This window comes from Arachis ipaensis, chromosome B3 (assembly GCF_059453495.1).
Source record: "Arachis ipaensis isolate K30076 ecotype BB chromosome B3, ASM5945349v1, whole genome shotgun sequence".
NCBI classification, from domain to species: Eukaryota; Viridiplantae; Streptophyta; class Magnoliopsida; order Fabales; family Fabaceae; genus Arachis; species Arachis ipaensis.
The window spans coordinates 147,224,847-147,288,334 of NC_142438.1; the positions used below are offsets into that span (position 1 = coordinate 147,224,847).

The 63,488-nt window shown below is 34.3% G+C and overlaps 9 protein-coding genes and 2 non-coding genes across 22 annotated transcripts; 8 read left to right on the forward strand and 3 right to left on the reverse strand.

The window, feature by feature from the left end:
• The first annotated feature begins 16,454 nt into the window (after positions 1-16,454).
• LOC107631984 (histidine kinase 3) lies at positions 16,455-21,095 on the forward strand. 2 transcript variants are annotated; one of them, XM_016335597.3, is made up of 9 exons: positions 16,455-17,789; positions 17,865-18,034; positions 18,106-18,318; positions 18,405-18,591; positions 18,660-18,711; positions 18,784-19,013; positions 19,111-19,209; positions 19,290-20,407; positions 20,494-21,095. In XM_016335597.3, exons 1-9 carry the CDS (start codon positions 17,298-17,300, stop codon positions 20,714-20,716), a joined length of 2,784 nt encoding a protein of 927 aa, XP_016191083.2. In that variant the 5' UTR covers positions 16,455-17,297; the 3' UTR covers positions 20,717-21,095. The 2 variants fall into 2 exon arrangements, with proteins under 2 accessions (XP_016191083.2, XP_088364867.1); XM_088508741.1 differs by having other exon boundaries at positions 16,928-17,793; positions 17,869-18,034.
• A 466-nt stretch (positions 21,096-21,561) lies between these two features.
• Positions 21,562-21,643, forward strand: TRNAS-UGA (transfer RNA serine (anticodon UGA)). The gene has a single exon. It is a non-coding gene; the product is annotated as a tRNA-Ser (tRNA).
• A 121-nt stretch (positions 21,644-21,764) lies between these two features.
• LOC107631983 (nuclear transport factor 2B) lies at positions 21,765-23,867 on the forward strand. Its single transcript, XM_016335596.3, has 2 exons — positions 21,765-22,164; positions 23,477-23,867. Exons 1-2 carry the CDS (start codon positions 21,868-21,870, stop codon positions 23,549-23,551), a joined length of 372 nt encoding a protein of 123 aa, XP_016191082.1. The 5' UTR covers positions 21,765-21,867; the 3' UTR covers positions 23,552-23,867.
• Positions 23,868-24,751: 884 nt separating this feature from the next.
• TRNAS-UGA (transfer RNA serine (anticodon UGA)) lies at positions 24,752-24,833 on the forward strand. Its single transcript has one exon. It is a non-coding gene; the product is annotated as a tRNA-Ser (tRNA).
• Positions 24,834-24,911: 78 nt separating this feature from the next.
• Positions 24,912-27,028, forward strand: LOC107631982 (nuclear transport factor 2B). Its single transcript, XM_016335595.3, has 2 exons — positions 24,912-25,307; positions 26,649-27,028. Exons 1-2 carry the CDS (start codon positions 25,011-25,013, stop codon positions 26,721-26,723), a joined length of 372 nt encoding a protein of 123 aa, XP_016191081.1. The 5' UTR covers positions 24,912-25,010; the 3' UTR covers positions 26,724-27,028.
• Positions 27,029-27,722: 694 nt separating this feature from the next.
• Positions 27,723-35,929, reverse strand: LOC107631981 (Calmodulin-binding transcription activator protein with CG-1 and Ankyrin domain). 8 transcript variants are annotated; one of them, XM_016335592.3, is made up of 15 exons: positions 35,878-35,929; positions 33,578-33,701; positions 32,965-33,067; positions 32,693-32,824; positions 32,494-32,609; positions 32,331-32,419; positions 32,103-32,148; positions 31,139-31,601; positions 30,804-30,949; positions 30,583-30,688; positions 30,270-30,493; positions 29,317-29,993; positions 28,580-29,159; positions 28,191-28,487; positions 27,723-28,112 (listed from the first exon to the last, which is right to left on the reverse strand). In XM_016335592.3, the coding sequence occupies exons 3-15, from the start codon at positions 32,972-32,974 to the stop codon at positions 28,014-28,016; spliced, it is 2,985 nt and encodes a 994-aa protein (XP_016191078.1). In that variant the 5' UTR covers positions 32,975-33,067; positions 33,578-33,701; positions 35,878-35,929; the 3' UTR covers positions 27,723-28,013. The 8 variants fall into 8 exon arrangements, with proteins under 8 accessions (XP_016191078.1, XP_020975674.1, XP_016191080.1 ...); XM_021120015.2 differs by having other exon boundaries at positions 30,804-30,988; positions 35,878-35,928; XM_016335594.3 differs by lacking the exons at positions 33,578-33,701; positions 35,878-35,929 and having other exon boundaries at positions 30,583-30,676; positions 32,965-33,128.
• On the forward strand, positions 35,928-36,354 carry LOC107631980 (uncharacterized). The gene has a single exon (XM_021120020.2). The coding sequence runs from the start codon at positions 36,032-36,034 to the stop codon at positions 36,239-36,241; it is 210 nt and encodes a 69-aa protein (XP_020975679.1). The 5' UTR covers positions 35,928-36,031; the 3' UTR covers positions 36,242-36,354.
• A 588-nt stretch (positions 36,355-36,942) lies between these two features.
• Positions 36,943-37,851, forward strand: LOC110269552 (uncharacterized). Its single transcript, XM_021117495.2, has 3 exons — positions 36,943-36,979; positions 37,142-37,242; positions 37,339-37,851. Exons 1-3 carry the CDS (start codon positions 36,943-36,945, stop codon positions 37,849-37,851), a joined length of 651 nt encoding a protein of 216 aa, XP_020973154.1.
• A 927-nt stretch (positions 37,852-38,778) lies between these two features.
• On the forward strand, positions 38,779-39,140 carry LOC110270478 (uncharacterized). The gene has a single exon (XM_021120019.2). The coding sequence runs from the start codon at positions 38,792-38,794 to the stop codon at positions 39,002-39,004; it is 213 nt and encodes a 70-aa protein (XP_020975678.1). The 5' UTR covers positions 38,779-38,791; the 3' UTR covers positions 39,005-39,140.
• A 71-nt stretch (positions 39,141-39,211) lies between these two features.
• On the reverse strand, positions 39,212-40,871 carry LOC107631979 (uncharacterized). Its single transcript, XM_016335590.3, has 2 exons — positions 40,093-40,871; positions 39,212-39,691 (listed from the first exon to the last, which is right to left on the reverse strand). Exons 1-2 carry the CDS (start codon positions 40,472-40,474, stop codon positions 39,675-39,677), a joined length of 399 nt encoding a protein of 132 aa, XP_016191076.1. The 5' UTR covers positions 40,475-40,871; the 3' UTR covers positions 39,212-39,674.
• An 11,983-nt stretch (positions 40,872-52,854) lies between these two features.
• SEP3 (K-box region and MADS-box transcription factor family protein) lies at positions 52,855-56,340 on the reverse strand. 4 transcript variants are annotated; one of them, XM_016335587.3, is made up of 8 exons: positions 55,926-56,340; positions 54,527-54,611; positions 53,929-53,996; positions 53,740-53,839; positions 53,615-53,656; positions 53,482-53,523; positions 53,256-53,392; positions 52,855-53,164 (listed from the first exon to the last, which is right to left on the reverse strand). In XM_016335587.3, exons 1-8 carry the CDS (start codon positions 56,108-56,110, stop codon positions 53,089-53,091), a joined length of 735 nt encoding a protein of 244 aa, XP_016191073.1. In that variant the 5' UTR covers positions 56,111-56,340; the 3' UTR covers positions 52,855-53,088. The 4 variants fall into 4 exon arrangements, with proteins under 4 accessions (XP_016191073.1, XP_016191072.1, XP_016191075.1 ...); XM_016335586.3 differs by having other exon boundaries at positions 53,256-53,395; XM_016335589.3 differs by having other exon boundaries at positions 54,533-54,611; positions 55,926-56,337.
• Between the last annotated feature and the right edge of the window lie 7,148 nt (positions 56,341-63,488).

A 63,488-nucleotide genomic window follows, 5' to 3' on the forward strand; every position in this document is an offset into this window, starting at 1 on the left:
CTAGCTTTATGTGTTCTTTTGAAACTGGAAATGTTGATTCCGATAACTGAACCCTTTTGGCAATGAATCCCGGTCCAGTTTCGGCAGGGTTCAGTATTTTTTGGCCGGTTTTTTGCTCTTATACCCAATGAAGATCGAAGTTGAAGCAACGAAAACCATTCGGTTCTTGAACTCGAGAGGGTTAGGGAGGGCAAGGATTAGAGATACAGGGAAGGAGGGGAGGGATGTCTATTTTAGTCTTTTTACCTAATAATTTAGTCTTGTCTATGTGTATCCAAACATAATACTAGACATTACATTAGTGTCTGGTCCATCATATTCAAACACAATACACAAACAATAATTTTTAATGTTCTGTTCTGTTCTGTCTTTGTCTCAGTGTCATGTTCTGTTCTGTCTCAAAAAACAAACGCTACCTTAACGAAATTGACGGCGGGACAAAATTGAGACGATTTTAAAATGTTAGGGACTTAAATAGGACGAACACGTTGGGGACAAAAATGATACATAGAAACAAATTTTAATTTTATCCTTCAATAATATCAATTTTTACGGTATATAGTTATTCAATTATTTTTTAATTACATATAAGTAAATTACATTTAATCATATTAATTTTATTCTAAATAAATTTATTTTTTTATAATTTTATACTTAAAAATTTTACTCATCATAAAATATTTGTAAAATGACTAGTACATAAATTTGTGGGAAAAAATGATACATATACAATAAAGTAATGTGATTTTAGTAATTTTACAAATATTTTATGATAAGAAAAAATTTTTAAGAGTAAAATTATAAAAAAATAAATTTATTTAGAATCAAAGTAATGTGATTAAGTGTAATTAACTTAAATGTGATTAAAAAATAATTGAATAACTATATACCATAAAAAATTGATATTAGTGAAGGATAAAATTAAAATTTATTTCTACGTATCATTTTTGTCCCCAACGTTTTCGTCCTATTTAAGTCCCTAACATTTCAAAATCGTCTCAATTTTGTCCTGCCGTCAATTCCGTTAACAGATTCCTAACGACAGGACAACATTGAGTCAATTTTGAAATGTTAGGCACTTAAATAGGACGATTCAAACGTTATGGACAACTTTGAGACTTACCCCAAACGTTGGGGACAAAAACGATACTTTACTCACCCCAACAATTATTAAATCTTGAAACAACCCCAGCCCAACAAAAGTATAGCTACAAATAATTCTTTTGTCGTGAATTACACACAATTCTTGACGAAGAAAGACAACTATTTAGATAGCCTCCTGACCAAAAGAAAATGTAACCTAAAACCCCAAGCTCCAACAACTCAACAAATAGGGACCTCGAAGACAACCGATGTGAATATTTAGAGAAGGCAATCGATGTGTTGATTGTTTAGCACAAAAAAGTGTAAATTTAGAATTAGGGCTCCACTTTTGAGGCACTCTTCTTAGAAAAGTAATCCAGTTACTAGTAGATGACAAATAAAAGGCATCTCTGTCTCAACCAATTAGATGGATAGGGGGCGTCGAGTCACGAAAATCGACACAAAAAGGTCTTAATTCACTCAAGTTTATCGAAGAGTGAAGTTAACCGGTCAAAATATTGATATCGAAAGCAGGTTGTGCATAAGGGATAGATACTTAAATTTGTGTTTGGCAGAAACGGTTATTTTTTTTATTTTTCCACATTTGGTGAAATAAGATTGGTTGGGCTATTCTATAAATTAAGAAGGTTTAGTAATATCAAGGAATTGGAATTCATTTTCAGACAAAACTCATGCACACTCACATTCCAGTGTTAGAGGCGTTTTAATTACTTTCTTTAAACTAAAGTCATTTACATTACTTTTTTATAATTTCAAATTCAAATAATTTAATTTCAGTTTACATTTCAAGTTTTTTTCTTTTTTTTTTCCTTGTTCAAAAAATGGAATCTTTGGTGTAATCGTTAAAACTGGTATTCATAGAAGAATAGTAGATTTCGCTCCTAGACCATAAATATCGAACCAAACTAGATTTGCTAAAAATATACATAACAAATTGGCACCCCCGGTGGGACAGTTTTTACGAAATTGTGTCAAAAAATTTTCACTGTGATCTTGAGTTAGTACATGCAACTTCGAAGTGAGAGAATTATTAATATGGCAGAAGAAATTTCTAACAGTAATCTAGAGTCTTCAAATAATAATTTTCTTGTTGTTGTAGCCCAAACTTCTGCAAGTTTAATAACAAATGTAGAAGGAGGAAAAATGCTGTTTCTGGGAAAAATGTTGCAGTTAATAATGCAATCGTTGGAGGGAGTGGGCGTAGTCCACATCCTATAATTTCTGCAAATCCAATGCAACTACCAGTAATCGCATGTTGGCCTCTTTTTAGTCTTCCTCCTGGTTACATCTCTCCTATAGGAAGTTTTGCACCCCCAATTTGATTTGGGAATCTAACAAGTACAGTTAATAATCAGTCTAGTTTTTCTCATTCTGAAATGAATTGAGAATATCATGCTGGTTAAACTTCAAATAATTCGGGGTTTATGGCTGCTTTTCGATAACATATCGATGAGAGTCACCATGACCTGGTCAATTTGTTAATTCAACAAATGGCTACTATTTTGAATCCAATAATGGCCGACAACAAAACTACATATGAGCATTTGGCTAGACAAGTCGAACAAATTGCTCAAATTGTTGACTATATTGAGGGTCAACCACATAATCAAAACTTTGGGATGAATCCCGAAAATTTGGGTCTCAACCAAGGAAATTTACATGTTAATCCTAATGAAGATGAAGCTGGGCCTCATATTGTTCGACGCGATCAGAATGCTAATAAGGTGTTGAACAGGGTACGTGCTAATCAGCGTGGAGACCATTATCAAATGACTAGAATTGTCGAAAATGTGCTTAATCGTGTAGGCATCAATGTAGAATTTATTAATCGGGCTTATTTTGTGTCGGCTTTCCCTACTGAAGTACAAACGACTGAAGTGCCAAGATGTGTAAAAAATCTTAAGATTGTTACTAAGTTTGCTGGGGAAGAAGGAGAATCGACTATTGAGCATATTGCTCGATACATGGTTGAAATAGGGAATTTAGCAAATGACGAAAATTTGAAAATAAAATTTTTTCCTTCTTCTCTAACAAAAAATGCCTTTACTTGGTTTTTAAACTTAAGGCCAACTTCGATTTTGACATGGGCACAATTAGAGAATGCTTTCCATGCCTAATTTTATAGGAGAGAATTGAAGGATAACATAATTGATTTGGTTGCTATCAAACATGATGCAAATGAATCGATTGATGATTTCATGATTCGATTAAAAAATGCACGTAATTGTTGCTATGTCACTACCTGAGAGTGAGATAGTCAAAATTGCGACCATGGGCTTAGGTTTTTATGAGTCAAAAATTATTGAATATTCATATCCCCGATTTGGCTCATTTGGTTGAGAGGGTCCGACAAGTTGAGTTGTTAAGAAAAAGAAGTATTTAGAATGAAAAAAACTCTAAAATTTATAGGTCCCTTGCTTGAAAAGAAAAAGTTTCGTATGTGGATATGGAGACTTCGAGTGAAGATTCTGAAAACGAATACTTCAAAGTTGATTTGGATGAATTAAAAAATGGGGCCACCTTATGTGTGTTCTTCATTGAAGAAAGTTTCGAATATTGATAAAAATAATGAAATGAAGCATAAGGGTGGCAAAAAGTATAGTTTCAATATTTCAAAGTTGGAACAAATTTTTTATGTGTTGCTCAAAGATAAACAATTAGTTTTATCATAGGAAAAAACTTTACTCTCAGTTAAAGATTTGAAAGGAAAACCTTTTTGTAAGTTTCATCAAGCAACTAGTCATTTGACTAATAATTGTGTTCGTTTTAGGGATTTAATTCAAGAAGCGATCATGGAAGGAAGGTTAAAGTTTGATGAAAGCAAAAAAGATATGAAGGTTGATGTTAATCCCTTCGATTTGACTGCAAATTTTGCTTAGCCTCAATTTTTTAGAGTGAACATGGATGGTTATACTTCTTTTGAATTTGATACTACTTTAGGTGACTTAGAGGCTTGTGTCCGACAGGTTTATCCTAGAGTAGGGGGTGGCTTGTTAGATTCCTTGATGCACCAGAAGCTAAAAGATAGGAACGTGTCCTTATGTCCCAGGTGCAATGTTGCTTTCGATGCAGAAGCTGTTGCAATATTCAAAAAAGAAAGAATGAAAAAGGAGTTAGCTCATAAAGAAGAGCAAGTTCGTTAGAAGCAACCTTCTCAACATCAAGAAGGGCAAAGTTCTCGAAATTCCCAAGAGAATTACTCCCCTTCATTTAATCATTCTCAAGCACTTGGAGCTCAGTGGATTAAGAATTGTCATGAGTTTCGTGATCGAGAAGTGCAAGAGTATTGATAACATCAGGCTAAAAGGGGCTATCAAGAATTTAATCGGGATCGTTACCCATATCCTCGAGGAAGGGCAAGAGAAAATTGAGGTAGAATATATTTCCGACGAGTTACTTCAGAGAAGCCATCAACTTCTGCAGATAAGTGGGCAAAACCTTCCATCCATACAAGGGTGGTTTTCCATTAGATGAGGAAACTTATCCAAAAGGAATATCGTCTCCAGCAAAAGTTGGTAAAGGTAAAGCTATCAAAGTTGATCTTGTTAAGCCCAATGAAAAAGATGCTGATCTCGATGAAGAATATTTTGAGGAAAGAGATGATGAAATGGTGGGAACAGTCTCGATCATTCCATTAGAGGTTTTGGGAAGTTATGAAGAGAGTTTTGTCGATGATTATGAAGATGAATTTGAGGATGAAAATTCTTTCGCTTTCGTTTATGAACATGAAGTAGTTGGTTGCTTTAATAAGCCTACTGATACTCAGAAAGCACACTTTCATCCATTACATATTAAGACTAAAATGGATGATATTGTTGTTAATAACGTTTTGGTTGATGGTGGAGCAACCATAAGTCTTCTTCCAGAAAAAATGCTAGTTAAGGTTGGAAAATGTGTTGATAATTTAGTTCCAACCAGCATTGTTGTTATTGATTACAGCAGAACTTCGACTCCAGCAAAAGGTCTAGTTACTCTCCAAGTTCAAGCCGATTCTATTGTTCAAACCACTGTTTTTGTAGTAGAAGCTTCAAAATCTAGTTATAATGCTTTGATGGGTTGGGATTGGATTCATGGTGTAGGAGCAATACTTTCGACGGTGCATCAAAAACTCTTTCTTTGGACATGTAGAGGAAAGACTGAAGTGATTAAGGCTAATGATAGTCTTTATGTTGAGTAGATGCATGTCGATTTCCAAGTCTACAATGACAAGCTGAAACCTTTGAATGTTGACAGAAATATGACTTCTGTTAATTGTGAAGGCTATTTTTTAACTAAAGAAGGTCTCAACGTAAAGATCAAGGTCCTGATACCAGAGTATACTTCCCTTGTCTGAGAGTGAGTTTATCTTTTTAAAGAAGATAACAATTCAATAATTTCCATATTCGAAATGGCTAATGAAGAAGATGTGTCAAATTATTTATTGACTTTAAAAAGTTATGTGGATAATTTTTTTTGCAACATATTCTTCTTTTTCTAGGAGTGATTCTTCTGATGAAGTCGAATCTAGTAGGAATTTAAATTTAGAAAAATGTATTTCTATTCCTAGAGTAGTTTTGATTCCCAAAATTGATTCTAATAGTACTTTGTCTTATGCAACATGTTTTTCCAATTTTAGTTCTAGTATTGTTGGCCAGTCCAGTGTCGATGTATCTCAAGATCTTTGTGTTGTAAAAGATTCGACAGCTGATTTGGCTGATAATCTTAATAAAGTTCATATTTCCTCATATGATTCAGTTGATCTTTCTTTTGATTGTATTTACGATCTCGAACCTTTAGTTTTCAAAAAAATTTCAATTAATGATGATCATATCAAAAAGGAATTTGAATTCCAAGATCTACTTGAATAAATTAATTTAGGACTTAATGGTGAATTGAGACCTACTTACATTTGCAACAGTACACATGGGAGTTATACGTGGACGACGCCTCGAACATAGAAGGGTCAGGGGCCGGTGTATTGCTCACCAACAAACTTGACTTACACACCGAACAGTCCATCTGGTTCACTTTCAAAACAAGTAATAACCAGGCCGAGTACGAGGCACTGCTCGCAGGGCTAAGGCTAGCTCAGTTCCTGAATATTATCGACCTTCAGGTATACTGCGACTCACAACTGATTGTGCAGCAGGTAACAGGACACTTTCAGGTGAAAGACCAACTATTAGAAAAGTATCACTTAATGGTGAAAAATCTTATTTCTCAATTTCATTCATTACAAATCACACACATAGCTCGGGAACAAAATACTCAAGCAGATGCATTATCAAAATTAGCAACAACTAGGAAACTCATGCATGAATCTGTAATATTTCTACTAACCCTTGCTGAGCCGAGCTTTAGCAGCAAATCTGTCTTATCTATATCACAGGATCAGGACTGGAGAGCAACATACATACAATACCTACATATAGGGAATATCCCAACAGGAATAACAGACATGAAAACATTCAAAAGACGTGCAACATCCTTTATACTAAAAGGAAACAACCTATACAAAAGAGGATTCTCTCAACCACTCTTACGACGCTTAGACAAAGAAGAGTGTAAGGTCGTCATGAACGAGGTCCATAAGGGGGTATGCTGGAATCATATAGGAGGAATGAACCTAGCATCGAAAATAGCTCAGGCTGGATACTACTGGCCAACAATGAAACAAGACTGCATCGACAAGGTCAAAAGATGCGATAGGCCGATAGCTACCAAAAACATTCCTCAACAATACACAACCCAGCCGAGCTATTGCACACATCTGAGGTAAGTTGGCCCTTCTACAAATAGGGGCTAGATATTCTCGGGCCTTTTCCAAGAGTCTCCGGCTAGGTAAAATATTTACTTATAGCAATCGATTATTTTTTGAAATGGATCGAAGCTATTCCGTTAGCAAAAATAGGAGCAGACAAGATCAAGTCATTTCTCTGGAAAAATATTATTTGCCATTTTGGATTACCTCATGCTATTATTACTGACAATGGTCGGTAATTCACTGACCAAAGTTTGGCAAGATTCTTACAGGAACCCCAGGTTAAACACCACTTCTCCTCAGTAGAACATCCACAAATAAATGGACTCACCAAGGTTCTGAAAACCGGACCGGACCGGCCAGTTCGACCGGTTTAACCGCGAACCGGCAATGCAAGCGGTCCGGTCCTCCTCTAATAACCGTTGGAGAGAAAATCGCAAAAAACTGACGAACCGGTTAAAAACCGGCCGGACCGGTGACCGGCCAGTTCTTCTAAAACACTAAAACGACGCCGTTTTCAGTTGTAAAAAAAATAAACCCGACCCGCTTACCACTCGAGAACCACCCCCTTCTTCCCCCATTCATTCATCTCAGTCTCACACTCTCACTAACAGTGAACCCTAGCATTCATAAATCCCAGCCCAGTAGCCACCGCCGTCGCCGGGGTGCTCATGTCGTCAGTGCCACCGCCGTCGCCTGGTCTCTTCCCCCATTCATTCGTCTCAATCTCACTCCACACATGAATGGTGAACCACTGAACCCTAGCCCTCTGAAGCATTCCCAGCCCAGTAGCCCTCCATCGTCCCCGCGGTCCTCAGGTCGTCAGCGCCACCGCCACCGCCGTTGCCTGGTCCTCAGCACCGCCACTTCGTCTTCACTGGCCTTTCGCTTCGTCTTCGCTGGTCTTCGCTTCGTCAGCACCTAGGTGAGTGACTCCTATGTTTCATCTTCTCTGTTTCATATTCTATGTTAGAATGTATGGTTCTGATTCCATAACGCCTAATGTTGATGTTTTTGTGTTTTGCTGCTTTGTATTTGTTAATTTGTTGAATGGCTGAATGCTTTGTATTTGTTAATTTGTTAGAATGGCTGAATGCTTTGAATGGCTGAATGTTCTGATTCCATTTGTTAGATGTAAGTTGTTCAAACTTTGAACTCTATATTGAAATGGTGTTCATGATATTTGATGTTATTTTAGTTTCATTTAAACCAAATTTTTTAATAAGAGTTCTAGTCATGCTTGCTGGATTGATGATTCTCCTTCAACCTGTGTCAAATCTAGTTTTGTAGAAATGCATTTTAGAAACACAACTTTCTTGTATAGATGGTGTACTCAAATTTTGATAAGTTGGAGAATTGTGGGAAGGTGATAGCTGTTGCATCAATTTATAAAATAATTGAACAACCATCTAAATCTGAAGTTATCATCCCTGGGTGGGGTGTTTTCTCCTAGTGATCACTAATATTGAAGTCATTGATTTATCTGTGTCGCATGTGGCAATATATGACATGTTATCGTTGGTTGTTTGTAACATTTAGCATTGGATAGATAAGATTATGGATTAAAAATGTTATGTTTGTTGAGTTTAAGAATTTCAGCACATTGACTTGAATAATGTTGAAAATGCCAGATTAGTGATAGGAAAATCTAAATCACATTAGTGTTTTCTTGTCTTCTGGTTTGTTCGTATATTATCTGCCTCTTCTTCTTTCTATTTGAATGCATTGTTTTCAAATATATTGGAGATTGTTGGGGAAGCTTGTGATGCTAGGTTGATGGCTATTTTGGCAGGAATGATGAAGACACTATGTCACTAGGCTAGTAAGGATTTTAGCAAGTAATCCACTTGATGAAGACACTATGTCACTAGGCTAGTAGCTCAATTGATAGGTTACTGAAAGTTTGACTACATAAATCGAAATTAATTGAATTAAAATAAAAAAATAGAATTTAATTGAAGGAACATAGTATATATATATATATATATATATATATATATATATATATATATATATATTTCTGTGGTTGAAAACAATTAGATGTATGGTATCAAAAGTGTTACTAGTACTGTTAGATAATGATTTTTATAGTTTTACATGAATATTTATACTTTCTGTATGAATTTACATCCTCACACTATAATTGGCCTTCTGATACAGGTTTTGCTGGTTTGCTTCACATTGTGCACTTTAGTATATGCAGCAACAACAGTTTTAGTATACTTAATGTTTGGATCAGAGGTTGAATCAGAAATAACTCTTAACCTTCCAAAAGAAAAACTCAGTTCAAAAGTGGCAATGTACACAACTTTTATGTAGTGTTTTAAATTTCGAAGATATTTTAAGATTTATATTAGACTATAATTATATTTTAGGGTTTTTATTTATAATTTATCTATTATTCTATTCTAAAACGGTTTTTTTCGGTTGAACCACTGGTTGGACCGGTTAGACCAGTAAAGCAGTGAACCAGTGACTAGAGCGGTTTGATGACCGGTCTGGTTTTCTAAACCTTGGGACTCACGGAAGCCGCAAATAAAGTCATCCTCAATGCACTAAGGAAAAAGCTCGGCGATGCCAAAGGAGAATGGGCTGACCTAATCCCAAAAGTTTTGTGGAGCTACAATACCACAAAACAAACAACGACGCGAGAAACACCATTCCGACTAGTCTACGAGGTAGACGCAATGATTCCCATAGAGATAGCCATGGCCTCTAGATGAACCGAACATACATCAACATATGAGAACAACAACATAAGGCGAATAGAACTGGACACAGTGGAAGAAGACAGAAATAAAGCAGAAATGAGACACAAAGCAATGCAAGCCATAATCAAAATAAAATACAACAAGAAGGTGCAACCAAGATCGTTCGCCGAGCAATAACTCGTCCTACGACGAACGGAGAAGGCGAGAAAACCACAAGCCCATGGCAAGCTAGCTGCGACATGGGAGGGACCGTACTGAGTAACACGCGTACTCGGAAAAGGTGCATACACACTTCAAACGTTACAAGGAACGGATGTCCCTGGTATCTGGAACGTTTCATCTTTAAAAAGTGATTTCATTTAATATGATATGGGCAAGGGGAGACACTCTTTTTCCCACTCACAAGTTTTTATCCCACCTTGGGTTTTTCTTGGAGGGGTTTTAATGAGGTCCCCCACCCCATATCATTGGCATGTACAAACCCTATCAGTTATCAGTAACACAAACGTCAAACTTTATACAAATTCGAAATTGCCACATAGGGCAAGTCAAACATAACATAAAGGACAATACTAGTCCACCAAAAAGTTTCGCGAAACAAGTCAAATAATAATCTATGCCACTACTCAGTTACAAATAGAAAATAAAAGGTCGAATAAACAGAAAGATCAGTCAACTTTCTCGACTGAAACGCTTTCATCTTCTTTTTCGGCCAGGGTTCCATCATCCACAACTCACCGTTACTAACAATCTTCGTCATGTCCAACCTACTAACATCGGCATCCGGAGCGACTACACCTATTTGAGCAACAGCTCGATCGAACCCAAGTGTAAAAGTAGCCAGTACCTCATCCTCTAACTCTGGAATCCGAGCTTTTGTTTTTTCAGCCTCGGAGACCTTAGCCTCAAGATCAACCCTCACCCTCTGTAACTCAGCCTCGGAATTCCTAAGTTTTTCCTTCAGACTCCTAACCTCAGCCCTAACCTTCTCCATTTTCAAATCCTTCTCCTACAAAGACTCCTTTAGTTTTTTAATCGCAGTAAGATTGTCACCCTCCAGAATAGCATCCAACTCAGAAGTCCGACCAATAGACAATAGTCGAGCTCCAATAACCTAACCAAAAGAACCCAGCTAAAAAAAGGAATTGCAACAAACAAAAAAGAACATAATAATAATGCCCAAACATGAAGATATCAGGCAACACCAACTTTCCCAGCATCATGAATTATCTTAACGTCAGAATCAACTTGAGCTACTTCATCGGCAACGGCCATGAAGGGATAGCCAGCAGACCAGAGAGAGTTCCTTGGACCTTCTCTGTAACCATGAAGCACAACTTGACTTTCATAAGTAGCGCTAATTTCTTCAGTAGTAAAGACCTCAGAATTCTCTTTCAAATTGGTCAAGTCCACCACCCTAGACAATCCTACCCCTTTTCCTTTTTAAAGTCACATCCTGTCTCACCATGACCCCCTCACCAACCTTACCAACGTTAGTGGAAGAACCTTCCTTTTCTTTCTTTTTAGCCTTAGATACGAAAGCCTTCAAGTTTGCAGTAGTCAAAGTAGGAACTTTTTCACCTACAAAGAAAACGGTAGCACAGTAAGACCAAACAGATTAGTCACAATACACAAAATCCAAAATACAAAACCTAGATTACCTAGATACTCCTCCATCACTTTCCTATCTCCTCAAAGCTCCAATAACCTAGATATAGATAGCAACTCAGATGAAGACATCACAGACACCAAAAAATTTAGAACATACTCCTCACTTTTTACCCTATTTTCACAATCCAAAATCTGCCTCGGCTCAGGAGACCAAAATACAGGAAACCTTTCCTCCAACAGTGAATCCAAAAAGAATAGATAATTCTCCTCACCAATTTGAACCTTCATGAACACTTCTTTGAAGTCTTTAAAGGATTGTTTGTATAGACTAAACACACTACGACCCGGGTGACTGCTTAGATTAACCCACCCCCTTTCGAAACACCTTTAGCCTGGAATAACGAAAAAAATAAACCCAGGGAGGGATAACATTCGAGGTGTTCCATCAAGCATTCAAAAGCTCGTACGAACGCCCATGAATTCGGGTGCAACTGTGTTGGCGCACAGTTCAACTGAGCCAACACTCCACGCTCAAAATTAGTAAAGGGAAATCTGATACCTAGCTCAGTCAACATGCAAGTGTATATGTAAAAATAGGACCAGTCTGACCTTCGTTTACAAACCCTGTCACCATCACCACAAGGTAAGAACGTCACCTCCAAATAATCACCATTTCTAACCCACCTAGACTCATTTAATTGACCTACCAACTCCACGCTATTAAAGATAGAAACACGACTTTTCACATCCCCGTCAACCCAACTGTACATATCTCCCTCATCTACCACAACATGTCCCTTCTTCCCCATTGCAAAACAGAAACAAAAGGACGGTGAAAAGTACAAAACAAAAGCAAACTAACTTTTCTTACTCATGATTCTTCCCTCGTAAAATGTACAACTCCAGAAGACAAACCGTTTCCTACAACTACAAGCATTTGAAAAGACAGATAAAACTCTCTCAACTCCCACTACCCCACAATCCCCCACCCCACGCACAGTAAAACACACGCGAGAGGGACAAGAAACAAACAAAGGGCCTAAAAAGCAAGCCCAATAAAAAAAACCCAACCAATAAAAAACACGTTGATCTTGGAGGCTCCCATACTTTCCACACACAAAACTTCTAAAGCCTAGGATATAAATATATTTTTACAGGCCAAGCTTGGGGGGTGTGGACCATGCCAATAACCTCGACTCCAGAAGTTTTGACCGAGCATATAAAACAAACGATGAATCTTCGGAAGATCAATCAAAAACCGAGATTCTCGCCTGAACAAATCACGTCAGACTTTCCGAAATATCCGACTACTAACTCTGCACAATGTTGCAGAAACCAACTTCATTTTGGCTATATAAGTAGATCAGCTAACTCTCGTAAACGATCACGAGATATGTTAAGAACTCCACTTGTTCTAAAAGACAGCGATAGTCCTATCACTCTAGTATATTGTTCTATCTCTTTGTTAATAAGAAAGATCACTGACTTGAGTGTCAGAGTCCTTTTTACAGGTTTCACGCCGAAGTCCCGGTTCCGAGGATAATCCTTCGGAGTCACCAAAGATTTATAGGACAGCGGGCATCCGAGTTATAGCCCAGAGGACAGCGTGCTGCCAAACTATAATCCGAAAGAATATTCTTTGATAGAACACCAGTTATATAATAGATCATGGCTTCAAAATTTTGAGATAATTCTAATGGATATGTTTTATTCAACTAGTTATTAATTGTGTCAATTTTTGTTGGCAATCATATTTTTGTTACAAAGATTAATTTTAATACACTATATTATCAGTGCCACAATATTTCTTTATAAATATCAAATTACTATTGTATGACTATTTAAACTTTTGACATGACAGGTATAATATATAAGGCTAATTTTTTTAATATAAAAAATATTAATATTTTTATTAGAAGTAAAATTATTTGGTATAATTAGGAGTGAGTGAATGAATTTTACAGATGAAAATTCAATACATATAAAACGTACTGCAATACGTGAATACATCTTAAGCTACTTTTCTGCATATTTACAATATTATAATACACTCTAAATATTAATATTTAATCAAAATATCATCTCTATGTATATTAAAAATAGTCTGGTATAATAATTCATACTCTAAATTCCGATTCGTAATAAAAGAGCAATTTATGTATTTAAAACAATTGGTATTCAAATTTACACAAATACAACATCTTTAAACAGTTTATGTTTTGGTCCTAACTCTAATTTATATAAATCACTGTATCTTGCCGCAGAAATTACGTGTGAACACTAATAAACGTAAACTGCTACAATCTAAAGAGAATTATGCACAAAAACTAAAATACAGAAACTGTTATAGAATACCACGGATTATAATGAATCCATATATCCTGCAACGGATTACGTATAGAATTTTTTTGATAAATTTAATTTTTAAGTTAAATATTTTCATAAACTTATATTAAATTTTTGTTATCTAGATAAAATTTAAGATAATAAAAATAAAAAATTTATACATAATTTACGTAGAATAGCATGGGATATTGATATAACAATAATAATATAGATATATAATATTTACTAACTATTGAAATATATATATAAATAATGTTGAATTAGCTATAAATCCTATTTAGATCATTTGATGTAATTTATTTAAAAATTTAGCTAACATGTGTCTATAAATAAAAATTTTAAATGTTTTCATTTATTAAAAATTTAATTTTTTTATATTTTTAATAATTTTTTTTGTTTTATATTCTTAATATGTGTTTTTAGAACACGTGATAATAGTACTGTATAGTAATTTTTGTATTTTAGTTCTTGTATATAATCTTAAGCTGCAGCAGTTTATATTTACTAGTGCTCACACTAATTCGCAACAAGACAGTTTACACAAAAATTTTAAAATTTTTATAACCTATAGTAGTTTACAATTTACATAAATTAGAGTTAAAGACCGAAATGTAAATGATGTGAGAATATTATATTTGTGTAAATTTGAGCTCTAATATTTTAATTATTTAAATTACTCTAATATTTTGTTAAATTCAATAAAGACTCCTAAATTCAAAATAAAACAAAAGTTGTGAGGATGACGTGGCACGTCCCTTTCAGGGAGACTTGGGAAGACACAACAAAAAGAAGTGGGCAGTGATGGCCTAATCACTTCTGGGCTATTTCTCCATTGAAGTGCAGTGCTTGTGCTTGGCACTCTTTTATTTTCTAAATTACCATTTTATCCACATTCTTTGACCAATATTTGCGTCTTCTTGACCCGTGGCCCTATGACTATGATATAAACACATCAACGAAAGTTGGTCCCCAAAATCCTAGATTAGAGTTGTAACTAAATTTCTCTATAAGCGATCGACAAAAGTTTGGTACTAACAACAATGGCATGGTTGAGTGGCATGACTAATATCTGAAAAGGGTAAATATTTAATTGAATCTCCTTAAAAATAAAAAAGGGTGAATATTGACACTTCTAATTGTTAGTGTTGCAAGTGTGAGGAGTGTTGAAGTTAGTCCCACATCAAAGAAAGCATGGAAGAGTGAGGAGTTTATAAGATGAAAGACCCATTAACTTGACACCTTAAGGTTTTGAGTTGGAGGTGATGTCATCTCATCTTATGTTCTCTCGCTTGATTCCTCCCCGAAGTCTCCCCAATTGTCGAGAGCTCCCTACGGTTGGCCCAACAAAGTGGTATCAGAGCCGATGGTTTAATCGGTCTGGTTTTGCGGCGGTGTGATGGACGAATACTCGTGGTGGTGGAGGAGCTAGAAAGAGGGGGAGGCTCACACTTGAGGGGGAGATTGTTAGTGTTGCAAGTGTGAGGAGTGTTGAAGTTAGTCCCACATCAAAGAAAGCATGGATTCTCTCGCTTGATTTCTCCCCGAAGTCTCCCCAATTGTCGAGAGCTCCCCACGGTTGACTCAACACTAATTAGTTAGTTGTGGAAGGAAAAAGATAGTGCTAGTTAGGGGTGTGCATAATTAGTTAGTTGTGGAAGGAAAAAGATAGTGCTAGTTAGGGGTGTGCATGGTACGGTCCGATTCGAAAATTCGGCCCAGTCTCGAATATTTTAGGGGCTATTTTGGTGTAATTTCACCAGGTCTAGGGTCGGATAAGGATTTCAAAAATAGACTCGGTCATTATTTTGAGTCGGGTCCGGGCCATGGCTTGGGTCACTCGAAGTCGGTCCGATTGCCCGGTCATCATACACAATTAATATTTTGTGTCATCATACACAATTAATATTTTGTGTTATTAGTAATGGATGATGGCTATTCTTATGTGGAATTTAAGTATTGTAAATCTTAATATTTTGTGTTATTAGTTATTATAAGACTATAAGTTAATGTTTTATATTTAAAATGCATAAGATTTTAGACTAATGTATAATATTGTGTTATTTATATTGATTTAAATATTTAGTGTTATTAGACAATATTAATATTGATTATGGCTATGCTTTAATTTTAGAAAAAAATTGGTTCTTGTTATATTCTTCTAAGTGAATTTTATCATGTCAAATAATGGTTGCAGTCTTGGAAATTTGGATATTTTCACATGCTATTATAAGAAGGTATCAAGATAATGTAGTGTTAACGACCCGATTTTTATCCGATTTTTACCTGATATAATCGTGGCCCGAAAGTGTATAAGTTTCATCGAATCTAAGGCCGTGCTTGGGTCTAATAAATAAGCCCAGTATATATTTCGGGTCGGATCTATGCACACCCCTAGTGGTAGTGCTAGCTGTAACAAAGCCAAAGCAGTAGTGCTAACTTGAGAGGTTCCAATCATGTCATTCATGTGGGTGTGCCTTGCAATTCCATTACTCGCCCTTATCCGTAACTATCTTTTGACTGTTGGTCCTTCCACTGCAACTTTGATCAAAATATAAAGTAGTAAAGCACTAAGGAAGAGGGTATTTAATGTAAAGTTAATGCCATTCCGCGACAAGAGAACTTTATGCTTATTCTCCAAATATATTAGCTTCATGCTTCAGGAGGGGTGCCTTTGCTCCAATTACAAACACACCCTGCAACCATGTGACACTAACAAGAGAAAAAGCAGTTATTTTTGCCGCCATGTGGGACTATATTCCTTTTCTACCCTCTATATCATTATCATGCTATGATAAATTTTAGGAAGTGTTTTAAGTGTACCGAAAATATCGGTGTTCCAATTAAAACAATAGAAACACTGGATACACTTGAAATTTTTGCTAAACTTTATATCAATCATCCCTAGCTAATTAAAATATTAATATTTATTGCTTCCCTGCTTTGTTTTCTTTTTTGACTTTTTATTGCATAGTTTGAGCTTTGAAGAGATAATAGATAGCCTATTGGCCTATTTCTGACAACAGTTTTGCTACCATGTATATTTTTTTTAAAAATCATGTTTCTTTAGCAAATTATGTTGTGCCGGCTCCATGCATGAGCTAATTCTTTTTGGGGTGTGGATTCTAAATTCTGATAGAAAACACTGCTGCTGGGAGGTCAAACCGCTCGGAAAACACTCGCGTCACGTACTTATGTTGTTTCTTCTTTGGCTTTAGGAGCTAGCCGAGCAAGCTAGCATTTCTCTTGTTATGTGATGACACAACTAACTGTGGATTTGATCACCAAAAAACGAATCTTTTGTAGGTTTAGTGTTGGCCCCTACTCGTTTTGTTTTTATTTCTGATTTTTGGTTGGTGGCTACTGCTACTGCTAGCTGACAAGAGTATATATCTATCAAGTATCAATTTCTGCTTGGAATTAGAAACCCATAATCTTGTGATTTTTTTATTCTTTCTCAAGTATCTGCCACTCTTCCTTTTCTTCTTCTTCTTCTTGGGAGAGATTAGTGGTTAACATTGTGGAAGATTTCCTGGATTTGACGGTGGTTGTTCCCCCACTAGCTTTTGGAACTGTTGATACTCAACTTGTGTTGTTTACTATTGTGGGCGAGTTTGATCCATGGAGTTTGGTTTGGTCTGAAAGTGGGGCATTTATGTTTATTGCTATGTTCCTGGCTTGTGTCTGTGTTCTACCTCACGTGGTTCAATAGCAGTGGAAGATTGAAGACCAAGATCTCAGGGAACGGGTTCAAGGTTCAGCAACACAAGTACCAAAGTATTGGATCCATGAAACTGAAGAGTGGTTGGGTGAGGAGGGCTTTTTATTCATGGATTCTAGTTTGTACGTTGGGAGGTTTGTACGGGTTCTGGCGCATGAGCATACATGCTTGTGAGCAGAGGAAAGAAAGTCTAATAAGCATGTGTGATGAAAGAGCAAGGATGCTGCAGGATCAGTTCAATGTGAGCATGAACCATATACAAGCCATGTCCATTTTGATAAAAACCTTCCACCATAACATGAACCCCTCGGCCATTGATCAGAGCACTTTTGCTAGATACACTGAAAGAACCTCGTTTGAGAGGCCCCTCACAAGTGGTGTTGCATACGCTGTAAGAGTGCTCCATTCTCAAAGGGAACAGTTTGAGAAGCAACAAGGATGGACTATTAAGAAGATGGATACTTTGCAACCATCCCTTGTTCAAGAAGAATATGCTCCTGTCATCTTTGCACAAGATACAATTGCACATGTCATTTCTCTTGACGTGCTATCTGGAAAGGCAAGTTTCATTTTCCAATTTGCTCTTATCAATTCTAATTCTGCTAGCTTGTAATTTCTAACTAAACTCTTACAGGAAGACCGTGAGAATGTGCTCCGAGCAAGGGAGTCAGGCAAAGGAGTTTTAACTGCACCCTTTCGGCTTCTCAAAACGAATCGCCTTGGGGTAATCCTCACATTTGCTGTCTACAAGAGAAATCTTCCATCCAATTCAACCCTTGATCAGAGGATTCAAGCAACTGATGGGTATGCTGTATTCTACTGATGATTTGTATAGTCATTATTAGTATTTTAATGTGTCTAACACTTGTGAGCAGATATCTTGGTGGAGTCTTTGATGTTGAGTCGTTAGTGGAGAAACTACTGCAACAACTTGCTAGTGAGAAAGCTGTAGTTGTTAATGTGTATGATACTACCAATAATACACATCCCATTGTCATGTACGGTTCAAATGTATCAAGGGACTCTTTCTCTCATGTCAGCACTCTTAACTTTGGAGACCCTCTCAGGAAGCATGAGATGCACTGCAGGTACAAGATATACATGATATGAATCATATAATTCAAGGTGATGCAATGTAATGTCATATAATAATACAATAGCCATGTCAACACAGGTTCAAACAAAAACTGCCATGGCCATGGTTGGCATTTAATACTTCTGTAGGAGGCTTTATTATTTGTGTCCTTCTTGGGTATATTTTCTATGCCACCTGCAATCGAGTTGTAAAAGCGGAAGAGGATCGGGATGAGATGACTGAGCTTAAAAAGCGAGCTGAGGCGGCTGATATTGCAAAATCCCAGGTATGTCTCCTAAGTCCTTACTTCTTTTGGCTCTGATCATGTGTACTAATGAACTAATGCATTTACAGTTTCTTGCTACTGTGTCCCACGAGATTAGAACACCAATGAATGGGGTTTTAGGTGAGTAAGAGTGAGTTATATATCCAAGTTGTTGTTTAAGCATGTGAGTTGGCTCTGAAATTGTAACTTCAGGGATGTTGCATATGCTTATGGACACGGATCTAGACGTAACCCAACAGGAGTATGTGAGAACGGCGCAGGGAAGTGGAAAAGCTTTGGTGTCACTTATAAACGAGGTATTGGATCAGGCAAAGATTGAAGCTGGTAAGCTGGAGCTTGAAGCTTCGCTGTTTGACTTGCGTGCTGTTTTGGATGATATATTATCATTATTTTCAGAAAAGTCTCAAGGAAAAGGAATAGAGGTGATACCTATATATTATATGCTACGTTTTATCATGGTAGAATTTTTTCAATGTCTAGTGATATTGACCTATACATATATATATAAAACTTGCACAGTTGGCAGCTTATGTATCAGATGAGGTTCCTGAGCTGTTAATAGGTGATGCAGGAAGGTTTAGGCAAATAATTACCAATCTCATGGGTAATTCAATTAAGGTAAATCTAAAATTGAAGTATATGGTATATAATATTTGTAAAGCAAGTATGATGAAAAGGATTATGCAATTGTTTGGCAGTTCACAGAGAAAGGGCATATTTATGTGACTGTCCATCTTGTTGAGGAGGTGGTCCATTCGATACAGATTGATAAAGAATTAGGCATGGAAAATGTAAATACCCTGAGTCTGAGTGGTTTCCCTGTTGCCGATAGTCGAAAAAGCTGGGAAGGCTTCAAAGCATTCAGTCAAGTAGGGCCTCTTGGTTCTTTCTCATCCTCTGTTACTGATGTAATCAATTTGATTGTATCGGTTGAGGACACTGGCGAAGGAATCCCTCTGGAAGCGCAGTCTCGAATCTTCACTCCGTTCATGCAGGTTGGTCCTTCCGTTTCCCGGAGACATGGTGGAACAGGTATTGGCCTAAGCATTAGCAAGTGTTTGGTTGGTCTCATGAATGGCCAAATTGGATTTGTCAGCATACCTAAGATTGGATCCACCTTCACTTTCACTGCTCTCTTCACCAATTCAACTGATTGCAAAATTCAGCAACTCAACAACAACAGCAACCACTCTAATCCTCCATCTTCAGAATTTCAGGGAATGACCGCATTACTCATTGACCCTAGATCGGTTAGAGCCAAAGTGTGTAGATATCATATTCAGAGGCTCGGCATTCGTATCGAATTGGTTTCGGATTTAGCCCAAGGTTTGTCCACCATAACGGAAGGCAACCAGATTATCAATATGGTACTTATTGAGCAGGAAGTGTGGGATAGAGATTCAGCCATGTCATCTCGCTTTGTCGATGGCGCCAGTAGAGTAGTTCATCATGGCGTTCCTCCTAAGTTGTTCATTCTTGTTAATTCTAATGGTTGGACATCAGGTATTGGTAATCCCACTGTGATCGTAAAACCTCTGAGAGCAAGTATGCTTGCTGCCTCGCTGCAGCGAGCCATGGGTGTTACTTGCCGAAATGGGGAGCTTCCGGGTTTATCTGTTGGCCACCTTCTTGGCGGGAAGAAAATTCTAATTGTAGATGACAATGTTGTGAACCGCACCGTAGCAGCTGGTGCTTTGAAAAAGTATGGAGCAGATGTGGTGTGTGTTAGCAGCGGAAAAGAGGCCATCTCTAAACTAAAACCACCTCATGAGTTCGATGCGTGCTTCATGGATATTCAAATGCCAGAAATGGACGGGTATTATTTAGTATCGAATTCTCATTTATGTTATAGTTTCCATGTTGTTATGAGTTGCTAATAACACAGAAATCTTTTGTCAACAGTTTTGAAGCTACAAAGAAAATAAGGGAGATGGAACGTTGCGCCAAGAGAGAAGGTTTTGTAGATAACTTATCAAAATGGGATGTCCCTATTTTGGCCATGACTGCAGACGTGATCCAGGCCACCCATGAGGAGTGTGTAAGGTGTGGCATGGATGGATATGTTTCTAAACCGTTTGAAGCCGAACAGCTTTATCGAGAAGTCTCAAGGTTTTTCCACTCCTGAATAATGTCCACAATACAGATTATTTTAGTAAGTAATACTGTACTTTGGAGGCTAGGAGCCAAGTTTGTTTGTTGTGATTGATAAAAAATTCTTCTTAGGGTATTAGAACCCGTTGATTCTTCCATGTAGCATCTGATCTTCATCCTCGGTATAAATTGAAAATAATTGAGGGAATTTGAAGAATCAGATATACATATTAACCAGATTTACATTATGCTCTTCATCTTTGTGCATATGATGTAATATTTGTAATAATTCAAGTTATAGTACTCCACCCTGCTAATGTTAAATTTATGTAACTCATAAGAAGTTGATTTATATGTAAGTAAATAGAAGAAAGAAAATCACCAATGTATAGCAGCAGCCTTGCTTTCTTTTATTCTTTAGAGACCCAGAATTTAACTATCAAATACTTGACTCATACATATATTTTAACCTGGCCACATTCTTTTGGTTGGATTTGTAAATTATCATTATAGATTTTTTTTCTTTTTTTGACATAGGTGAATAGCTATTAATTGTCATCCTTATTTGAAATCTTATAATTATACACAAGATAGTGTTTAATACTTTAATTGCACACAATCTCTTATGCAATATTTTTAAGTTTATTTTAAAGAAAATTATTTGGTAAAAATTCAGGTCCAGTTAATTTCATATGAAGTTGATAGTTAAAAACTGTTAAATGATAATTTAATTAAATCTGTCAACATATCTATCAATTTCCAATTTCACTTTATTATTTATATCAGGCACGCAATTCCTTTTATATAATAATGCGATGTTTTGAGGACTGTTTTAAGATTTTATATTAAAAAGGATAGTTAATAAATCTCAGCATATAAGTCGATATGTCCGAGTGGTTAAGGAGACAGACTTGAAATCTGTTGGGCTTCGCCCGCGCAGGTTCGAACCCTGCTGTCGACGCAATTTAAATTTTTTGCGATGCCATGTCAAAATTTCAAAACTAATCAACTAAATTAAATAAAAAAAAAAGGGTGAAAAACGGCTGGTTGATTAACCCGTATATTAATATTAGGAGTGTGCAAAGTCACCGAAAAAACATATTAGGAGTGTGCGTTAGCGTTAGGGTTGTGAGGGAGCGAGAAAGAGCGATAGCGTGAGAGTTAAGCGGAAGGAAGGAAGCAAGAATGGATGGAGATGCGTTGGCAAAGGCGTTCGTTGAACACTACTACACGACGTTCGACAACAACCGCGCCGGACTGGTGAACCTCTACCAGGACAGCTCCATGCTCACCTTCGAAGGCCAGAAGATCCAGGGCGCCCAGAACATCGTCGCCAAGCTCACCTCTCTCCCTTTCAACCAGTGCCTTCACTCCATCACCACCGTTGACTGCCAGCCCTCCTCCGCCCCCAACGGCATGCTTGTCTTCGTCAGCGGCAATCTCCAGCTCGCCGGCGAGCAACACGCCCTCAAGTTCAGCCAGGTACACTCTCCACCATCCCCATTCCACTTTTTCTCTCTCTGATTGATTTCAATTTGTAATGGATCTGCGATTGGCTGAAGAGAGTGCGACTTTTGGCCGTGCTGCTTTTTTGTAGTTGGTTCACTTACTTTAGTGTCAGATATAAATATGAATTTGTACACCGTGAAACTAAATTCTTGATTATCTGGGTGCTTTAATCTATGGTATCAATGTGATAATAATTGCAGATACTAAAATAGTTTATTGCCTGTGATTGACATTCTAGGGCAGCTAATTATGCATTTCATCCATCCCTGTATTAGAATTAAAATTGGACTATATTAATTAGATCAAAGATATTCTTGGAATGGCTATGGATATCGTACAGAAGATCCCTTGCATTAGATATTCAAAGTATACTTGCATCTTTACTCACGTCCTGCAACTCGCTTTGATGGCAGCAATGATCTCGCAAACGGTTCATCAACACAATCTCCTACATCCCATACTATTGCCTGGTAGGCAATTACAATTCCCCTCTTCTAAGCTCATGGCCTATCTTGAACCAAGCTTTCATTTTGCAGCCTATGGTGTCCTTTGAAATTGAGTTGTTTCTAATGTATCCACAATAGCAACTGATGACAGGGTTTTGCCTTCTTCTCACAGCTTTTGGTTTTCTTTTTTCTTTCTTGTCCTCCACATCTTTTCTTTGGAAAAGAAAATCCAAAAATTAAAAGAAAAAGATGCTCTCGCATGATCTTGTTTGTTTCCTTCGTCTCCTATCTTAGTAGTTGATACTGATCTAGACCAAGAGAACACCTTCAAATCCAATTTAATATAACCATAGCAGTCTTCAATTTAACTTTAATGTATCTATATATGAAAAATTTTAATGTTGTCCAGAAACAAGTAGTTCTAAATTTTCATTGGTCAGCGTCTGTGATTAATTGATTGTTAATTTGTTAGTTTGAAGTGAAACAGACCTCTGGGATAAAGAAAAAATGGAGATCTTTTATGTAATACGGATACAGTGATTACATGCTTATGCCCTGACGGTGATATTTGGTGATATTGTTAATTTATTTCTTGTGTCTTATTTGTTTGGTCAGTACTCAGTATGGCATTTCCAAGAAACGATTACAGGGAGCCCTCTTTTACTTATTAAGAACATATTAAGAATAATATATTTTCTGTTAACAGCATATGGGGAAATAATTATTACATTCTGGCGGGAACCTTCTCCTTATGTGATTGTTCTATTCTATCTTCTTGTATACCATTTCCCAATTTCTGCTATCTCATGATGACTAAACTTGTCACTCTCCTTTCCCAGATGTTCCATTTGTTACCAACACCACAGGGAAGCTACTATGTTTCAAACGATATATTCCGGTTGAACTATGCTTGAAGATAGAGTATGGCATATGTGACCTGAAAGGTAGAAGTTTGCCTATGGGCTATAGCTGTTTCATATCGTGACATTTGTAATTGAAAATGGAGTTTCTTTTTGGCTGGATGTGAACGATTAGTTGTGCCATTTCTGTTTAGAATTTTATATTGTGATTGGTTCAAAGTCGTTGTAAGGACAAATTATCAAAAGATTACCGGGTATGAGCTGATGTTGAAAACTTTGCTAGATTTCTGTTCTCAGAACTGAGATATGGGATGGGGTCCAAGCATCTCCTTCATGTTTTCTTAACAAATTGGTTCATGCATTTGATTGAACTGCACCAGGAAATCAAATTCCTTCACCCGGTAACTCCATTAGTGCAGCAAATATTGGCTTCGGTAGCATATTTGATGGTATATCATTTCTGAATGCTCATTTACGTAATTAGTACCGGGTCTGAAACCGACATCTGTGGCCATTTACCGATCGTAGCACTAATTGAACTGTTTCTTGTTTTCTTTTCTTTGTTTTTGGTCGTTGACTGTTTCTTGTTTTCTCACGCTTTCCAAAATTTAGAATGCATTTGGCTCCTGAAGAGTGATTTTATCCAGTGGAGTGGTAGAAAAAATTCATCGTTTTGTGCCGCCATGTAATCCTTCATTGCGTCTAGAGGCAGCAAAGGGAAGAAAAACGAGATTTCAACTTCTGGATTTTTAATAACAAAAATGGCTTCTAATTTAAAAACCGATATGTTAACAATGCATGTTCTTCTATCATATCCAGTTTCGCTAAATAGCACACCAATCATAACCAACGAAAGAAAATGGTGGTTAACATCTGGAAAACTGCAAAGGTCGACCGTCCAGGCATGGAAATATAGAAAGGGATTCACATCATTCCCGCTCGATTCAATATCAATCCCTGCATTTAATATTTTACAAAGCAATGTTAATCGACACTCACTATATAATTGGCGTGGTTATGCTGCTGCTGATACTCGCCGAAGCTGGGAAGGCTTCAAAGCATTCAGCCAAGTAGGGCTTCTTGGTACTTACCCTCCAATACTGATCTAATCAATTTGATTGTATCGGTTGAAAACAGTGTTTAATTGTACACAATAGATGAAAATTATTTATATCAGACGCAATTCTGTTTAGGTAATGTAGCATAACTTTATTTAAGAGTTATTTATATTAATTAAGAAATTCTAATATACCAGTCGATATGTCCGAGTGGTTAAGGAGACAGACTTGAAATCTGTTGGGTTTCGCCCGCGCAGGTTCGAACCCTGCTGTCGACGAAGTCTTAATATTTTTAGCCTTGAAAGATAAAATTTTTTAATGCTAATTAGCTAACTAAATAAAATGAAAAACGCCGGTGTCTGTTACATGTTATATTAGGAGTGTGGGTTAGGGTTGGTACTTGGTAGGGAGTGAGAAAGAGAGATAGCGTAAGCGTTAAGCGGAAGGAAGGAAGAATGGATCCAGATTCGTTGGCGAAGGCGTTCGTTGAGCACTACTACACCACCTTCGACAACAACCGCGCCGGGCTGGCCAGCCTCTACCAGGACGGCTCCATGCTCACCTTCGAGGGCCAGAAGATCCAGGGCTCCCAGAACATCGTCGCCAAGCTCACCTCTCTCCCTTTCAGCCAGTGCCACCACTCCATCACCACCGTTGATTGCCAGCCCTCCGCCGCCACCAACGGCATGCTCGTCTTCGTCAGCGGCAACCTCCAGCTCGCCGGCGAGCAACACGCCCTCAAGTTCAGCCAGGTACACTCTCCTTCATCTTCATTCCACTTTTTCTCTCTCTGATTGCTCTTCTGTGTTGATTTCAATTTGTTGTGGATCTGCGATTAGCTGAAGAGAGTGTATTTGGTCGTGCTGCTATTTTGTAGTTGTCTTTTGCTCTTTGGTTCACATAATTCCGTGTTACACATAAATTCTTGATTATTAGGATGCATTAATCTATGGTTTAGGGTTGTGATAATTATTGCATATATTAAAGTAATGCTTGAATCAGATATGCATTTGATCCATCCGGCTATTAGAATTTAAATTGGAGTATATCAATTAGATCAAAGCCGTTCTTGGAATCAAGAACGGCTATGGATCATTAGATCGTACACAAGATCCTTTGCATTAGATATTCAAAGTATACTTGCATCTTTACACCCCGTCCTGCTTCTCTGAGTTACAGTGTGTCTTCAACGCGCTTTGATGGCAGCTAAGATCTCCCAAATGTTTCATCAATTCAATCTCCCACATTCCATATTATTATCCGGTTTGCAATTACAAATTCTCCTCTTCTAAGCTCATGGCCTATCTTGAATCCGAGCTTTTATTTTGCATCCTACGATGTCCTTTGAAATTGAGCTTGTTTCTGCTCGATCCACAATAGTCAATAGTTGATGCCATCAATTGATGCCAGGGTTTTGCTTCCTTCTCATAGGTTTTGGTTTTTCTTTTTCTTTCTTGTCCACCAATATTCCACCTATCCATTTTTTCTTAGGAAAAGTAAACCCAACAATTGAAAGAAAGATGCTCTCACTCTCTCTCTCTCTCTGATCTTGTTTGTTTCCTTTACCTCCTATCTTAGCAGTTGGTACTAGTCTAGATCAAGAGAACACCTTCACATTTAAGTTAATATAACCATGGCAGTCTTCAATTTAACTGCAAGTAATTTTCATTGGTCAGCGTCTGTGATTATTGATTATTAATTTGCAATTTGTTAGTTTGAAGTGAAACAAACCTCTGGGAAAAAGAAAAAATGGAGATATTTTAAGAACCCCATTTCTACAGTAATGTGGATATAGTGATTACATGCTTATGCCGTGAAGATGAGATTGATAATTTATTTCTCATGTCTTATCTGTTTGGTCAGTACTCAGTATGACATTTCCAATCGTTATAGCTAGTATAGAAAGGATTACCGGGAACTCTCTTTTACTTATTAAGAATAATATATTTGCTGTTAACAGTATATGTGGAAATAATTATTACTTTCTGGCAGGAACCGTCTCTTCTTATTGTTGTTCTATTCTATCTTCTTGTATACCATTTCCCAATTTCTGTTATCTCATGATGATTAAACTTGTAACTCTTTTTTCCCAGATGTTCCATTTGTTACCAACACCGCAGGGAAGCTATTATGTTTTGAATGATATATTTCGTTTGAACTATGCTTGAAGATAGACTATGGAATATGTAACCTGAAAAATAGAAGTTTGCCTCTGGGCTATAGCTGTTTCATATCGTGACATTTGTGATTGAAAAATGGAGTTCTTTTTTGGCTGGATGCTATGAACGATTAATTGTGCCATTTCTGTTCAGAGTTTTCTATTGTGGTTGGTTAAAAAACATGTAAGGATAAATTATCGAAAGATTATCAGGTATGAACTGAGGATGAAAACTTAGCTTTATTTCTTTTATGAGAACTGAGATATGGGATGGGGTCCAAGCATCTGGTTCATGGATGCCACGGTTTCTTGTTATCGTTTCTTTGTTTTTTGGTCGTTGACTGTTTCTTATTTTCTCTCGCTTTCCAAAATTTATAATGCATTTGGGTAAATAGAGACGACGCTGGAGACTGGAGAGTGATTTTATCCAGGTAAGTGGCAGATAACTTCATCGCTTTGTGCCGCCATGTAATCTTTCATTGCGTCTAGAGGCAACAAAGGGAAGAAAAACGAGATACGGCGGCGAAACAGTAGTTTCTACTGCTAGATTTTTTATAACAACATTACTTACCAGTTACCATCATTTTTATTTTGGTAATTGGAAAACTTCTAATCCTAAGCATCACAAATTCATACACACTATGAATTCACATACATTTTATGGATGTAAAAAGACCAAATTTTCTACCCTATCTTATCCGGCCGAACTTAACCCGATAAAAACAAATTTATTTTTGTTCAAATGTTAGGTCTTCTTACATTTCAATATGGTATCAAATATAAGTGAACACAATATAGTATCAAATATATGACTAACAAAAGAGAAATTTGAGTGCTAGTTTTTACTCACTCATCGTGTATTAATATATATATAGAATTGACTTGACACTCGAACCGACCCTTTCTCCTGCGGGTTGGATACCCACAAATGCGGATTGTGTTGCCAACCCTAGCTTCTAATTTAAAAACCGTTATGTCAACAATGCATGTTGTTCCATCGTTTGCAATCTTAACCAACAAAAGAAAATGCCTGCTAATATCAGTAAACAGCAAAGGTGAACTGTACACGCATGGACATATAAAGGATTCATACCAGTCCCACTATTCAATATCAAACCCTATATTTAATATTTTACAAAGCAATGTTAATCGACAATCACTATACAATCTAGACTACTTGAGAACTAAAAATTTAAGGTTGCTCTAAGCATCTTCTAAAGATGAAGCCAATTGACTTTACTACGTCAGAAACTAATCATCCACTCGTGAAGGGAAGGAGTAAAAAAATGAGAAGGCAAAATTAGCCCTGAGGAAACTGATACATATCATCTTCCATACTGAAAACATCCGCAATGGACGTTGACAATGATGCTTCCTCACTCGTACCCGCAAGTTCAGCCTGCCAAAGAATCAAGCACAAAGTAATGTTAACTTGTAATAGGGAAAAGAATGATTATTTTGACAGGCAACTATTTACCTTAGCTTGACGATACTTCTCAAGCATGCGATGATATTGCTGACGAGCATCTGGAGAATCAACCATGGAAAGCACCCTCGACACAGCCTCTTTTATTTCTGCATCTACCATCTGTTTGCGGTAAGGCTTGAGAATATCTTCATCTTCACTTTCATCCAAGGCACTAGTCTCCATCTCCTGTCGGAAACCTCGTAGGCCAGCTCCTTTTCTCCGCCATCGCAGGACAACCTTGTCCAAGATTCCAACTGCCCATATCACCTTGTAATGCTTTCTAACCTGGTAACCCCTCACATGAGCCTGCCCAAATAAATTGGAATTAACTGAAAATTAGACCAGGAATAATATAGCTCTTGGAATCTATTTTTACCATCAAACTGAAAGATTAATACCTGTATCTTCACTACTTTTTGGCGCAATTCTAAGAAATCTTTGCGACCCTTCCAACCTCGGAATTTCTTCTGAATAGATAAGGCAGCAGAATTGTGATCCCGTGAGTTCCGAAAGGCAAGTTTTGACAGAGCAGAAAGCTCCGGAATGTTACCAATGCTACCTGCGTTGATACCACCAGCAGTGGCAGCAGCAGCTTCTCTTGCCCTCCGCTTTCTGAAGGAATGCGAACGAAAAGCAGATTGTATACGTGCTGCGGCCTGAGTTGCATTTCTGACAGCAGCCAAGGTATGTTTAAGTGGAGCCTGATCCTCACCGGCGGCGAGATTTTCCTTGGAGACACTACAAACAGCTAAATCTGCTTCGAGTTGTGCAGAACTTTTGGATAGCTCAGTCTCTTGCATCGTGAGGGATGACAGATGGCTTGTCAGAGCTCTCTCAGAAAGATATCCTGCCAGTCCCTTATGTCCACTGCTTGCTGCAATAGATGCAGCAGTTTTGCCTTTCGGATCTTGTGCACTTGGATCTGTCACTGCTCCAGCGGATGCACCACAAGCTATAAGTGAAGCAACCATTTTTTCTCTACACCAAATACCAAAAATTGTAACAGCTAATTTATAAAATGCTCATAATGAAACCAGACTTTCATTATTATTATTCTTGATATGGCAGATGCCAACACTTTGAAGTACAAATGATTGCCATAGAAAGAAGCATTGCAGAATTTTCTATATATTACCTTCCAAAACGTGCAGCCCAATGAAGGGCAGTCCATCCGCTAATGTCACGGAAATTTATATTCACACCACAACTGAGAATAGGGTGCAAGGCCCACTCAAAACCCAATCCAGCTACCATATGAATGATTCCCTGCTCTTTCTTCGACAAACAACAGCCTGTTACTTCATCTTTCTCCTGGGACCTGCAAGAAAGCCACAGCTGCAGCTTATCCTTAAGAAGCTCTTCGAGAAGCCAATCGACCATACCAGATGAAGTTCCACTGCCCACTAGAAGAGCCTCTATAATATGGCTCCATGAATCATCATCGGCTTTCTGTTTTACTAGATGAGTTCCAGATTCTATGTCATCATTCTTTGTAGTTGAACCAGAAAGCAGCATCTGTGCAAATCTAACGAGTAACAGCAGCTCTTCTGGACTTCTGTTGGCTTCTGTTGCCGATGAGTTACAGTAAGTGCAAATACTTGTCTTATTACGATACTCAAACTCTCTGACTTCACTGCAGGACTGCCTATTACCAGAAGTAATGCAGAGATTAACCTTTCCAGAAAGGCGAGATGGAGCTTCACAACTGATTACACCGTCCTGAATTATCTCAATGGGAACTTCAACATCACCAAACATACAAGCCCAGGCAGAATCTGAGGGATGACACAGAAAAGACCCAACAATGATGATCTGCACATAGAACATGGGGATTTAGGAAACAAATTCAAACAACATACTTTTTCCCAACGAATTAAGCCTTATATGCTCAATGCCACAAGATTGCACGGCGTTTGCTATTATTTATAAAGACTGATCAACTGCTAATTGCAAATAGGTTTCAACCATGTCAAGATTTGTATTCTAAATCTTCCTAGGAACATAGGTAAGCTACCACCAACTTATGCAAGGTTTTCATAAATGATTGAATATAGGGCACAAGAACAGTTAGCGTTAAAAATATCAGACCTTAGTAGTCTCAGTGGTATAACCCCATTCTGGGGAGACTGCCTTAATAGAAAATTTCTGCTTTTGTGAGACAGTCAAGCTTGAGTCTGCATCCAGAGATGGTCCAATTTGGCTTTGGGCAAACAATGTTGCATAGTACTCAGAATTAGCTTTTTGTGCCCCTAGCACAGAAGAATATGGAGGATATTTGACTCCACTATCACCTTCAGGTAGTGAGAAAACAGCTGATAACATGGACAGGACATCAGAGGTTTGAAGAAATTCCAAAATATATTAAAAAAATTGAAGTTAATATGGTGAAAGAAAATCATACAGTTTTCTGCGTTATTACTGTTGTTGAAGTTTAGCCAGTGACCGTCATCCTGATTGGCAATTGGTTCCTTTCTTGACAAAGAAGGTGAATTTTCCTGCTTTAAGTACTAATACATTTTAAGCATTACACAAACACATTTAAAACATCTGAGAAAACATAAATTGCAAAACCATAAATGTTATGAACCATATAATAGCAAGTTGCAAACATGTAATACTCACTTCTCCAGCTGGCATGTATATATTTTTCTGTGGCAACCTGGCTGTGGATGACGACTTGCATGATTCCAGCACCTCTGTCCATATATCCTTTTCATTTCCATCACGGTATGTATGGTCCATTAATTCATAAGACTTATCACCTTCATCTACAAAGCAAACACTATTTTGAGCACTTTCACTTTTCTCTTATCCCCATTGAAGAGTAAAAGAAGTTAAAGTACATCCAAAATACAATAACTTCATAAGTAAACTTTTGGTCACATGTAATGTATCAAGATATTAATGCTTTGTTTATATTTTCTCCCAATCACATCTAAATTCTTTTTTATAACTACCTTGGGTTCCATTATGTCCATAAAAAATTAGCCCATAATCATCTGGTCTAGAAAAAGCTGCAGATTCCTCTTGCTTACAGGTCAACCCTTGATTTTGTTGAGCATTTGAATCACCTGTAATTTCTTTCTCACTGTAGAAGGAAGCAATTTCTTTGATGCTGTCTTCATTCAAACTTAACTGCTCCTCCAATCTGCGCAACAAAGCTCGAGTAACCTCAACTTCAGTTGAAGTTCCTGAGTCTGCATATGTCCCATCCAGGTGACTCATTCCATCATTCATGATGAATACATCAGAGGTAACTTCTCCGGTGCCAGAACTAGAGTAACTCTGATTAGGTTCAGATGGATCACCAAGTACAGATGTTGACAATGGTGTCTGAGCAGAATATGAGCTAGGACTCTGGCCAAATGCAGAAGAGGAACTTGGTGACAATTGTGTGCCAGGTCCAGAGCTGGACCTTCCCTGCAACATGTGAGTGCAAATAGTAATGTGAATCAAAATAGGGCGGCACTGCCGAATTGTTATGCACATGGTTGATAATGGAACATGACCAAGATAATTGACATCCAGCATATCACATATTATTCATAAGTAGCTTTTAGTCATAAATTCACTTTAGTCCTAAAAGCTAATCAGAAAATAATGCTATTCTTACAGAAAAGTCACAGGACATGAGAAATCTTAGTAACAATAGCCATTTTCTCTTATATCAGTGTCCTTATCATTGAACTGTATTTCACTTCAGAACCAGAAAACAAGAGAGGAGAAGAGAGAGATGGATCAATAGAAATAGTAAATGTCATGTTAATTCCAATAGCAAAGAAAAGAAAAACCACCATACCAAACTTATAGAAGAAATATAACCTGCTCAGGATCTAGCATGAGCCATTTAAATAGAGGTAAATATCAATAGGACAAAGTACTATTATCATGTTTATCGAGAATCAAGTTATGAAGAGTCACCTCACTTGTTTCTCTATAATGCACAAGAACAATATGCTCATATGCCCTGCCATGAAACAACAGAATATCAGTTATTCTGAACAACTGTTACAATAACATATGCAAACACATCTCAAAGAGCAGTTATGCATATATTAGGTTCATTATTCCAGAGTTAAGAAAGTTCTTGAACATTTAGTTATCCCACAATGGTGCTGATTGGTGAAGAAATAGTTGAAATTTACTCACGGATCCAACATCCAATAGCTCCGCCTCTGGAAAGTAGGGTTCTGCTCTCCATGTGCATAGTAACAATTTAAGGCTTCGACAGTTCCAACCTAATGATGCAAATGATTATAATTAAAGATCAAAAGGCAAAGAAGTATTCCATAAATGAAAAGTTGCAAAGCACCTTAAGACGTTCGTGTGCCTCTCCGACAGTCCTTCCGTCTTTCTTCTTGCGCCAGTTATGGCCATCTCTACGAAAGAAGCGCAGGACTCTTCTGTTAAAGAGAAAAAGTGATCCACCTGTTGTGGAGAAAAATGAAACAAGATTAAATCATTTAAAAGAAACAAGATTATGAAATTGATAAAGAGAAGAAATATGTTACTGGTTGGCTGTTGCGGGGGCTCTTGTGTGAACTGGTACTTGTCATGATTCTGTAAAATGTACATCACTTCCACAGGCTTCAGCCATCTGCTTTGAGCTTCTCGAAACAAATCATCAATATTGTAATCATCACCTGACAACAAGAATAAACTCTTTATTTTTCCCTTTTCTCAACAGATTTTGGTATCCAAAATGGAACAAGTGCATCCTCCATGGCGGTCCCCACACGGAATCGAATGAAAAAGAAAAGTCAAAGCAGGAGGAGTAACTGACCGGTTGCCATGGCGGAAGTGAATCTGGAGAAGGGAAGCTAGAAGTGGAGAGAGACCATTGTTTTTGAGACTTGAAAAAGACCAAGACCCACTCACCCACCCCGCTGCTCAGTAAACCACACTTCTCTCAAAAATTAAAATAAATAAACGCCATTGCTATTCTGTCTAAAATGTTGTTTAATTAATATTTAATTTTAAAAATAAATTATTTTTAAATATTTAAAATTTATGATAAAAAATAAATTAGATAAACATTAGGCAACGTAAACTTTACTCTAAGATAAATCATACTAGACTCCTTTTTCCTAAATATGCTGCCAACTTGATGTAATAAAATAATTTCATAAAATCATTCAATCATTTATCATTATTATTATAATTAAATTAATTATTTTAGTATATTGATAAATACTAATGTGTTTATTAATCTATCTTTTTTTATGAATTAAATAAAATAATAATAATAATTTTAAAATTAACTATCGTGACAAGTATAATATACTAAAATAAAAAAATTTATGAGTTTAATTTTTTGGAATTTACCAAAAAAGAAACGGGAAGAAAGAAGTCAAAGCAGAATTTCACCAAAAATATATATGTGACTATTTACTTACCAACAATATTTCGAAGATAAATGTGTGCCACGGAAAGCTGCGTGTATTAATTAATGTGACGAAATTAGAGCGGATGCACACAAATCTCAAGATGAAATGAAAAGAATAGGTCTTGAAGGAGCACCTGGAGCATGATAAGGATATATTAATATTATTACATAACCATAATGATAAGACCTGGTCAAATGCAAGATACAAAAAGAGATTAATTAAGATGTAATTTTGGAAAGTATAATTAAGGTGTGGTAGTTGACATTTGAGTTGAGCGATATTACTCCAAAACATGCAATGATGCATCCAGCAATTACAGGAAACCCTAGCTACTTAGGACTTAGCTAGTGCGTGTCCGTGCATGATGCTAAAATGACACAAGGCACATTCATGTACATCCACATCATCCATTATAAAGGTTGTGCGTTTTGTGTGAGGGAATGATCATGAAGGATAACCGGATAAGACGCACGTGAAAAATAATGTTGATATATGAAATGGGGAGTAACATATTCATTTTGGCTTTTCAATGGATCATCAATAACTCATATTGGCATTCCTGTTTCACGTTAGCACGTACAAGAATATTCAACGAAACGAAAAATTCAAATTACAGCAACTTGCTCAAAGGTCTTAGTAAGCAAATAAGCAAATGTCATGTATAAAAAAAAAAATAAAAAAAAATCAGCGGTCAAATTATTTTTTAATGTATTGAGGGATAATCAAATGTAACTAATATTCTATATGTGCAAGGCAGGCACGAGGTAGGTGGTGGTTGTTTTTCTATTCTTATTTTGAATTTTTTTTTTTTTTTTGCTTAAATACGATTTTGTTCTCTAAAATAGGAATTAAAATTTTTTTTGTCTTTAACTTTTTTTTTGCTTACAAAATCGCCAAAGGTTTAACTTAATTTTAAAATTGTCATTCAAATCAAAATATCTATTCCCCTTCTTCCCCAAAATCAAGCAGAACCATAAACAAAAGCAGAATCAGAAACAACAACATTGAAATAATATAATAAACATTAAAAAAATAGATAATGGATCAACAAATCTGTATAATAAAACAATGGAACAATATAATCAACCAGAAGCAACAATATAAAAGAATCATAATCAGAAATCAACAACTTAATATAAGCATAAGCAAAAGTAGAATGGAATTAGAATCAATAACATAATAGAAACAGAAGTAGAAGAACAACAACAGCGACGAGTGACTGGTGAGGAGGACGAGGAGCAGCGACGACCGGCAACCGAACAAGGAGAAGAAGCAGAAACGGCGAGCGGCGCACGAGGTCCACCCTCGCGGATCTGCTGGCATCGACGTCGAGGAGTAGCGCGAGGACTGAACGACGAAGAGCAGCGGCGAGATCCAGCGACCGAACGATGACGAGCAGCGGCGGATTTTCTTCTCCACCTTTCCTTCCCCCTCTTCTTCCCTAAAACCCCCCCAACGTGATTCCCTTCCCCTGTTTTCCAGCCCTTTAACCCGTTTTCTTTTTTTTTTTAATTTAGGGGTAATTTGGTAATAAAAATTAAAATTTTGGTAAAAATAATTATTTTAAAACTAAGTTAAATCTTATAAACGATTTTGTAAACAAAAAATGGTTGGGAACAAAAAAAATTTTCAACCCTACTTTAGGGAACAAAATCGTACTTAACCATTTCTTTTTATACAAAAACAATGCTACATCACTAGTATATATTTTATTACTTAACTAGCAATAATTTATATAAAATATAATTTATATATTTTATTACTTAATTTATACTTATATTTATAGGAGTTTTATATACAATAAACATATAATTTACACTTATATTTACTAGATTTGTACATATAAATTAATATAATTTGTATTTATATTTTTTAAAATTTATAAATTTTATTTGTTAAAAATAATTTAGTATTTGTGATAGTGAAATACAAAAAATTCTCTTTAGTTATACAAATTGACCATAATATACTTTTAAGGTGCCTATTGGCAGCAAAGAGAAGCACGAAGTAATTCTAGTGTTTCCGAGCCTGCCTTTACATGCTCATATATACTAGTTGTTTCGAATTAAGAAACTGCAGAGGAATGTAAGTGTACTATTTTAGTAATTTGCATACACTTTCGTTGTATATTTTCTATTTTTTATTAAAAATACAATAAAAAAATATATACAAAAAAGTGATAGAAATATTATTTCTCTTGGGTTTATCTGGAATGAATTATGATGAAACATGTATGAATGAAGTGAGTTAAGCAAGGAAGTACGTGAAAGTATGATGAAACATGTATTGATGAATGAATGATTCCTTACTTTGATGGGAAGCGGATGCAGTAAGTAAAACAGAGGAAGCAAGTTATTCTTAGTCCAAATCAAAGTGCAATCTCCCTCCAACATATATATGCAATATGATGTACGATGCTTTCGCTATCATATTCATATTCATCACCAAACAAACTAATTTAGGATGGCTGACTGGGGCCCAGTATTTGTGTCGTTGGTGCTCTTCATTCTCCTAACACCTGGCCTGCTCTTTCAGCTGCCGGGGAGGGCAAGGTGCGTCGAGTTTGGCACCTTCCAGACAAGTGGCGCCGCCATTATCATCCACACACTCATCTACTTCGGTCTCATTTGTGTCTTCTTGCTTGCTATTAAGGTCCACTTGTACATGGGCTAGCTATATTCAACAAATTCCTCCTTTACTTTTCTTTCTCTTTTATTTTCCAATTCCAATGCTAATGTATTCATTTTTTTCTCATATCTAAATGAATTATTCACTTTTTCTTCTTTTTTTTTTTTTCTTTACACTGTTATAACTTTTTTCTCATATCTAAATGATTGTCTGTAGTTTAAAATGGAAAGGAACCTCTAATCAGCTGGCAAATGTAACAAAGGGTTTTATTATGATATAGAAAACGAAATGTGCTTAATTTAATTCAAGTACTCACATTCCAATCTACCAATAACAAGGAGACATGTAGAGTTGGAAACAATTTGTTAGTCTCCAAATTTAAATGCAATTAATTAAAAACGTGATTATGCCCAATCAACGAAAATTACTGCATCTTTTACCACTTCTCATAGGCCCAAATAAAAATGCTAAATCCATCCAAAAGAAAATCACGATTTTCTTCGAGCCATTGTTAGGTGATTTGTGAATAGAAGCGTTATAAAAACCCATTAATATCTTACTTTTAATGAATATATCTGTGTAAGATTATAATTTATATATAGAGCACTTAATAATTTTTCATTTTGTTCTGTCAAACAAAATCATGGTTTTCTTCTCTCATAACAGAGCAACTCCACAGCTTCCTCTTTCGTACACAAAGCAGAATAATAATTCAAAAATAGTAATTTGAACAACATTCGGAGAAGATGGTAATTCTTTTCCGTCGTCAACAAAGAGATCCAGGTGCAGAAATTCTCTACGAAAGCTACATCGCAGGAGCATGATGCCCTTTTGGAGTCCCTTTTTGCATAAAAAACACATAGACTGATCTAAAGTTTAAATGTCACTGTTGTTTTCAATTCCCATTTGTTATGTTAAAATACATTAACTTTCCTTGTGTTATAGGGGAATGCGGGTTTTGGGATGGGTTAGAATGGATCTGGAGTCTCCAGTGGAGGAGAGAATTATTTCAGTGGGAGCTGGAGCTTCTAAACCAACTCCATGAGGTCTTGCAGTCAGTAAAGATAACAACTGAGAGGGAGGATAGGGTGGTCTGGAAATATGATAAAACTGGTATTTTTACTACTAACTCCTTTGTGCAGGTGATGCAGGAAGCAGCTCCCCCGGAGGATATTACTAGCTATAGCTTTACTAGTGCTATTTGGAAGGGATTCGCTCCGCCAAGGGTTGAGCTATTTTCGTGGTTTGTTTTGGTTGAGAGAGTGAACACTAAAGAGAGACTATGCAAACTAGGTGTCATTGACCAGCATGATAATTTATGTGTTCTATGTTGTAAGTCTGTTGAGTCTGCTGCTCATCTTTTTATTAGCTGTGAGATCACTTGGCAGGTGTGGTGTGCATGGCTATTCGCCCTTGGCAGGATATGGACTATGCCGGGTACACTAAAACAACACTTTGAGAGCTGGACGAATGCTTCGTCTAGGAAGAATGAGCGGAGGCGGTGGCTGATTGGGTTCTTTGCTGTTATCTGGGCAGTTTGGCTAGAAAGGAATGGTAGAGTCTTCAACAATAAAGGCTCAGGGGTGATGGAAATAATAAACAGATCCTTTATGCTCTCCGACGAGTGGCTTGGTGGTGAATCTCTTGGTTGTTGATGGCAATGCCGAAGATGACTAGAGGGTGTTTACTTCTTGAGTTATTCAATGATGGGTTGTACGTTGAGTAGCCTGTTACTTATGTGTCTTATTGCTCCATCTTGTTGTGTTGAGCACTTTTTATTTCAAAAAAAACAGTTATTCAAGTTAAGTAAATTTTTATTAACAAGGCATTAATGAATTTAATTGTTTGACCAAACTAACCACATGTCAACATCTTATTTCTCACTCACTTTTTTTTAGATGAAAATTTATACGTTGTGTGAAGTTAATTGTCAAAAACGGTTAAATAATTTAATAAATTTAATTAAATTATCCTCTAATAATTCTTAACTATGAGTTTTCACCTTCTAAAAAATCATAAGAGCATCATCAACATGAAGTTTATAAGCAAATAAACTTTAGGTCTCTCTACATATCGTTAAAACAATCCGTTAGGTAATTAACAGAAGTCTAACAAAAAACAAACCAACAAACATTTTCTAAATTGCACCCTATACTAATTAATTATCATTAATTAGTGATTATTTAATTTTTATTTTTTAAAAAATACAAAATTAATTATTATTAATTGTAATTGTTTAAAATTGATAGAGTTGTTTACCATACTTTTCCTTAATACACATATTATGCCATGATGTGAAACGTAATATATTAATAATGTAATGGATAACCCCAAATTAAATGAGACCCATCCCATATGAATCCTGATGCATTGAAAGCAATATAATCGGAACATGCATGGTATAGGGAATTTTGTGGGTGTGAGATAAAGAAGGCATTGGAGGGTTTTGTATATTCGTTGCTTTGTGTGGGTGCTGCTACTTTCCTTTATTGTCATGCATCTTATTCCTTTCTTCCTTCCTTCAATAACATTGCAGCCTATTTAATAAGCATAGACCACAGTCTTGACATAGAGTGAGTTAGCATCAGATCAGACATGTCTGCAGATTGGGGTCCAGTGGTGATGGCAGTGGTGCTGTTCGTGCTGCTCAGCCCAGGGCTGCTGTTTCAGCTGCCGGCAAAGGGCAGGGTGGTTGAGTTTGGGAACATGCAGACAAGTGGCATCTCTATATTGATTCACACCATCATCTTCTTTGTCCTCATCACCATCTTCCTCATTGCCATTGGTGTCCACATCTATTCCGGATAATCATTCTATTACTTCTAACAAGTATTGTTTCATGTCTGTATTGCTTCTATTCTAACAAGACATTTTTTTTTTCTCTTTGGATTATGTTGCCTGCCAATCAATAACAAAGGTTCATATTTGACACAGCTTTAAATAAGTTTAACATTAACACCGTCTTTCAATGACAAACATCAAATTATGAGAACATGTACGAAATGAATCATCATGTATAGCAATCAGGGTCCCATATTCCCATTCCAAATTTGCTTCATCCTCTAGTACAAACCAACCCCGGTCTCTGTCAATTTCCCTCTTTCTGTGCCATATAAGAAAATGGGGTTGAAAAAAAAGGGGAAACTGAAAAGCCTATATATTTCAAATTTACAAATGTCATAAACTTATAACAGTGAGGAAAAAAAAATGATAACAGAAGAAAGAAGCTAGCAACAGCTCCAGAATTCTTAGTGTTGAATTTTGCTTTGCTATTTTGTAAAATCAAAAGAGAAGCAATATCCACAGATTTTGATAACTTAAACAAAAGGAGTTTATCCCACGATCCCTGCTTCTAATATAACTAATAAGAGGAGAAGCACAGTGATCTTCATTCATTCTTCTATTGGTTGCATTGCATGAGCAGCTCATGCACACAGAGCAGAGCATTCTAGTGCTCAACTCCATTGTTTTTAACGCTTCACAAAAGTTTCCACTCTGCACAACAAAAACAGTTATCAAAATGTGCAACACAAATACTAGAGCAAAGACTCCATAAAAACAAGTACATGTTTTCCAATTTGCTTATTTTATTTTCTTAGTTCTGAAACAAAATCTAGAGTTTAATTTTGATGGACGACCATTTAGGCTGTTAATGTGAAAAAAAGTTATTTTGATTGACGTGGCTTAATGTGATTGGATGCCGTGTATCCAAATTAAATTCTAAAAACTAATACTGGAGATAATCTAACTTTTGGTTAAATAAAACAAGACTGTATATTCCTTTTGTGCTATGTTGCAATCTAATATCCCAAGCTATCGTATCGAAAATTGAATCTCTCCAAGTTGATTGGAAAAGAGGAAGAAATAATGAAAATAGAAAGATATAAGAGGAATACCAGGAACATCCTTGCGAGGCGTTAGAAAACAAAGAAGAGAACGGCCTAGAAGGGAAAGCGTGGAAACGATGCCGGCAACGTAGAACACCATAACCAAGCCAAGAACCCAAGGCATCAGCATGAACCCTATCAAGAACGTCACCGATCCGCACAGCATCAGCGCCACCGATATCCCCAGCAAAAGCGACGCGAATCCCGCCGGCGTTATCTCTGGGGCCCTCCTATACGGCGATGCAGAGGGCGGCACAGGCACCACCGATGCCGGACCACCGTCAGGGAGGGCCAGGTGCCCTGGCAGCGGGTTCCTCAGGAGGCTGAAAACTAGGGCTGACAGCTCGCACAGAACACGGGATTGTTGATCTTGATGCTCTCTCCTCGTCATGATCCCCCTTTTTCTTTCTTTCTTCCTTCGTGAAAATTGTACAACCTGAGAAAAAGATTTAATTTTTAATTTAATTTGATGAGAACGTGGTAGCTAAAATGGGTGATTCAGGAACAGAAAGACGCTAAACGGTTTTGCGGTGTTTTGTGTGTTAACGGAAAAAGGGATTGGGGTTGGGGTTGCGTCGAAGGAATTGGTTTGCGTGAGGTTTGAGAGAAGAAGAAAATAATAATAATGAATTGCGTAGGAAGAAGGAAAGAGAAAGAGAGAAAGACAGAAAGAAAGAGAAAGAAAAAAAAGGGGATGAGATTGGTTACGTGGTGAGGTGTTTCCAAAACGGATTTGGATAGGGTGGATTGAGGACTGTGGACTGTGGAGGTGCAACGAATTTTCTGGCAACTTGTTCTCTTGTGGGCCCCCGGCCCTTTCAAGTGGGCCTCCCTTCCTTCGCTCTTATCTTTTCACATTTGACTATCACTTTCTTCTTTTTACCCTTTTCTTTTTTTGGATATATAATTGCAATTCCTTTTCTATTTTTTTTTCAATTCATGTAATAAAACCTGTCCATAAAAATAAGTACAAAAAGGTTGACCTGCAAATCAAGTATTCCAGATTTAGAGTACTCATATTTGTAAAATGTTTTTAAGATTTTCGAAAGAAAATAAAAATGTGATTATTTAGAGTGGGCAGTCTCCAATACCATTTCCGGAAATTTATTTGTATAAGTTTGGCTAAGATGATTTCATGTACATTAGGTACAGTTTTAATGCTTTAGTTTTCTATTTCCACACGATGATGGTGTATGTGGCTGATATTAATTACTCCGTCGGGAAGTTATTACAGTGTACCTTCCATGACAGCAAAGCTGGTGAACTACCAACTCTAATTAATGGCTCCTTTGGGCAATTTTCGCCATTTAAAAGGGTTTACTATGTAGAAAAATTACAAACAAAGGATCGGTTTATTATGTTCTTTTAGTTTGACCCTTGTCATTTTGTTTCACGATGATTTTTCATTCCTTTAGTTTCTATTTTCTGGAGCAAATTCAAGAGATTGATCCCCATGCATATGCATGACATTTGGCAGCTAAAAGTGGAAAAGATTATCAGGGTCAAATTTAGAAAAAACCAAAAGTGAAAATTAGTGAGTAGTGACCGCAGATAATGTTTGAAAAGCTGTATGGTGATGTTTTTGGCTCTCCATATATGTTTGAAGCTATTGTGTTCAGGGTTTAACAAAGACAAAAAGAAAAAAGAGTTGCTGAGTTGGTGTCTATTATTTGATTTCTATCAATTTATGATGATATGATATTTTTGGTAGTACATCAATAATGCAACTTCTAATTTCTTTCTCACTTTAGACCAATCGATCTCAGCCCACGATTTTGTTTATTATGTTCGATCACACCCTACAATTAATTTCATATGTCATTTGTTTTTTATATGGTTCAAATGTCACTTGTTAATCACTGTTATTGCCAGCTGCTTGATAAAAAACTGGGACCCACAAAAGTGTTTAAGTTCTTGTTTTTATATTTAATAAGTATATAGGAGTGTACATGACTATAATAATCACTTAAGAATACGGAGTTAATATTTTGAGAAAAGATAAAAATAAAAAAGTTAGTTAGTATTAATTTAAAATAAATATTTAACATCTAAAATTTTTCTAATTCAAATATGAAATAAGTAAAAGGTGGAAACTCACCTGTCTTTACATGAAATTGTTTTTGAATGGTTGACATGTGCTTTTATTTCATTTTAAAAAAATTAATTTATTTTATACAAATAATTTTTTAAAAAAAATCGGTTTGAATAGATCAAATAATTATCTTTAAAAAAATTTTCAATTCTTTCTACTTGATATTATTAAATCTCTAAATAATAAATTTAGTACATTCTTTTTTTTCATCTTTTTTTGACTAATCTTTTTTTAAATTTATCTTTTATTTTTATTTATTTAATTTTCGTCATATATATATATTTTTTTTTTGTTGAAAAAGTAAAATTTGGCATTCTGAAAAAAACAAAATTCAAGTTTTTTTCTGTATAAAAATGATGAAAAAAATTAAGAATAAAAAAATTAAAATTTATATAAAAAGAAGAAAATAAAAATAATTATTTAATCTAAATTTAAATTAATTTTTTTAATTAAATTATTTATATAAAATAAATTAATTTTTTTAAATCAAATAATAACATGTATCGGTAATCTAAAAACAACTTTATATGGAGTAGATTCAGGTGAATTTCTGCCTAAGTAAAAATATGTTTTTGTTTTGATGGGCAATGAAAAATTGAAAATGAAACCCACACGCATGATTTGAAGGAGAAGGGTAAGGTGGAGCAGTGAGCAACATGGCATGCGGTGAACCCAACTTTTGTGTTTCCCAGTCTTGAAGCATACTTCACCCGATTTTGCTTTCTTTCACAAACCTCAATATCTATCTATCTTATCATCTCTACTGACACGTTTATTAATTGCTTCATTCTTATAGCTACTGCCGCCATAGCACCTCACTTGTCCTGTTTATCATCAAAATATTCATTTCGTTATTTCTCTCGCTTTTTTTAGCTGGACCATCATCAATTTCGCCACATTACACATCTACCATTAAATAGGATTTTTTTTAAAATAAAATAAAAAATATTATTTTTCCAAATTTTATTTTTTAATTTTAATTTTTTAAATATAATTTTTTTAGGTCAAATTTATTTTAAAATTTTGAATTTTTTAAAATTAAATAATTAGTTATTCACAAATTATTATATTATATTAAGATTTTATTTAAAAAAAAAGGATAAAGTATATTTTTTGTCCTTAAAGTTTGGTAAAAATTTTAAAAATATCCCTAAGTTTTATTTTGTTTTAATTTTGTCCCAAAAGTTTTCGGTTTGCATCAAATATACCCTTGACGGGTAAATTTTAAAAAAATTTAAGATCAATCTAACAATAATGCATGAAAATTATGCTTAATTTACTTATGTTGAGGGTTGTTCTTATGAAATTGTTGTTGAATTGGTTTTAATTTTTTTTTAAAATTAGCCATTAAGGGTATATTTGATACAAATTGAAAACTTCTAAGACAAAATTGAAACAAAATAAAACTTAGGGGTATTTTTGAAATTTTTGTCAAACTTTAAGGACAAAAATAATTAAATAAAATTTTATGATTATTAAAATTTAATTTAATTATAATTTATTCTATTAGTTTAAATTATTTATTAAAAATTATTTTAATAAACAAAATTTAAATTTAATTTTTATAATAATAATAATTATTATTATTATTGTTATTATTATTACTATTATTATTATTATTATTACATTACATATATTAATACGAGTAAATATATATTCCCAAGAAATATATATGTATGCACAAAGTCTTTAATTTTATGGTTATTCATCATATCACCATTCATAATCATTATTGTCTTAGTTTCATTCATTTTTTTGGCGAAGCCATTAAAAAAAACAAAGAAAAGAAAGGAAAACGGGACTTGTATATATGCAACACCTTGACACCTAATCATGACTTAACATCACAAATCATATTCTCTCTTCCTCGAGTCTTGACCGAATCACTCTTGGAAAGAAAAAAGAAAAAGGAAAGAACCGAGAGAGAAAGGAAACGTGAGGAACTATGGAACTTTTGAACTTTCGGTTTCGATTTATTGAAAATTTCAATAAAAAATCTAATTCAAAAAAAGTATTCATATTTTTTTTTTTATTTATTGACGTTATTTTTGTTCGGTAAAAGTTGACAGTGACGTAATTTTTTTTTTTTTAGTTCGGCCAATTAAAATTCTAAGAGGTACAGACAAATTTTGACATTTTTTTTTAGTAGTTCGATCAAAAAATTTTTTTGGGGTGTCGAGTATTTTGATTTCAATCTGAAGTAGATTTCTATAAATTTTCAACGATTAAATTTGTATTGAATAAGTGATTTGATGTTGTGATTTAGTTTATGTTAAATTTTTGTGATATATTAATGTATTTATGAAGTTCATGACTTAACTGTAATGAAACCAATAGAGACCAAATTGTTTTGGTGATTTTTGGATAGGAATATTGTTGAGAATAAAGTATTAATTGGTGAGGTATGATAATCGAAAAATTAAATTTAAAAATTACGAAAGATCAGTAATCGAAAAATACTTCTCTTCATCTAACCATTTCTATACTAAATTACATGTTTACCTGTTTGTTTAAAAGTTGATTTTTTTTTCTTATGACCTGGTCCTGTGTGAAGCAACACCAGACAATTTGGGGTGATATAAGCCAACATTTGCCGTGATATAAGACCATTTTGGGTCATATACTCATAATTCATAAATCATAATATATACTGGTATTAGATGATTTAAAAAATTGCCTCATAAATATTTATTATTCATCTGACATAATACGTCGTAGCAAAAAGAATATTTTATATATTTTCTTAAAGACATTTAGTCTGTGTTTTATTTGCAATTGTAATCGCTCATTTTAATATGTATTATTTAAAAATTACATTAAAAAAATAATTATGAATTTAAGAAGCATGAATTAAATGTGTTAAAAAATTAAAATAATCTTATATTTCATATGACATTGAGTATTTAACAGATATCAAGTATTTAAAAGATAATCATAAATTACTTTAAAGTTTTTGAGAATAAATTTGAAAGTGTTCAATAGAGTAAAAAGTAAATGTAATTTTTTTGTTACTTATGATATTTTTTAGTTTGATAGGTCAATAATTAATTTGTCATAAATCTAAACTTTATTTAAAAATGCCGTCGATCAATAAATTACTGTATACACAATGCGAAATTTAAATCCTAATATCAATAAATACAGAAAAAAAAAGTCACCTCTAACTTTTGTGATATAATTTAGGATATAAGGCCCAATGAAATGTTTCAAGACGAAAACAAGGCCCAATAAAAATGTTGGGGAGATATCTTTTCATCGACTTAGGAAAGTAATCAGTTTGATGGGTTCACAAGCTAGTTAAACTTAAAACCTCACATGGCCGAAAAGGAAAACAACCCCAAAAGAATATGCAATATATATATATATATACTAAAAAATGAGGTCTGCTACATATATAAACATTTTTTGCTTACAAACTATACAAGTTGGTCCAAGTCTAAGAAAAAAGTACGCGCACCACTCCTTTAAATTGAGCGTCCAATGCACGCAACACGTTCATTATGCCGCACTCTTCCTTTTCTTCCTCAACCAAAACGCAAACCGTCAAGATTCAAGCGACATTTGAAACAAACTATGATTCTGCGAAGAGTAGAAGAAATCAAGAAGAAAATATACAAATCTCCATAAAAAATCACTAGAAAAAACGAAGAAATATTATTCAAAGTACTGTTTTACTGTTTTTCTAGGTTTTTTTTCTAGATTGTCTCTGCCATGTGCCACATCCTTAACCAGCAAAATATTAAAAGATTTCAATAAGAAATATACTGTCTCCCCCTGATATTTGGTGTATTTCTTAAATCCTTTGGGTGTATTTCTGTAATCCTTTGGGTGTATTTCTGTAATCGTTTGGTTTATTTCTGTAACCGTTTGGGTGTATTTCTGTAATCCTTTGGGTGTATTTCTATAATCATTTGGGTGTATTTCTGTAATCGTTTGGGTGTATTTCTGAAGTTCCATTATCTTTAAAACAATTTCAAAGATTGATTTCATAAACCATGAAAATCGAAAAAAAAAACATAAGGAGATCGAAGGCAAAGAGAAAACACACGAAGGAGATCGAACAAATTTGGCAAGAAACTCGAAAAAGGAAACGGAAACTTTTGAAAAATGGAAGTTATATATTCACGTGTTAATTAATTTGGATTGATTTAAAAGTCCGTTAAAGAAGCCCGTAACATAAACAGCGCATTTATGGGGTTTCGTCTACAGGCTTGTAAAGCTTGTAAGCGCAAAACACTTGTATATAGAGATTAATAAAAAAAAAAAAATATTCTTTTGAGTCTTCTCGTTTATAAGATTTTCACTTAGGAACTTCTCCCAGCCACCCTTTACAATTCTGAAAATAGAAATGGTGTATTATCTTCACATTATGTTTCTTTAAATAATTTGACAAATAATGATGAGATACGACACGCCGGCACGGTGTTATTCATAGCTAGGGCTGGCAATGGGTAAGGTAGGGTGGGGTTTAGACTCTACCCTAACCCTACCTGCGTGTTGAAAATTTTCTTAAAATTCTACCCTACTCTATCTGCAGGTTGAAAATCTCTCAACCCTAACCCTACCCGCATCCTAAAATTCTAAACCCTACCCTACCCGACTCTTCTCGTAGAAACAAAAAAAAAATCAAATAAATATAAAATTCAACCATTTTAAATTTTATACATATTAATAAAAAAAAATTTTCCTCCTCTATTAAACTTGCCACCCCTCCTCTATTAAACTTGCCACTCCTGCCTCTTCTACCAGTTGATCCTCTACCAAAAAAGTGTTGTGGATTAAAATTTTTTTGAGTCAAATGTGCTTATGAAAGGAGACTATATGAGGCTCAATTTTTCAGTTAAATCATCATGTGACAGAATTAAAGTTTCTACCTCAAATAAGGAGTACAAATCTGGTTTAAAGTTAATTATGAACAGAAACATTTGATATTCAGCATTGAAACCCTCAAGCAAAGCTTCAATGTGTTATTAAGGAGTGAGAGGACTTTCCAAAGCTGCTAAAGAATCTGCCACATTCTTGATATTGAAGACATAATCAGTTGTTGAAAGACCATGTTTCTTGATGAGATTTAGTTGAGATTTCAATTGCTTCACTTTATAATCTGTTAACTTACTAAAGTAATCTTAAATTTTCTAAGCAAATTGTAGTCCTACCATTTTATTGTTGAAGGATGTGTCCATAGAAGCTACATCCAAGAGATTAAGTTGTAATCCGCCTACTTCTATTGCTTGTAAGTAGTTGATTCTTTGTTTACTAATCTATCTTCTTCAAAGGCATAACGAATTGGAATCTTTTCAGAAAAAAAAAAATGATCTTGTATTTTTTGACCATAGATTGCTGGAATAGCTTGTTGTTGTCAAATTCTATGATTGTTCTCTCCTAACTTATCTCCAATAATACAGTTTTTGATTCAGCAATCTTGAATTCGTAATAATTTGATGAAGATCTGATTGGAAACGTTAATTGAAGAGGAAAGTGAATTTTGTACAGATTCAACCATAAATCAATTAAAACCTAAAGCTCTTGATATCATGATAGAATTTTTACTGACTGTGCACAACAATTTAAAATTGAATGAAAAACCAGAGAATGAAACCAAGAAAAAAGAAAAGAGAAGAGAAGTAGAAAGATTACAATGAGAATCGAATTATAAAATGATACAACCCTTGAAAAGAGAGAATGTATAGGCTAGCCACTAACCAAGAAGATCAAGAATTCTAATAGCTAACTAATGAGAAAATTTAGGGCCAGCAATTTTTATGTTTTGTGACCAGCACTTAACCATCAAAAGAAAAAGTGAGTGATCTCCCACTATTGGATGTAATCTCACACCATTAAAAACACTATTGATAACCAATTGATGGTTACAAAACACAAAAATTACTGACCCCTTAGCACTTTTCCTAACTAATACTGTCTTAATTAACAGTCTGTTTTTTTTTAGTTTTGACACTTCTATTAAATCTGTTTATATATTATGCTTGACAGGACAAACTTATTTCAAACTAAAAAAAAAAATATATACTTCATAAAATAAAGTTGAAATTATTTGTTTTAGGAAATAAATAATTTTTTTAATTTATTTTGAAAAATTTACCATCAAACATATCCCAAGCATAATTATTTCTCTTCCAGGAAACACTAACCGTTTCCTTTATGTTCATCAAAGACTCCTTCATCAATCTCATCTGCATTCAAAACATTTTTGTTAAAGAGCGGAGATAATGAGATATAGTAGTGGCAACTGGCAAGTAGCAACTAGAGACTCTTTTATATAGCATAGGGTAAAAAGAAACCACAGAAATATTCAATTTGTGTAGTCATATTAAAAAGGGTAGTAAAACCTCATCATTTTTTAAAGTTACTTTCTTCTTAGGAAATAGAAAAGAACTTTGTTAGATACAATGGCTTTTGTAAACAATGTGAACAGTGAACTCTAAAATTGACCCAATAAAGTAAAAACACACTATACCTCCAAATTAATTACCCACCTAAATCTTAATATTAGGATAATCATCTGCATACCTAATGAATTGAACATCCGATATATCTATTGTTCACATTGTTTAGTATTTTCATTGTCTACCTATACTTTTCCTTAAAAAATCAATTTAGAATTTAAAAAGAAAAAAAAAGTGTATCCTTAAAAGAAAGTTGTAATAGAAATTTAATTATTAAAACTCAAGAATGAACAATATGTAAACCTTGATTTCTTTTTTTTCTATAAGCTTCAATTAGTTGGTTAATTTTCTGTTTACCATTGTTTGGTTCTATCTGCTTGTACCCTATCATCCAAATGCACATCCATATTAATTAGTTTTGGTAACAATATTTCTGTCAAGAAAACAACTTTTGAAGGCTGAAAAGTGAAGTTAAGGATACACCCAAACTAGTTAAGAAAACACACCTTCTAACCCTTTTTTCATTATATTATTTTATTTATTATATGGCTTTCTATACCTTTCAAAATTTTTAAATATAACTTGAATCATCCGATTAATTAGCTAGTCTGATCTTCAAATGAAGATACTTATTCTAAAATTCATATGTTTCTAATCATTTATTTATTAGAATGGTAATCACATGAAGATAAAAATTTGTGTAAAAAAAATATGAGAAAATACAAATTGAAAGAGAGGGAGTATACTGATTGATAAAATTGAAATTGAATTCTAACATATTTTGTTATTTTTATGTTATCTTTTTAAAATATAAAAGACTTTGTCCAATTATAAGCAAACATAATTGAGATAAATAATATTATGAATTGTCCTCACTATTTTGGTATCTGTCTTGGGATAGAAATCAATGGCAGGTTTATAGATGCGTGCTAAATAGTAAGATTTTCAATACTGCGTTTCTATAACAAGATAATCACTAGTGTGCGCAAGTTCCATACCTTGGAATTAGATTTCAATACCTCAGATTTCATGGATACTGCTGGCGGCGCAACATCCATGGGATCAGAAATTATTTTTATTAATACGGAGATAAAAATAGTGTTTTAGTTGAATATTGATATTTAAAGTGTATTACTGTATTGTAGATGTGCAGATAAAATCATGGTTAAAATAAAATGCGTGTTGGTTAAAATGGGATCATGGGATACAATGGAATTATAGTTAAAATGTTAATGCGTGTTGGTTAAAATGTTAATACGTGTCATACACCTTATTTATTGAGTATTGACTCTTCACCTGCAAAATCTACCCACATGTAATTACACTAAATAATTTCATTTTCAACCAAAATACTAATATTTTTTATATATAAAAAAAATTAGCCTCATGGTGGAAGAAAACAAACAACTTTGGCATATATAATGATGTCTAAACTATAATGAACTTGGATATTAATTGACCTGGCGAAACATTGAGTTGCCTTATTAAAAATGTGATCCAACCCTTGTTCAAAGCATAATGCCAGCAAATTATGTGCATTTCTGGCTTTCAAACCCATTATTTAAATAACCTTTTTTTGCTCTTAATTTTTACTCATAACAATGTATGTTCGAGCTTCATCATTTTCGCAAATGATATGTGGACTGTTCTCAAGTTTTCAGTTGTATGTATCGCAAGTAGTTCATGATAATTAATAAGCAAACAAATTGTCGGCACAAGGGAACAAAAGAAAATGGCGCATAACTCGAAATTACCTTTTGAAGTCAAGATTTTACTCAATAGATAAACATGTTACACGTACAGGACTTGCAAATAGATTTTCCGTACAACACCAAAAGCCAACTTCAGAAATCCGTATATCTCAAAAAAAAAAAAAAAAAACACTTAACTAAAAAGTATGTAACGGTATTTGATAAAAAAATAAAAAAAAATTAATTTTTAATATATTAGATACATAAAACTTTTTTATATTTATACTAATTTTAAAAAAGTTATTTAAGATATTAAAATCCATAAATATTATCAAAGCCTTATTTACTTTGAATTGGTTAGTCAGTATTTTAAAATAGAATTTAGAGTAAACTATCATTTATTTATTTCTACCCACGAAAGTTGAAAACGCTGACATATTTATCTATAGAAAAAGAAAATTATCATATGTAACTATGAAACATGAACTTTAGCTAACAAAACTATCCAATCTAAAAAAATTATTTAAAATTCCCAACTTACCCTCTAATATAACGCATCTCTAACTTCTCCTCTTACTCCATATCATCACTTTTCTAATCTCAAACCCTACGACCACTCAAACTCTTCCTCACCACCACCCTAAACCCCAACAACCACTGTCACTCAAAATGTCTCCCGTGCCTCCGACGAACGTTCCAAAAATAACGACGCTAACCCGCCGTCTCTAGTCTTCTCTTGCTCTGTATCTTCCTACATTTCTTGTCGAAAATCCGATTATCCCGCCGCGTGAAACTCCTTCAGTGACGCCCACAACCGACTCTTTTATAGCACGCCTCAGCTTGGCCCAATGTATGCCGGAAATTCCGAGTTCGAAGGCGGACCGAGGCCGTCCAAGAAGCAATTGAACAAGTTTCACCGAATTGAATTTAGAGAACAAAAATAGGAAATGTGTGAAATTAATATCGAGGCAGTATTCGCCTTTGGTGTAGCCTATGCGGTTGCTTGGTCATCCTCCTCGACGGTGCCTGGAGAGACGTAGATTAGCGATAATCCTTCCATGTCCATGGTGTTTGTTGATGTTGCTCAGGACTAGGGTATTTTAGAATCAGAGGAAAATATGGGGATCTAAGTGCAATAGCGAAGTAGTGCGATAGAGTAAGAAACTAACGACAATGGTGAAAGCTAGGGTTTTGAATTGGGAATGGAGAAGAAAAAATTAGACACCAATAACAATGTTATGTTGTTCTTCACCCACTCAAACTTCCTCTATCTCGCTCTACTGATCCAATTTTACATTCTTATTGATCTATTTACTTTAGTTTGCATTTCTGATTGAATTTCTAATTTCTATGATGCAGCACAAATTCATACTATGGTACACTTGTAGAACACTTGGAGTTCAAAATCACAAAGGCTTGCTCCCAAAGATGGCAGCGCCTGTTGAGGTTAGGCGTGGCGACAGCGAAGTCGCATCTCTCCACCACAGCGTTGTTTTGCGCTAACTGGTCCACGTAGCTTGCGGAATTTGAATGGCGGGAGTGATGGTAGTAGTTGGGGATGAGAGTAGTGGTGAAGAAAAGTTTGGGTGGTGGTGGGATTTGAGATTAAAAAGGTAGTGGTAAAGATAAGAGTAATTTAGGGATTTTAGGTGATTTTTTAGTGTTTGGATAATTTTGTTGCGCGGAACCTATATTTCATAAGTATAAATGGTATTTTTTTTTCTATGGATAGATATGTCAGCGTTTTCAACCTTCGTGGATAGAAATGAAAATTTACTCTAAAATTTAATATTTATTTGAATGTTATTAAGTTAATAAAAAAATTTAATTAAAAATATTTTTTTATTTTTTAACATATTTAGCAAATTTTTAAAAACTCACTCAAATAAATAGCTAACAAAAAAAATTAACATATTAGTTTTTTTTTGTGACAATTAACATATTAGTTTAATTCATCTGAAGAGCTTAACATGATAAAATAAAACAATATTAATAATTATATTTCTGATAACACCGGCTTCACCGTTTTAACCTAAAGGAAGCTACTACTAACTATTAGTCTTTTGAGGTAAACGAAGAAAGCAAGCAAGGTACCTACTACTACTCTGTACACATGTCGGCGAGCTTGCCGTTGCCGGAGAACACTAACACCGCTACGTTTGCGTCACAGAATCGACAGCTCACAAGCTTTCTTCATCAGTCCTTTTCTTCTCTTGGAGAATCTCACCACCCTCTTCTTCCCCATTCCGATCGATCTCCTAAACCCTAACTACCTAGTAACTGCCTAGCTCGCTCCCTTCCTCCAAAAAGAAATCAGTAACCATCCTTCACTTGACACGTGTCTATTTGCACGTGCTTCCTCCATTTATCCGGATTTCTAATTTTCGATCGCACGTGTCACCATGATTCAAAGCCGGGGCTTTAATCCGTTAAGGAAGGTTTATGCACTTATCACTCATAATTAATGATGACTAAACTAATCCATCTTAAAAATATCTTAGCAAAACTGAACGTGTAACAATTTAAATGCAAGCACAAGAGTTAGAGAAGCAAACAAATAATTATTCTATTATGAGAAATTAAGGTTAACACAGCAAAGAAGTGCAGTTTTTTATGAGAGTACACAGAGAACAGCACTGCTTATATGTAGTGTCCATACTAGCCAGTAGAAAATAAGAATTATAATAAGTCCATTACATGCCAAAGCGATTTTTTTTCTTTTTTCTTTTTTCGTTTGTGAAATAAAATTGAAAATAAACGAGATAGATATATGAAGCTGAAGTGGGTGTCACAAGGCATGGAGCTTGGTATATTCATTCTATGGTAGCCATCCTCCCATGTAATTGCCCATGCTTGGGCCTGCCGTGACCACTGATACTGGATCAGGCTGATATCTGCCCTTGCAAAAATTCAAAAGATGATTCTATTGTAATAATCAAGAAGTTCACAGAAATTATGATATATTATAGAAGAATTGGTGCGTACCCAATTTGTAAGGTAGGCTCACAATCCAATTGCTGGAAAAGAGGATCCGGCTGAGGTTGAGGTGGATGGCGGGCATATCCCATATCATCAACACCACCAGGATTCAGCTGCATTGGATTTATTTGATACCCTTCCAACTGCTAGATTTGGGTGATTCACAATTATATTCTTCTACTTTGCAATTATTTTAAGTTAACTGAGGGTTGGGGAGATAGATATTTCTTACCCTTTGTCTGAGAGCCCTGTTAGCCTCACTTAGCAAGTGTTCCTACACAAAACATAGAGGCCGGTCATGAGCATATAATAATCACCCAATGCAAATTAAACACACCATGCAAGCATAATGGATCACATAATACCTTACGTTGAAGTTCCGATAGCTGATCCAGCATGAATTGGGTCTGTACAGGAAACCACAATTGCAATATTAATAATCACTTTCTTCATTGAAAATACAGTGAAATGCATGAGTGAGATTACATACCCTTGTGGATCTGATTAGCTTCAACGACGAATCTAGCTGCCTTTCCAGTGACTCCAGCTCTTTGCTGCTTAGAGGGCCAAGATCTTCTCCCATCAGGTTTCTAATAACATACACACCGTACCACTCATCATGTTAAAGGATTCCATCAACATACAGAGCATCAATTCAATTCAATATATGTATATATACCTCTGGGACCTTTGTAGGGCTTCATAACGTGCCTTCAGCTTCAAGTATTCTTGTTGACTGCTTAATTCCTACATTTATAATGCCACAAAAATGCTTTCATAACTCAATTGCGCGCTCTAACACACTTTCTAAGCAAGGCATCATCTGAATCATTCACCTTCTTATAAAGGTAGAGACATCTCATCAAGTATTTTTGTTTTGTTTTTCTTTTTATGAAAATACACATTATTACTACAGCGCCCTTCTTTTCTTTTTTATTTTTATATAGAGGAAGTTAGTATATAATATTTATAGATTATTACCACGAATTATACTATAGATTTTTTTTTTTAACATATTTATTGTTCATATACCTAAATTTGTGCTGAAAGTCAAATGAGAAGACAAAAATAAGCTAAAATATCTATTGTTCAGTTCTGATGAATTGCAACAAATGATACTACACCATTGTTATCTACGTATATAATATAATTAATAAGTGATAATTATTATAAATTTATAAATCAATTTTCCCGATCCCCTTATAGCAAAACTCGAGAGGTAAAAAGGAAAAAGAAATTGATGAAATTAAAGAGGATAATATGTTGGGACTATTCACCATTACCAAGGCTTCCCTAGTTGACACATTAGTTTCCGGTGCTCCATAGTTACATTTCTGGTACCTCTCTAGTGTTTTCAGCATGCTGCATGTACAAACCAAATAAGAAAAAACATTAAAAATCATTGAATAAATTAGTACATATCATACAAGTCCTTGGTACTTAGTACTTACAAACGAATCAAACATATCTTGAATAAACTACATTCCACAAGGCCATATGAATATTACTATTGCCTAACATTAATGCCAATTAAGGGCAATTATGCCATCTCCATCCTCTGTTAATATAATACTTAATGCATCTTCATTCTCACTTTGAATTAAAATAAGTAGTAACCAAATTAAAGATTGTAAATTTACACTAGTTTTTACTAATACTAATTAATTAATTAATTAATTAATTAACCCTGTTAAAGCAGCAAAGTATGTATAGGAATGAGAAACTTGTTCGGTAGAAAAGAGTGAGCAGTAGTATTTGTTGACAAGAGATTATTGCCGTGGTTCATGACTGTGAAACATGACAAAAAAAACTTTTTAAACCCAGAAATAAACTGGTAGAACATTGCAAATACTTTTGGTTACAGTCAGATCTAAAAAGGACGAAGCTATAAGCAAAGTGAAGAAGAAGAAGAAGAAAAGGAAGAAATAAAAAAAAAAAAGAAAGGGTATGTAGGAGGAATGAAGTGATTGAAGAGAAAGAGGGGGGTCAAGTCAAGTTATGAAATGGAATGGAAGCACGCAAGAAGAGACCATTCTGATTTGTGATTTCACAAAATGTCTCTATCATGAAATGATCAATTGAAAAACCATTTAAGTTGCCGTCACAAACATCAAGAGAAGACAAGTGATTTACAAGGAAAAGCAAGTTCTTCAAATTAAAAGCCTTTGGTCATGACTGTGTTTCCAAGAACAAACCCCAGGTAACCCAACCAAGAGCTTCACCCCAAAATGATATTTTTTTTTTTTACAGAAAAAAAAGAAAGAAAGAAACCAAGCCACGGCAGCATAAGAAATTAGAGGGAAAAAAATATAAAATATAAAAAGAGGGCTTAAAATAAGAGAAGAAAAGAGAAAGAGGAAACCCTAGACATTGAAAAAAGAGCTGAATTTTGGAAGCAGATGAGATCTGAATAAGCAAAGAAAAATGAAAAAAATTGAATACAACAGTGATGGGCGTTGATGGCGTTTCCAGTTGCAGATCTAACAGCTATAAGATTGCAGAAAAACTCTAGGTGCTATAAACGCGGAGACATTCACCGAAACGGAAAGAGTAGATGAGTGTATAAAGCAAATTCTACTTTTTCACGTTTTGTGAGATTTGGAGATCTCCGTTAGCAGCATAAAGGTATGTGAGAAGAGAAGAGAAGACTCCTTTTTTTGTGTTTAAGAGTGATACCTTGAACTGCTGCAAAACTCGTACAGTTTTCCCCTATTGGAGAAGATGATGAGAGCAACCTCAGCATCACATAGAACTGAAAGCTCATACGCCTTCTTCAGAAGCCCGTTTCTTCTCTTTGCAAAGGTCACTTGCCTGTTGATCTTGTTCTCAATTCTCTTCAACTCTACCCTTCCCCTTCCCATCTCTCTCACACTCTCTCAATATTACAACTATTATTATTATTACAAGATAAAGAAGATATGGTTCTGAGGAAAAGAAAAAGAGAGTGTATGTTGTTATTATTATTATTATTATTATCTATCTGTCTGTGTATGTATTATAGACACACTGGCTGGGTGGGGGGATTAATAAGAAGATGAGTAAAAGCATGTTAATGAAGCCCTAATGCAATCTCAAATATGCTTCATTCTCTCTCCACCTGTCACTTTCTCTCAGCTCCTATGTTGTGTTTAACACACTGCTAACTCAATGACAGCGACACCCACCCCGCTTAATTAGCTTCTTGGATATTAATTCAATCTCTAATCTATTGTATTTTCACCACTTCTCTCTTCCTACACGTAAACTATACCTAATAATCCAACATTTCTTCAATAAATCTCTTCTTTAATTCTATACTTATGTTTTCCAACACTTTCTTTTTTTTATAATATTAATTATATTAATTCATTTGTTATACTTACGTAGGGTCTAGCTATTGAAATCAACTCACACTATACAAAAAGAATAACAAGTATCATCAGTTGTGTGTTCTATTATTTTTAAAATCTCATACCACACTGTTATATTTTATATTTTCTTTCTTTGATACTGATTATCTATATTGTTTCATTTTTTACATTTTACCTGAAAATTGGTTTAACAACGATTACTAATTACGATAACTTTAGATCAAATTATGGCTTAGAAAAATGAGTTTGTCTTAATTGAAATCGAAGTCGGTTTACTGTTCAACACGTCTTCTGTACAGTCCTAGATATATATACAGTGACGCTTAAGCACGTCTCGGAAGTTCAAACCCTGTCTTTGTGCATGCAGCAACTTATTGGCTAATGGCAGATCTTTAAATAAAGCTCAGATCCACGACGAATTAGTTCTTAACCTATCGGATTGAGGGATACCGTTTGGGTAAAAAAAAAGATATATATATATATATATATATATATATATATATATATATAGTGATACATTTTCTTGTATAAAAAAGAAAATGTGACCATTTAACTAATTTCAACCCTCACTGTTATTAAATAAATCGACCGAAGTATATTAAAATTAACTATAAAATTAATTATTAGAATAAGTATATATTAAAATATAAAATATACATTAAAAATAAATTAAACTATATATATATATTGATAAGTTTTAGTAGCTAATTTTAGTATGTAAATAATATTTTTTAAATAAATTTATTAATGCTAACTATTCACTTACAAAATTAATTCAAAAAATCATAAATATCTTAAAATATTATATTTTAGAAATGATATTTTTAGAGGGTCAAAAACTTGTAATAATTAGTAGTAATTTTAGTTGAATCTATTGGTCTAATTAAGTTCTGTTGACATGGGCATTATTAGTTAGAGTTTGAATGTGAATAGAAAACTTAATTGGGTAAAATTACTGGTTAACCGTGTTGAAAGTGGGGTTGAAAGAAAGATGAGAGTGGATGATGAAATGATGAAAAGGATGATGATAATGGAAAACTAGGAGAATAGTGGGAGAAACCCTTTTTAGGGAGGGAGGGGGGTTGGTGTATTGAATATTGATGAAGAAGGAATAGAGAGAGATAAGAGAGTTTGAATTCATGTATAATATATAAGTGATCTGATTGCAATGCCACGTGTCAAAAAATGAAGGTAGTGAGGGGCCTCATTATTTACTCCTGAGTCCTGAACAATTTCTAGTTCCAGCAATCATGTGACTTAACCTTAAGAAGATGAACACTCCTTGTCGTACTTCCTATGTTCTTAACTCCTCTATTTACCTAAATACCCCTACATCGTACTTTTATTATTTCTCTTTCTTCCTACATCCTTCTAATAATGCTTTTCATACTTCTCCATCTTCATTTATTCAAAATCTTAATTAATTGAGCTTATGCATCGGAATTGTTAATTAATTGAATTCCAACAAATAATAAAATGTAATGTCAGAGTTAGACCTAGCTATTGTTGTAGGGGGAAACAAACTTCCAAACCTATTCACAGTAAGGGGTTATCATTTTCCACATTGCACCTTCAAAGCATTGCCTTCATATGTATTCTGAGATAATATTGAAATTTTATACCAAAGGGCTTGCATAAACAAAGTGTAATACTTTAATTCATTAGTTAGACTTTAAAATTTATATTTTCGGAATATTATTTTCTCTATTAGAACGTTAGTTATATGATGTGGAATATACTTAGTCCAACAACAATGACCAGTCAAATGTCTATGGTGTCAATCAGTAATAGCTCAAATGACATAGACTCCCCATATTCAATTAAGAGGTTGCGAGTTCGAGTCTCTTATCTTTCCAAATTTTGAGCCAATGAGTAATAGCTCAAATGGCATAGTCTCCTCATACTCAATTAAGAGGTTGCGGGTCCGAGTCTCCTATCTTTCCAAATTTTGAGCCAATGAGTAATAGCTCAAATGGCATAGTCTCCCCATACTCAATTAAGAGGTTGCGGGTTCGAGTCTCCTATCTTTGGTAAAAAAAAAATGTCCATGGGTGAATCTAAAATCTCTACGTGGATGGTGCTTATACTAGGTATTAGGATGTTTCTTCTACTAAGTATCATAATGTTTCTTTTTCATACTAAATGGATGTTCTTTTATATATTTTATAAATTTTTTTATATACTAAGAATTGAAATTGTTAGAAGTTCCGTAATCCCCGCCCCTATTTCTCCAACGTATCATTCAGAATTTTAATTTGGGATGAGAAGTAATTAATATCAAATATTATAAATTAAAAACAAATAAAATTAATTAAATATAATTATAAATTAATTAAGTTGTCTACTTTTTAGTTGATCACCTCTTGGTTCCATATACTTTTCCTTAGTCGAATAAGTATAAGAAGTCAATCTTTAATTAGTTAATACTAATCAAAATTTTAATATATTTTTAAAATTCTCATTTTTTAAAAGATCTGGAATTTAAAGTATATAGTTTATAATTTAGAAGTTAAAATCTAAAATTTAAGATAAAATTTTAAATTTTAAAAATTTGATTTCTAGTTGAATTCTGTTATAAAGTTAAAGAAGAAACTAATGATAAATTTCTATAATCAAGAAATTTAAATGGAAAATCAACTTTATAAAAGTGACATAGAGAATAATGGCTTTGAGAACTTTTCAACCAAGTTATTAATTTCATCACGACTAAGCAAACCGAACTTTCCTCTATTGTTAAGAGAATCAATGTGTTGGATAACAATTTCCCTAACTATTTTATAAATGGCATAATTATCTTGGATCAGTGATTTATCTTGTAACCAAAAATCAAAATCAAGCAAAGATCAGATTTACGATAAATGAGACGAATGCATGTTAGTTCATACGACGTTAACAAGAGTTTATTTTAAATTTTTTTGATATTTTTGTATAAGTTTTTTTATTTGTCTTTTTTTTTTTTTGGAATTTACTAAGGATAGGATTAAATTTTAGATTTTGTAGACACATAATTTCGATACTATATTATAAAATTATTTTTTAATGTAAACTAACAAAAAAATAACGTATAAATAATTATATTTTTTAAAAGAGTACCAATATTTTTTTTATTTAATTTCAGCGTGTTATATATTGATTTTACATTGACAAATATGCAAATGAGATGGACTAGTCAATTTTTGCGTAGTATTGGAGTTTGACATAGTAATTAGTAAAAATTAGTAATAAAATGATTTATGAAATTGGTGATGAATGAATGAATTAACGTTATTGATGGGCATATTCAATTATTGGAAGCTACTAATAAATGAGAATAATAATAAAATTAGTAAAGAAAGCATTGAAATTTCGACCATAGCTTTGAAGGGACATTTACCGAACGCCGACCTAGGTGATGGGAATGAACCAATAAGATTATTAGGAGAAATTCTTAAAACGGTTAGAGATCATGTTCTGCTTCACACGAGGTGGGAAAAAACGTACCCCTATGCAACTAGACATGTTATTACCTTTGCTGCCAAAACATCCTCGTCTACCATTATCGTTCTTCATACCTTATTTTGTGGAAAATTTTGGAAACCCAACATCATGCCTTCAATTTGTGACATGCCAAATTAGTGCTTTATTTGTCAGAATCTACCAAGCTTTATTTATTTATTTACATCTTATGTTTCTATGCGACTAAGTAAAAATAACAACTCTTTTAACTTGAAGCAACAAAATTAACTTTAGCCGGATATGTATTCTTTTGGCATTAATAATTAATCAATAACTATTTCCTTTTGGTTAAATATGTTATAACTGGTTAATATTTAAACAAGAACGGATATAGATAGCATCATTATTTTTTTATATATATATGCAAGTAAGACCGAATAATAAATCCACATCCTTAATTAAACTATATATATATGGTCTCTTTGCTTGAGGTTGTAACCAATTTGTTGTTTTAATTGTGTGCTTTCGTATTTAGTTCGCACTAAAATGGATATAGACCGAATTGAGTTATATTAGAATCTACAAAGGAGGATGTCAAATATGCATGTATTAAAATAAAATAGCATGCAACAACATAGAAGAAACAGACCAAGAATGAAATCATGCATATATGTTTAGAAGACCAAATAGATATATACACGTGTAATAATAGGTTGCATCAAGTTGGGAAAAGTAGCTATAATAGAATAGATGACAGGTATAATGGTTGAAATTTTGTTAACAAGAGTCAAATGCTAAGTAATTAAAGACTAAATTAAGTATCATCTTTCAGGTGTTACAACTTACAAACATATATATGGTGAGACAGAGCAGGAGAAAAATGTTTGTAGAGTAGATATAATTTACGTTAACATATATTCTATGCATCACATAGGGTTCCCCCCCTTCCCTTTGTTTGATGGCTGCTGCACTTGAGTTTTAAAGATTTCATCAAATTATGAATTGTTAAAGGTTTCTTTGCTATACATTTTTGTTAAGTTTGACATTCGCACTAGGCCACTAGTACTTTGACATTTATTTAAAGTGTATGTATTGTCAATCTTGAACTAATATAAGTTGTGCAAAATAATATTGAAAAAGTAATAAAATATTAAATAAATATAAGGAAATCATTTTTATTTAGTTAACATCAGTCAATTTTTTAATTGTAAAAAATACTTTTTTCAATTCTCATTTTTTGAAGATTTAGGATTAGGATTTATAATTTAAAATTTATGATTTTAGAATTCAAGATGACTATCAGCAGTAATGAATGACCAATGACAAGAGGTGAAATTTTAGTGTTGGTAGGAGAAAAGGAAAAAAAAGTGGTAAATATATAATTTTTAAAAAATGGTTAAAATAAATTGATAATATTAGTTAATAGAAATTATTTTCCAAGTGAGATTGCTAATATGCTTTCAATAATTGTTGATATTCCTTTAAAAGAAAAGGAGAAACACGAAAATACACTAATTATGTGATTTGATCCTAAATTGAAACAGATGGTCTTACAAGTTGTGTTATTCCAACAATTTAAAATTGTCCAACTATAATCTTAACGAAATATATATATATATGTAGCATAATGCTTTCTCATTTCGTGTCTCAAAAGTAGATTTAGTTTTCACTAATAAAAATAAAAACACATTTTATAACAAGACATTTGTGAATAAATTAAAAATTTGTTGTAATGTAAATTTTAGTTTTAACCGAGAGAATGAGTGATATGGTGAATTATCCTCTTATGTGTTTCGAAAATGAATCTAGAAAAGTGGGAGCACACGTGGAGCAAAGCGGCAATCTCAAGTGGAACACAAAGAAAAGCATAGATTACTGAATTTACCTCTTTGTTTTATGTTGATAAAGAAAAAGTAGAAATGGGGTTGGGGCCACTCTTGCACACATATGAATCCGTACATATGAGAGTGAAGAAAAAAGGAGAAAAGGGTCTTAATAGAATTGATATGTGGAGGGAACACGGAAGAATGAATAAATATAAATATAAATAAAAATTGATATGAAATGGGGGACCAAGCTAAGGCAAAGGCAAATAGTACAGCAATGGGAAGGGATGAATCCCACTCCCACATGGGCTATCCTTCAGGGACAATTAATTAAACTCTGTGACATTGTAGAATGTGGTCCATTTTTAATATAATGCTGAGTGGTGGGCCATGCCAATTCTCCAATCACTCTTCAGGATTTTAGCTTCATACAAAACCATCATTCACACGCCCTTCTTTCCTCTTCTTACTACACATGCATCCCATCCTAAATGAGTTTAGTACGATTTTAGTTTTTAAAATTTTGGCTAAATTATTTTTGTTTTTAATTTTTTTTATACAAAATCATTCTTAAAATCTAAAACTAAATTTTAAAATCGTTCTTTTTACTTGAGAATATTTCCATAAAAACGCCTAAAACATCTTTTTGTAAAGACACTTATTTATTATTGGACGTATTAATGAATCGATTATTTTTTAATTTCTTAACAAACTAGAATAAAACCAATTTTTTTATAACAATAACAATAAACTCAATTGTTATCAGATCCAATCGAACGACTACCATAATCCACTGGATTATGATTTTTTTCTGTTTTATTTAAATAAAAATCTTTTTACCAAAAAATTTAAATATAATTCAATTTAGATTATGTAAATTGGTCGGATCAAATTGGGTCTAATAATTATAGTGTGGACAATTGAGTTTATTATTGTTGCTATAATAAACCGATTTTATTATGGTTTATTAAAAAATAAATTATTAATCGGTTTAATAAAGATGTCTAATAATATCATGACACATGTAAACGTCTTAAAAAAAGATATTTTTAATGTTTTTATTGAAGTGGTCTCCTTATTTAAATATTAAAATTTTGAATTAAATTATCCATACCAAAAAATTATAAAATAAAAAAAATAGTATTTTTGCTCCGATCTTATGAAGGGGAAAAGAAAGAAGAAGAAAAGCAAAAAAAAAAGAAGAAGTTATCCACCGTATGATTTTAGTCCCTAAAATAAGGATGATTTTAAAATTAAATTAAACCTTAAAGATGATTTTGTATGTAAAAAAAGATTAAAAACAAAAAAAATTTCGACCTATATCTTATTAATCACCAAAATCGTACTCAACCCTGCCCTAAACCATAAAACACGTTAACTTTCAAAAGCAAGTGAAAATTAAAATGTAGTGCTGGTATATAACTCATTTTTAAAACTTTTATTAAGTAAAAAATATTGTATTCTTCGTTTTTTTTTTTTTGGTGACTATGGTATTCTACGTTTAATTAAACAAATTTCATTTTTTATTTATTATATTTTATTACAAAATTTAGATTTAGAATTTAAGATTTAATACAAATAATTTTTAATAAATAGCGCGCAGTTTATTGGATTGGAAATGTGGTAGT

Coding starts and splice junctions, on each gene's coding strand:
- LOC107631983 (XM_016335596.3), top strand. CDS start 21,868: ATGGATGGAGATGCGTTGGCAAAGGCGTTCGTTGAACACTACTACACG. Junction 22,165..23,476: donor ACGCCCTCAAGTTCAGCCAG/GTACACTCTCCA, acceptor CTCCTTTCCCAG/ATGTTCCATTTGTTACCAAC.
- LOC107631981 (XM_021120015.2), bottom strand. Junction 32,149..32,330: donor AGCTATTGGATGTTGGATCC/GTGAGTAAATTT, acceptor GTTTCATGGCAG/GGCATATGAGCATATTGTTC. Junction 30,989..31,138: donor TGGACATAATGGAACCCAAG/GTAGTTATAAAA, acceptor AATGGGGATAAG/AGAAAAGTGAAAGTGCTCAA.
- LOC110270478 (XM_021120019.2), top strand. CDS start 38,792: ATGTCTGCAGATTGGGGTCCAGTGGTGATGGCAGTGGTGCTGTTCGTG.
- LOC107631982 (XM_016335595.3), top strand. CDS start 25,011: ATGGATCCAGATTCGTTGGCGAAGGCGTTCGTTGAGCACTACTACACC. Junction 25,308..26,648: donor ACGCCCTCAAGTTCAGCCAG/GTACACTCTCCT, acceptor CTTTTTTCCCAG/ATGTTCCATTTGTTACCAAC.
- LOC110269552 (XM_021117495.2), top strand. CDS start 36,943: ATGGTAATTCTTTTCCGTCGTCAACAAAGAGATCCAG. Junction 36,980..37,141: donor TCGTCAACAAAGAGATCCAG/GTGCAGAAATTC, acceptor CTTGTGTTATAG/GGGAATGCGGGTTTTGGGAT. Junction 37,243..37,338: donor TTCTAAACCAACTCCATGAG/GTCTTGCAGTCA, acceptor TCCTTTGTGCAG/GTGATGCAGGAAGCAGCTCC.
- LOC107631984 (XM_016335597.3), top strand. CDS start 17,298: ATGAAACTGAAGAGTGGTTGGGTGAGGAGGGCTTTTTATTCATGGATT. Junction 18,319..18,404: donor AAGCATGAGATGCACTGCAG/GTACAAGATATA, acceptor ATGTCAACACAG/GTTCAAACAAAAACTGCCAT. Junction 18,712..18,783: donor ACCAATGAATGGGGTTTTAG/GTGAGTAAGAGT, acceptor TTGTAACTTCAG/GGATGTTGCATATGCTTATG.
- LOC107631979 (XM_016335590.3), bottom strand. CDS start 40,474: ATGACGAGGAGAGAGCATCAAGATCAACAATCCCGTGTTCTGTGCGAG.
- SEP3 (XM_016335586.3), bottom strand. CDS start 56,110: ATGGGAAGGGGAAGGGTAGAGTTGAAGAGAATTGAGAACAAGATCAAC. Junction 54,612..55,925: donor GAGTTTTGCAGCAGTTCAAG/GTATCACTCTTA, acceptor TTGTACATGCAG/CATGCTGAAAACACTAGAGA. Junction 53,997..54,526: donor CTAGGGAAGCCTTGGTAATG/GTGAATAGTCCC, acceptor TTATAAATGTAG/GAATTAAGCAGTCAACAAGA.
- LOC107631980 (XM_021120020.2), top strand. CDS start 36,032: ATGGCTGACTGGGGCCCAGTATTTGTGTCGTTGGTGCTCTTCATTCTC.